Source organism: Zingiber officinale, chromosome 2A (genome assembly GCF_018446385.1).
Source record: "Zingiber officinale cultivar Zhangliang chromosome 2A, Zo_v1.1, whole genome shotgun sequence".
NCBI lineage: Eukaryota > Viridiplantae > Streptophyta > Magnoliopsida > Zingiberales > Zingiberaceae > Zingiber > Zingiber officinale.
The window spans coordinates 80439089-80511177 of record NC_055988.1 but is presented as its reverse complement, the minus strand read 5'-3'; the positions used below and the strand labels follow the sequence as shown (position 1 = coordinate 80511177).

The window sequence follows — 72089 nt, the reverse complement described above, 5'->3', positions numbered from 1 at the left end:
CCTTAGGATATGTGTTTACTTTAGGAGGTGGAGCCATAACATGGAGGAGTGTTAAGCAGAAATGTGTTTCGGACTCCACCATGGAAGCTGAGTATGTGGCAGCTATTGGATCGTTGCGGCTGGCTAGAAGGAGGGTTAAATAGCCTGAAAATAAAAACGTAAACCCTTCTCGAACTCTTAAACTAACACTTGCATAAATTAGCTAAAAGAAAAAAAATCAGAAAAGACAAGGCACACCGGAATTGACTTGGTTACAACCGGGGAGGTTGTTAATCTAAGGAAGATGATCGCACTAAAAACTCCTTCGGGCAAAGAAGCCTCATACAACGATGAAGCGCATAAAAAGAAGCTAAACTACAGACGAAGTACACAAGTGTTGAAAGAATTGCTTGAGTTCTGATTGTTGAAAAAGCTTCTGAACCAAGGCTATATTTATAGCCTAGGTCGGGGCGCCTGAGGGTTCCGGGAGCCCTAGGGGAGATAAACTTTATCCCCCAACGTTCATATCGAGTCAAAACTCGATCCGGTCAAAAAGTCAACTCCGGGTGCCCGGAAGGGTTCCGGGCGCTCTAGAGGTGTCTGGGCGGGGCGCCCCGGAGGGAAAAGTCAACCCTATTGACTTTTTCCAGCCCGGGTCTTCTGCTCTGGCTCAGTTCACCTCAGACCGAGTCTTTCGCTCGCTTGGGTGATATCTGCCATCCGGAATAGGGCTCACCCGAACCTAACTTGCGGTCTTCTCGAGCAGACTTCCGCTTCGGCTTCTCGTCCCTCGGAATCGCCCCGTGCTTCCTTCTCGTCAACTAGCGTACTCATCCGCAGTCTTCGTCCCTCGGTCGCACCCCGTGCCGACCTTCTCGTTAGATGAGTCTCTTGCTCCTCAAGCAGTCTTCCGCTCCGGCTTCTCGTCCCTCGGAACCACCACACGCTTTCTTCTCATCCGCCGGTGTACTCTTTCGCAGCGTCTCATCACTTGGACGCACCGCGTGCCGTCCTTCTCGCTAGCTGCGTCTTCCGCTCGGCTACCTGTGCTCCTAAGCTCCTGCACACTTAGACACAAGGTTAATAACACACATGACCTAACTTAACTTGTTGATCACACCAAAACAACCTTGGGGTTCCAACAATCTCCCCCTTTTTGATGTGAGTAACCCAAGTTAAGCTAGAGTAAAATAGACATGAAAATAAACTAACTAAATTTGCAAGTAAGTGCAAACATATAGAAAAATTATTTTTGGTCTACCTCCCCTAGACTTATACTTTTCCTCTTCTCCTTTGATCACATAAAAAAATGAGGTTGCAAGAAAAAAAATCTAAGGGTTAAGACTTAGAAAATTTTGAGAGCTTTGAAAATTTTTGCAATAATTTTCACAGAAGCAGTCTTAAAAAAAAATTTCTAAGTATCGCTTTAAGTAACAACAATTATGACTTAGGCAATTTTGTAAAACTATTTTTGAAAATTCTAAGTAAAAATTTAAGCAGAAATTTCCAATTTCAAAAAAACTTAAAACTTAGGCAAAAAATATTTATTTATTTATTTTTATTAAACAAAATTCATTCTCAAGTTATTGCCATTTTAATATCATTATGATATCTAAATTTTCATTTTAGTCTATCATAATTTCTCAAATCATAATTTTCTAGATTTAAAACAAACAATATTAAGCATGCAGAAAATTCTTTCGACAACATAATTGGTAAAAAAATCTTTCGCCAATGTTTCTAATTTGCAAGATTCGTTTGACAAAGTATTTTGTAACTCACAAGAATCTTTTGGCAATGCTTCTAATTTGCTAAATTCTTTTAACAAAAGATTTTCTAATCCGAAAAACTCTTTCGACGATTCAATTTCGAATTTGCAAAAATCTTCAGGCAACTTTTCAATTGATTTAACCAATTGTTCAGAAGGTAGAGACCATATCTGACTTACCTTATCGGCTGTTGATTCTCCCCCTGTTGTGTTGCTTTCTTCCGAAGTCTCTCCCCCTTCATTGATGCTCATCTAGGATGAGTTTTTTGTGTCCCTGGGATGGAGTTCGGCTGTCTTGACAGTTTCTTCATTCTCGGACTGTTCTGATGGTGACTTGGTGTCCATCGAAGAGTTAGATTCGACTTCAGCTAGTTCTTCGTAGATCTTCAAGAACTTTTCCCAAAGTTCTTTTACGCTTTTGTATTCTCCGACTCTGTCGATATCTTCATCTGGTATTACGCTTAGAAGATGAAATTTTGCCCGAGCGTTTGCCATCGATTCGTTACATTGCTTCTCATTCCAGAGATATTTCTTGATTTCTTCTCCATTCGTTGTCTTTGGTGCTTCATAACCAAATTTCATAATTAATGAAATACCAAAATCTGTGTTTAGATATACCTTCATGCGTTGCTTCCATAAAGCAAACTCCCACTCGAATGTTGGTGGGTAGATGCTTGGTCCGGCCATTATCTTTGCTTCGATTGGCGGTTAGTCCTCCTGAAGCGCCTTAGCTCTGATACCACTTATTGGATCGTTGCGGCCAGCTATAAGGGGGGTTGAATAGCCTAAAAATAAAAGCGCAAACCCTTCTCGAACTCTTAAACTAACACTTGCATAAATTAGCTAAAAGAAAATAAATCAGAAAAGACAAGGCACGCCGAAATTGACTTGGTTACAACCGGGGAGGTTGTTAATCCAAGGAAGATGATCGCACTAAAAACTTCTTCGGGTGAAGAAGCCTCGTACAACGATGAAGCGTACAAAAAGAAGCTAAACTACAGATGAAGTACACAAGTGTTGAAAGAATTGCTTGAGTTCTGATTGTTGAAAAAACTTCTGAACCAAGGCTATATTTATTGCCTTGGTCGGGCGCCCTGAGGGTTCCAGACGCCCTGGGGGGATAAACTTTATCCCCCATCGTTCAGATCGAGTCAAAATACGATCCAGTCAAAAAGATAACTCCGATCGCCTAGAAGGGTTTTGGGCGCCCCGGAGGGGTCCGGATGCCCCGGACAGCTCCGAGCGCCCCGGACTGTTCCGGGCACCCTGGACAACTCCGGGCGCCCCGGAGGGAAAAGTCAACCCCATTATCTTTTTTCAGCTCGGGTCTTCTGCTCCGGCTCCATTCACCTTAGACCGAGTCTTCCGCTCGCTTGGGCGATCTCTGCCATCCGAAATAGGGCTCACCCAAACCCAACTTGCTGTCTTCTCAAGCAGGCTTCCGCTCCGGCTTCTCGTCCCTCAGAATCGTCATGTGCTTCCTTCTCATCTACCAGCGTACTCATCCGCAGTCTTCATCCCTCGGTCGCACCCCGTGCCGACCTTCTCGTTAGCTGCGTCTCTTGCTCCTCGAGCAGTCTTCGGCTCCGGCTTCTTGTCCCTCGGAACCACCGCACGCTTTCTTCTCATCCGCCGGTGTACTCTTCCGCAGCACCTCATCCCTCGGACGCACCGCGTGCCATCCTTCTTGCTAGCTGCGTCTTCCGCTCGACTACCTGTGCTTCTAAGCTCCTGCACACTTAGACACAAGGTTAATAACACACATGACTTAACTTAACTTATTGATCACACCGAAACAACCTTGGGGTTCCAACAATCTCCCCCTTTTTGATGTGAGTAACCCAAGTTAAGCTAGAGTAAAATAGACATGAAAATAAACTAACTAAATTTGTAACTAAGTGCAAATAGATAGAAAAATTATTTTTGGTCTACCTTCCCCTAGACTTATACTTTTCCTCTCCCCCTTTGATCACATAAAAAAATGGGGTTGCAAGAAAAAAATCTAAGGGTTAAGACTTAGAAAATTTTGAGAGCATTGAAAATTTTTGCAATAATTTTCACAGAAGTAGTCTTAAAAAAAATTTCTAAGTATCGCTTTAAGTAACAACAATTCTGACTTAGGCAATTTTGTAAAAATATTTTTGAAAATTCTAAGTAAAAATTTAAGCAGAAATTTCCAATTTCAAAAAAACTTAAAACTTAGGCAAAAAATATTTATTTATTTATTTTTATTTAAACAAAATTCGTTCTCAAGTTATTGTCATTTTAATATCATTACGATATCTAAATTTCCATTTTAGTCTATCATAATTTCTCAAATCATAATTTTCTAGATTTAAAGCAAACAATATTAAGCATGCAGAAAATTCTTTCAACAACATAATTGGTAAAAAAATCTTTCGGCAATGTTTTTAATTTGCAACATTCGTTTGACAAAGTATTTTGTAACTCACAATAATCTTTTGGCAATGCTTCTAATTTGCTAAATTCTTTTAACAAAAGATTTTCTAATCCGGAAAACTCTTTCGACGATTCAATTTCGAATTTGCAAAAATCTTTAGGCAACTTTTCAATTGATTTAACCAATTGTTCAGAAGGTAGAGACCATACCTGACTTACCTTGTCAGCTGTTGATTCTCCCCCTATTGTGTTTCTTTCTTCCGAAGTCTCTCCCCCTTCATTGATGCTCATATGGGATGAGCTTTTTGTGTCCTCGGGATGGAGTTCGGCTGTCTTGACAGTTTCTTTATTCTCGGACCGTTCTGATGGTGACTTGGTGTCCATCGAAGAGTTGGATTCGACTTCAGCTGGTTCTTCGTAGATCTTTAAGAACTTTTCCCAAAGTTCTTTTACGCTTTTGTATTCTCCGACTCTGTCGATATCTTCATCTGGTATTACGCTTAGAAGATGAAATTCAGCCCGAGCGTTTGCCATCGATTCGTTACATTGCTTCTCATTCCAGAGATATTTCTTGATTTCTTCTCCATTCGTTGTCTTTGGTGCTTCATAATCAAATTTCATAATTAATGAAATACCAAAATCTGTGTTTAGATATACCTTCATACATTGCTTCCATAAAGCAAACTCCCACTCGAATGTTGGTGGGTAGATGCTTGGTTCGGCCATTATCTTTGCTTCGATTAGCGGTTAGTCCTCCTGAAGTGCCTCAACTCTGATACCACTTATTGTATCGTTGCAGCCGACTAGAAGGGGGGTTGAATAGCCTAAAAATAAAAACACAAACCCTTCTCGAACTCTTAAACTAACACTTGCATAAATTAGCTAAAAGAAAAATAAATCAGAAAAGACAAGGCACACTGGAATTGACTTGGTTACAACCGGGGAGGTTGTTAATCCAAGAAAGATTATCGCACTAAAAAGAAGCCTCGTACAACGATGAAGCGCACAAAAAGAAGCTAAACTACAGACGAAGTACACAAGTGTTGAAAGAATTGCTTGAGTTCTGATTGTTGAAAAAGCTTCTGGACCAAGGCTATATTTATAGTCTTGGTCGGGGCACCCTGAGGGTTCCAGGTGCCCTAGGGGGATAAACTTTATCCCCCAATATTCAGATCGAGTCAAAACTCGATCCGGTCAAAAAGTCAACTGCGTGCGCCTAGAAGGGTTTCGGGCGCCCAGGACAGCTCCGGGTGCCCCGGAGGGAAAAGTCAACCTGTTGACTTTTCCCAGCCCTAGTCTTCTGCTCCAGCTCCGTTCGCCTCAGACCGAATCTTCCGTTCGCTTGGGTGATCTCTACCATCCGGAATAAGGCTCACCCGAACCCAACTTACGGTCTTCTCGAGCAGGCTTCCGCTCTGGCTTTCGCTCCGACTTCTCGTCCATCTGAATCGCCGCGTGCTTCCTTCTCGTCTGCCAGCGTACTCATCCGCAGTCTTCGTCTCTCGGTCGCTCCCCGTGCTGACCTTCTCGTTAGCTGCATCTCTTGCTCCTCGAGCAGTCTTCCGCTCCGACTTCTCATCCCTCGGAACCACCGCACGCTTCCTTCTCATCCGCCGGTGTACTCTGCCACAGTGCCTCATCCCTCGGATGCACCGCGTTTCATCCTTCTCGCTAGCTGCATCTTCCGCTCGACTACCTGTGCTCCTAAGCTTCTGCACACTTAGACACATGGTTAATAACACACAGGACCTAACTTAACTTGTTGATCACAACAAAACAACCTTGGGGTTCCAATAATCTCCCCCTTTTTGATGTGAGCAACCCAAGTTAAGCTAGGGTAAAATAGACATGAAAATAAACTAACTAAATTTGCAATTAAGTGCAAACAGATAGAAAAATTATTTTTGGTCTACCTTCCCCTAGACTTATACTTTTCCTCTTCCCCTTTGATCATATAAAAAAATGGGGTTGCAAGAAAAAAATCTAAGGGTTAAGACTTAGAAAATTTTGAGAGCTTTGAAAATTTTTACAATAATTTTCACAGAATCAGTCTTAAAAAAAAATTCTAAGTATCGCTTTAAGTAACAACAATTCTGACTTAGGCAATTTTGTAAAAATATTTTTGAAAATTCTAAGTAAAAATTTAAACAGAATTTTCTAATTTCAGAAAAGTTTTTAACTTAGGCAAAAAATATTTATTTATTTATTTTTATTTAAACAAAATTCATTCTCAAGTTATTGCCATTTTAATATCATTATGATATCTAAATTTCCATTTTAGTCTATCATAATTTCTCAAATCATAATTTTCTAGATTTAAAACAAGCAATATTAAGCATGCAGAAAATTCTTTCGACAATTGATAACCATGATTTTGTTATATTATTTTAATTCATAATGCATGTTTTTAATGGTTTAATCATAACTTAAACTCATGTTTACTCTACATTTCATAAATTACATGTGATTTTGGACTTAATTGCAAATTAACCTATTATCATGGTATTTGATGCTAATATTTGATTATTATTTTATAGGCATCAAAAGGGTCATAGACCTTATCAGACCACATTTGGGCTCAAATCCAGGGCTAAACAAGTCGATCAAGTTTTGGATCAATTTGGATCGTTCATTGAAGATCAGAGAGATCTGAGCCATTCGTCAAGAATCTGGTTCATATGACCTAATGAGGAGCAGATCTCGTCTGTTGATGAAGATCCAGATCTGAATTCATCCAACCGTTGATTAAGCCCCGAGTAATCTGGACCGTCCGATCAGTTTTGAGGAGGATTTAAACCCGCGAGAAGCTACAGTGCACTTGGGCTCGACGTTTTTGCGACATCGACACTGTTCTTCTTCCTTCTTCCGCGACGCCGAGGCTCCATTCTTCATCTCTAGATCTCAGATTTTGATTCTGACTTCAACAACGAATTCAGGAATTCTTGGCAATCAGCTAATGAAGAGCAGATCGCGATCCGTGGGTGTTCCCTAGATCCGTGACGATTTCTTCCTCAATCCGTTTCCTCCTCAGATTCAAGGGCGTTCTCTAGTCTGAGGTTTTCCAGCGTTTACAGAGGCTAACTGGAGTTCTCCTGAAGCTTCCACAATCGTTCTGCTTCCACATAAGCTTGCAGTTCTGAGATTGAACTGATCATTCAGTTTCGAGTTGTGATTTTCATCTCTTCCTCTGTTCTTCATGCAACAAGATCGCGAGACATAAGGGCATTCTCTGCGGCTCAGCGATGCTTATATCCACTGGCTGAAGGTTCCCGATGTAGCTGTTGAGAGCCATAAGGGCATTCTCTGCGGCTCCTTTGCAGATCAGCGAAGAGAAGGGATTGGATCTGTGAATTAGAGTTTGTGGAATGTTTAGGGTTTTATATTTCTTTGTTTTGTCTTTAAATTGTTCATCACTTGCTCAGATCTTATGATCTGATTTTCTTTTCCTTACTATTTCTTTTTTGTGTCAGTTTTCTCCAAATCCGGTTTAACACACTTCATAGTTTGCAATCTGATTTTGATATTTAGCAATTACCATCTGATGATTTTGAACCGTAGCAATCTGAATCTTATATAGCTAACTAATTGTAGTTAACTGATTAGTTTTTAATATAGTGCTTGTGTTGAATTCTCGATTTCGGATCATTTAAGTTAGTGTTTAGTGTCAATTCATGGAATCAGAAAACCCTTTGTTCTGTGCATCTGAATTGTTGTGACTGTGATGGAGTTTGAATATGAATGGGTACTTGAGCTTTAATTGTTTACCTCTATTAAGCTTTGTTGAATGAGGGGGATAAATGAAGACTTGATGATTGCAGACTTAGCTTAATTTAATTGTGATGGTGAATTTAAAATGTTGATTTTGGATTTGTAAATGTGTTGAGTTCTTTATTTCTGTAAATTGTATGGAATGTATTCATCACTGATTTCTGATATGTGCAACAGCTCATTTGAAATGCATCATTGATCTATTTGATATTGAGTATTGTTACTCTTTTAATTCTCGTATTTGAGGCAATTCAATTTTAAATGTATGAATGAAAGTTATGAATTGTAATTTTGCTCAGCTTGAATCAAGCCTTTAGTTCTTTCTTGTTAGAGAATGATTCATGTATTAGGATAGTATACTTTTAGATTCAAATGTCTTGAGTTGAGTACATTTCACGAACTATCAATTTGATTTTCGGCAATACACTAGAGGGAATCTGAAATTTACTTCTTAGAGAGTTAGGATTCCATATTTTTAATGGGCTAATTGCATTATATTGTTAGGAAAGACTCAAATGGAATATCACATCTAAATTAATGCACACCTATTAGTTACCCTTGGAAAAATACGACTTGAGACTCGTTACTATATCACTTGTCTTAATTTTAATGAGTTTCAATCTTTATTAATTTGATGTGCCACGTGACATGCAAAATGGCTAACACCAACAACATAATTGGTAAAAAAATCTTTCGGCAATGTTTCTAATTTGCAAGATTCGTTCGAGAAAGTATTTTGTAACTCACAAGAATCTTTTGGCAATGCTTCTAATTTGCTAAATTCTTTTAACAAAAGATTTTCTAATCCGAAAAACTCTTTCGACGATTTAATTTTGAATTTGCAAAAATCTTCAGGCAACTTTTCAATTGATTTAACCAATTGTTCAGAAGGTAGAGACCATACCTGACTTACTTTGTCAGCTATTGATTCTCCCCCTGTTGTGTTGCTTTCTTCTAAAGTCTCTCCCCCTTCATCGATGCTCATCTAGGATGAGCTTTTTGTGTCCTCGGGATGGAGTTCGGCTGTCTTGACAGTTTCTTCATTCTCGGACTGTTCTGATGGTGACTTGGTGTCCATCGAAGAGTTGGATTCGACTTCAGCTGGTTCTTCGTAGATCTTTAAGAACTTTTCCCAAAGTTCTTTTGTGTTTTTGTATTCTCCGACTCTATCGATATCTTCATCTGGTATTACGCTTAGAAGATGAAATTCAACCCGAGCGTTTGCCATCGATTCGTTACGTTGCTTCTCGTTCCAGAGATATTTCTTGATTTCTTCTCCATTCGGTCTTTGGTGCTTCATAACCAAATTTCATAATTAATGAAATACCAAAATCTGTGTTTAGATATACCTTCATGCGTTGCTTCCATAAAGCAAACTCCCCCTCGAATGTTAGTAGGTAGATGCTTGGTCCGGCCATTATCTTTGCTTCGATTGACGGTTAGTACTCCTGAAGCACCTCGGCTTTGATACCACTTATTGTATCATTGCAGCTGGCTAGAAGGGGGGTTGAATAGCCTGAAAATAAAAATGCAAACCCTTCTCGAACTCTTAAACTAACACTTGTATAAATTAGCTAAAAGAAAATAAATCAGAAAAGGTAAGGCACACCGGAATTGACTTGGTTACAACCGGGGAGGTTGTTAATCCAAGGAAGATGATCGCACTAAAAACTCCTTCAGGCGGATAAGCCTCATACAATGATGAAGCACACAAAAAGAAGCTAAACTACAGACAAAGTACATAAGTGTTGAAAGAATTGCTTGAGTTCTAATGGTTGAAAAAGCTTATGGACCAAGGCTATATTTATAGCCTTGGTCGGGGCGCCCTGAGGGTTCCGGGCACCCTCGGGGGGATAAACTTTATCCCCCAATGTTCAGATAGAGTCAAAACTCAATCTGGTCAAAAAGTCAACTTCGGGCGCCCGGAAGGGTTTCGGGCGCCCCGGAGGAAAATGTCAACCCCGTTGACTTTTTCCAGCCCGGGTCTTCTGCTCCGGCTCCGTTCACCTCAGACCGAGTCTTCCGCTCACTTGGGTGATCTCTTCCATCCGGAATAGGGCTCACCCGAACCTAACTTTCGGTCTTCTCGAGCAGGCTTCCGCTCCGACTTCTCGTCCCTCGGAATCGCCGCGTGCTTCCTTCTCGTCCGATAACGTACTCATCCGTAGTCTTCGTCCCTCGGTCGCACCCCATGCCGACCTTCTCGTTAGCTGCATCTCTTGCTCCTCGAGCAGCCTTCTCCTTCGACTTCTCATCCCTCTGAACCACTGCACGCTTCATTCTCGTTCGCCGGTGTACTCTTTCGCAACACCTCGTCCCTCGGATGCACTGCGTGTCGTTCTTCTCGCTAGTTGCGTCTTCCGCTCGACTACCTGTGCTCCTAAGCTCCTGGACACTTAGACACAAGGTTAATAACACACAGGACCTAACTTAACTTATTGATCACATCAAAACAACCTTGGGGTTCCAACAATCTCTGAGGTAGCCAAAGAAGCTATATGTCTCAGAAACTTCTTGATGAATTTAGATGTGATCCTAGTTTGCCCAAAATTACCATAATTTATTATGATAATAGTGGTGTGGTAGCAAACTCGAAGGAACCACGAGCCCATAACGCAAGTAAACACATTGAGCACAAGTACCACCTGATACGAGACATCGTAAAGCGAGGAGAAGTTGTTGTCGCCAAGATTACATCAGCAGATAACCTGGCAGATCCTTTCACTAAAGCCCTTTCGGCGAGAGCTTTTGATGGGCATGTTGAGGGGATGTGAATCATATGTATGACAACATATATGTGTTGGTTGCTATTCGAAATATCGTACTGGTTCCCCTGTATAAAAATTTTATACAAGTCCTGAACCATTCCTAACAACCTATTGTATTCTTTAGAAATTAAATTTGGAATCGAAAACAGAACTTAACATTATTGATTCCAAATTCAACTTATCTGTTCTTAGAGGTTTAGACTTGGATTGCAAATGATGCTTAACATTATTAATCCAAATCCACCCATGTTACAAATTCGATTAAATATTTATTTCAGAGATCGACTTCCAGGTCAATCATGGTGAGGCACTAGGCCTTCTTGGGTATAGGATCATCTACCACTTCCAAGACAAAGCCTTTCAACGAAATTCAATATTTAATCTCCTTATAGTAACCCTAGGTTTAACCATTAAGAACAATCGAATCACAAGATTAAAAAATAAAAGAAATACAAAATCGAATCATAAATTCGAAACTTAGAATCGTTAGCCTCTTGTGTTTGGTATTTCAAGATCTAAACAAAAGAATAAACTAATTATGATATGGAAACTAATAACTAGTTATACATTTTGTAGCTTATAGACCTCACGATCTTCTATCGTATTCCTCTTCTTATCTCAGACGTCGTGTGGGCGACGATTTACTGAGATGAGAATCCACCCAAGTCTCCTTCTTCTCCTTGCAAGTTTCGGCCACCAACAATCTTCTTGAGATGAAGAACTTTGACCACCAACCAAGCTCCAAGGGATGCTAAGAAACCAAGCCTCCTTTCTCTACTTCTTCTCCAAGCAAAATCCGGCCACCAACAAGCTCCTTGATAATTGATGCCGCCGGCCACCAAAGAAGAAGAAAAAGGAGGTGATGAAGGATGAGGGTCGGCCACCACCAAGGAATAGAGAAGAGGAATAATAGATGTGTTGTGAGGTGAGGCACCTCTGTCCTCTCTTTTATATTCCTTGGTCTTGGCAAATAAGGAAAGTTTTAAACATAATTAAAACTTGCTTATTTTCCTTGCCAATGGCTAATAAGGAAAATTTAATTAAAATTTCCTTTTAAATCATCTTGTGGTCGGCCCCTATAAGTCCTCCAAACAAGGAAAGTTTTAAACACAAAATTAAAACTTCCTAATTTGTTTCCAGAAATTTTTCAAATAAAAATTTCTCTTTTAAAAATTCCCTTCATGGTTGGTTATTAAAGGAAACTTTTATAAATTAAAATCTCTCTATTAAAACATGTGGATGATTACAAAAAGGAAAGTTTTCTCCAAAATTAAAATCTTCCTTTTAACTACAAATAAGGAAAGATATCAAACCTTTCTCTTAATCCTTTGTAGAAACTATAAAAGGAAAAAATTAATTTTAAAACTCTCTTTTAAATCATGGCTTCCACATAAGGAAAGATTTTAAAATTAAAATCCCTTTTATTTTTATTGTGGTCGGCCACCTTCTTGGGCTCCAAGCTAGGGTCGACCACCTACTTGAACCTATTTCTCCTTGGTTTGGCCGACCCTAGCTTGGGCTCCAAGCTAGGCTTGGCCGGCCACCTTAAGGTGGGTAGGAAGTTGGGTTTAGGTGGGTATAAGACTTTATAAATAAGAGATTACGACAGGGACCGAGAGGAGGAATTGGTTTTGGTCTCTCGATGAACTTGAGCTTCCTGTGTTCGCCCTGAACACCCAACTCGAGTTTATCAATAATAATTCATACTACTAAAGAGTTATTATTGAACTATCGCATCAATCTCATATTACTATATGGGCTCCTTCTTATTATGAATGTGTTAATCTCCCTATGTTTAAGATATCGAATGCCCACTAATTAAATGAGTTACTGACAACTCACTTAATTAATATCTAGCTCCAAGAGTAGTACCACTCAACCTTATTATCATATCAGATTAAGTCCACCTGCAAAGTTTACATGACAATTCTTATGAGCTCCTCTTGGGGACATCATCAACCTACATTCCTAAGGCACAATTTCCTTCTATAATCAACAACACACACTATAAATAATATTATTTCTCAACTTATCGGGCCTATTGATTTATCGAACTAAATCTCACCCACTGATAAATTAAAGAAATAAATACTAAATATATGCGTTTGTTATTATATCAGGATTAAGAGCACACACTTCCATAATAACAAAGGTCTTGTTCTTTTATGCAGTCAGTATAAAAAGAAACTACCTTAAATGGTTCTACTCAATACACTCAGAGTGTACTAGTGTAACTTTATAGTCAAGATAAACTAATACCAAATTACACTATGACTATTCCAATGATTTGTTCCTATCTATCTTAGTCATAAGCTACTATTTATAATTTATAAGGAATCAATAAAATGATCTTCTGTGTGTGACACCACACACCATGTTATCTACAATATAAATTAATTGAACAACTACGCTTAGCATATAAGTGTAGACATTTGACCAATGTGATTCTTTATTTCAAAATAAATGTTTACAAAAAGCTAGGCTTTTAGTATACACTCTAACACTAGGCTCGACGAACTTCGTCCGATCGGCCTCCACATGCTAAATCGTATGGGTCCAGGACTCTTGATGTTGTAGCGTGGCTCCTACTCGGGGCCCTTTAGGTGATTGGTGTGTATGGGTCGTGCGACGTTCCGGGACAAAAGTTGGCTCAGGAATTACTTCCTTCTTCCGAGCCGCCTGGGCCTTATCCACATTGATATATTCCGTGTCTTGTCCAAGTAGATGATTGAAATCTCTTGGGAGCTTCTAGATGAGTGAGTGAAACAACTCACCAAGATTTCTGGAGTCGATGGGACTTCCATGGCCACTTGGTTAAACCTCTTAATATAGATCCACAATGCTTCTTTGGTCCCCTATTTGACCGCGAACAGGTTTACATTTGTCTTCTGATAGCGGCGGTTGCTTCTAAAGGGTTGGAGGAATGCCATCCGAAAGTCTTTAAGTTGTATATCGATTTGATCGACAACCGCCTGAACCACCTCTGCACTGATCCAGAGAGCGTGGAGAGAAATACCCGACACTTGACTCCATCGGTAAATTAGTGGATCATGGCCATGTTGTCGAATTTAAACAGATGGTCCTCGGGGTTAGTTGCTCTCGTGTATTCCCCGATCGTCAGTGATCTATAAAGACGCGGCAGTTGGTCATCCAAGATCTCCTAGGAGAATTGCTTGTTGATCCGCTCGGGGGAGTTGTTGAGCTGGGCTGCTTTTTCTTTCCGTTCATCTCGGATGGGCGCGCTCTCCGAAGAGAAACTTTGTGGTTTTTCCGCTCCGCCCTGATCTTCTGATGGCGTGCGGAATAATGCATGATGGTAAGGGATTGGCGCGCTTGGCGCCTCTCCGTAGGTGCTAGTTAGCCTTAGCTTGTGAGCCCATGGTTTTCTACTTGGGCTCTGGGCTTAGTTTGCTGGCTTGTCATTGATGCTACAAGGTCATTCGCTTGGCAATCAGCTACGGTCTATTGCTGCTCCACCATCTTTACAGCTCAGGCTTGTATTAACAGCTCCAAGTCTTCTCACGTTAACGTTACAATAGTAAATCATCCAGTGTCTTCCATCTTTTCACTCGATGATCTGGTTAGAAGTTTGATGGGATGAAGACTCCGCATAGTCCCACAACACAAAAATGTCAATGTTGGGCCAGGAAGAGGTTCCCGGCGTTGGCCCTACTATGCTTAAGTCCGTTTTTGGTGATGTAGAGAATAGTGGAAATCTATAGGTAAAGTGTGTAGAATAACGAAGTTGTGCATACCTTCGTATGAGAACCCCCTTTTATAGTGCCATTGTAGTGCCTATGCACACATCTTAAAATGTGCGCACATTTTTTCAAGTGTCCTATGAAAAGACAAGTCAAAAAGTGTCTCTAACACCTTTTCTTAAGCGAGCATGCATATCTCTAATGTGATTGACTAGAAGCTTCCAAAGTATGATTTGCTTGTGGAATATGCTCTGTTGTCAGTGATACAAACCTTTAAAAGAGTATGAGGAGATATGTAGGTGAGTCATGCTGTAGACGGTCGGTGTTCGCTCGGCCGAGACACATTCGCTCGGTCATGCTGAACAGCACAATCTTGCTTTACTTAGCTTTTTTGTTGCTGAAGGGCTGCTTCTCATCCGGACGGACATGCCTCCCGCTTGATAGGGATGGCATGTTGGTGCAATTTGCGCTAATGAACTAACTCAGGTTGTGATGAATGACAAGTGGATATGTAGGCTAATTGCTTTGCCAAGTGTACAGAAGTTGATGGATCTGAAGAACCTGACACCAGGCTGAAATCCAGCTAGGTCCGCGAGACTCGATAGCTGGTGGCAAGTCCAGATAAGTTCACGGGACCCGATATCTGGCGGGAAGTCCAGTTGGGTCCGCGGGACCTGACAACCGGTCGAAATCCAGTTAGCTTTGCAGATCTAACAACTGCGGAAAGACCTGGTGGGTCAAAGGTAAGTCAAGCGACTGTAGTTGATAAGTAAAAGGTAAGCAACTGGAGGAGAGTTCCAGTGAGGACGTGTTCCCAGTTGAGGGGACTGTAGGCATTAGTCCAACTTAGGTCCATTTGAGAAACCTAAACTAAGACCTTGACTAAATCTTGGTCTCAAGAAGACAAGATCTAATTACTACTCCTATTTTATTAATGTTGTATTAATTCTATTTTGCATGATAAATATATTTTTATTTACCTGGACTAACTCCTTTTTATAGGAATTCAAAGGTTAAAAAAAGGGAGTCTGGGCGCCCGTACCGGTGTCGCCCGGGCGGTATGGGTGCTCGGAGTTGGTCCGGACGCCCGGACCAGAAAAGTTATCCCAAAATTGAGTTGGAACGTGATGACTGGCCGAACACATGTCAACAGTCTAGGCACTTAGAAGGCATCTAGGCGCTCGAAAGTGGATAAACTTTGTGGATGAAATTTTGATGAGAGATCGCCACGTCAGTAACGGTCCAGGTGCTTGAAGGGGTTCCAAGTGCCTGGAATGGACCTATATAAGGGCCTTCGACCAACAACTTTAGAATATCATTTGCTAAGACTTTCATTCCTACATGGTGCTCCAGAAAAGCTCCTACGACGCTGTAAAGCTCCTCCGACAACCGACGATAAAGATCTATTTATTTTCTCTATTGTCGGTAACATTTTCTTATAGTTATTGTACTTAAATTTTATAATCATTTAAACTATTAGTGAATTGCCCAATGAAAGGACTCAATGAGTGTGGACCTTAGAGTAGGAGTCTTCGAAGGCTCCGAATCAAGTAAAAAAACTACTTGTGTTAGCGCTTGGTTTTTCTTTCTCCGTATTTTTATTCCATCGTGTAACTCATTTTAATTCACAATTTTCAATGATCACTATTCCCCCCCCCCCCCCCCCACTTTAGAGACTTTACAATCCTACACAACAACCGGGGGATGCACTACTTGTTTGTCTATTATCCTCAAGTTATCCATTTGGCCTTGCTCATCTGCTCGAACATGATGTTCGTTCGGTCATAACTGGCCCACTCGTCGATTTTGACTCCTTCCTTGACTTTGATTTCTAAGTCAACCGGTCTTCCTTGCTTTGGCCTATCTTTGGTGGGCCCCTATTCATCACCGCATCAATATGGGATGAGGCTTTTCGTCGTCCAACTGCATTTGATCAAAAGTAGTTTTAAAGATAATGTTGATAAAATTGCAGTATCAATGAATATTCTCTTCACTTGATAATTAACAATGAAGGCCTTAATTACTAAAACATCACCCATTCCAAATCTTCAGGTCCAAAATTTTTGGAAGGACCTTGTCCTCTTTCCTGACTGGTGCTAACGATGTAACTTTCCAGTCTTCTGCCATGAGCCCTTCGGGTTTGAGTGAAGTCTCCATCTGTGGGTCCACCTGAGATTATGTTTACATTCCCTTGAGCATTAGTCTTGTTCTTACTTGTATCTTTTTCTTCAGCCTTCTGATGAGACCAAGAGGAACCTCGGGATTCCTTTGAGGGAGAATGAGATCGTCGACTCATAGGTCGGTTGATATTTGTTGGTGCAATTTGAACTAATGGTCTAACTCAAGTTTTGATGAATAACAAGTGAGTTAAGTTAGGTGCCTTTGTGATCTAAGTGTTATACCAAGCATACAGGAATTGGCAAGTTTGGAGGACTAGACACCAAGTTGAAATCCAACAAGGTTTGCGGGACCGGATAGCTAGTGAGAAGTCCAGATAGGTTAACGGGCTGACCTGATGTCTGGCGGGAAGTCTGGTTAAGTCTACGGGACTTGACAATCGACAGAAGTCCAGTTGGGTCTACGGACCTGACAACTGGCATGAATATTTGGTGGGTCAAGAGGCTAGTCAAACTGACTACAAGTTGGTAAGTAAAGGTAAGTCACTGGAGGAGAGTGACTCCGTGAGGATGCATCCCGGTTACGGGACAATAGGCGTCAATCTAGTTTATGTCCATTTTGGATCCCTAAACTGAGACTTTGACTAGATTCCGGTCTTAGGAGAGACAGGATCTCATTACTACTCAGTATCTTTATGCTAACACTTATTTTGCAGATTATTATTTAATCTATAGGACTAACATGTTATACAGGGCAAGAAGAGCACAAAAGCCTCGATTGAATAGTACCCGAGGTGCCTTCCAAGGGATGGAAAACGCCTTCAAGCAGTAGAAGGTGCCTTAGCACTATTCATAGAAGGTGCCTTCAATGTATGAAAGGTACCTTCCGCAGGATAAGAATCAGACATCATTACGAATAAGGGCCAATTTGCTCAGGATCAAGCTTGTCGGGTTGGATTGAAGGTGCCTTCCACAACCTTTATAAGGACTTCTCGACCTAAGCTTCTACAGTAACTTTCACACAAGCTTCTACGCGTTCATTTGAGGTTTTGACTGCTCCGACTTCCTGCTGTGACTATGCTACAATGTTGTTATGCCCGACGACTGCCGAGGAGCCGACTGACACCGAGCCTATGCTGACAATCTTCAAAGGTGTTGGATAATGAACTTGTAATTTGTGTACTTAATTAGTTGTAAAAGGACAAGTGCAGTTTGTTGCACTTGTTCTGTCTTTCTGTGTACTCGATTCCCTTTTCTGGAGGTATCGAAAAAGGTATTTTAGTGAATTATTCATTGATAGGTCTACGGGACCTGGGTCTTGGAGCAGGAGTTGTCGAAGGCTCCGAACCAAGTAAACCAACCGAGTTTGCGTATTTGTTTGCTTGTTCTTTTACTTCACTTTCTAACTTCCTTGCGCCGCTTTGTACTTTACCTTTCATTTTCCCCCCACCAAATTATTTTTTAAAATTTTCTATTTTCATTTTTTTCACCATCAGTTAGAATTGGTGAAATAATTCTTTTTCATAAAATTTGTCATAATATTTTTTATTATTATTTTGTTATTTTTTTCGAATAGGGTGAAACTCCCATATTTCCTTATATTCCACACTACTTACCCCAAGACATAAGTCTTGGAATTTTCGTGAGTTTCTTTTAAGTATTAAAAAATGGTGAACAAAGAAATGCTTGGATGAAATGTCAACAAACCACCACCATATGATCAAGATTTCAACTATTGGAGGCGAGGAATGGAGTGTTTCTTGGGAAGCAAAAATATTGACTATTTGTTGACATTAAAAAGGGCTTCTCGAGACTCGGAATTGAATAAAAAGGTAAATGAGTGAATTTGTACTATTTTATCTAAGAATATTTTATGCAGATTAGAAAAGTTCGAGAATGCATACGAGCATTGGACCCAATTGATCAAGCTTCATGAGTAGACATTGAAGGTAGAGGAGCAAGTCAAAAGTGAATCCAAACTCGAGTCAAATCCAATGGAGAAACCTACTGAATTAGGGGATGTGCTTAAAGTTAGTATAATTTACCAAAATACCCTGATTGGTAGTAGTTTAAATAATCTTCATGATGATTTAGGTAAATATGAAATTATTCTAAGTATGATGTATGATAATCTAGATTTACATAATTCATATTCATAACTATAAAATAATCTAGATTCTGATCAAGTCAATCAAGACTTTGACTAAATCAATATCGACTTTGACTTGGTCAAACAGAACAACAAATCAACTCAAATAAATTACTTAATTCAAATATTAAGATAAATTCTAATTTAAAACTTTAAAATGATGAAATAAATCTAGATAATGTCAATCTAGAAATTTCTATCTAAAATAAAATAATTTAATAAATAAAAATTTAAATCTTAAGAATAAATCTATAGATAAAACTAATCTAACAAATTCAACTAATAATATAAACTTAAAAGACAAAGAAAATATAAGGATAAAATCAAATTCTTTGATAAAACTAAAACCAAATCTAACAAATATCAAATTAAATAAACCTTTAAAGAAAGATAATTCAAACAAATTAACCAATTAGAAAATAAGAATTAATAAAAACTTAAATATAAAATATGATCTTTTAAATAATGACAATAATTTAATAAATTTAAAATTAAAAGAAAACTTAAATCTTAATTATACGCTTTAAGGAAGGACAATTTAACCAACTTAATTAATTCAAAATTAAAAACTTAAACTATAATTAATTAATATTAAATCTTAACTAAAATTAACCTTAATTATACAAAAACTTTTAAAAAAAATTAATAATTCAGGGGAAGCTCCAAATTAGTTGGCACCTCCAAAAATAATAATTTACCTGACTGAGCAATTAATACTAGATTAAATAGGGATAGGAGTTTAACTTGATAAATGATACTTGTGAAATTTTGGATGATAGTAGGTTACAGAAACTCTGTCTATGCATATCTAGGAAGATATGACTTCAACCTGATGTATTTGGCTTAGTGGAACTAACTGAAGCTACCCCTTAAGAATCCTAACTAGTTAGACCAAAATTTTGTATTAAGTTTAATGGATAGGAGGACTATTTAGAAAATTTTAAAGGCGTGGTTACACTAATGATGTCTACATGACTTATCACAGTTTAGAAGTTTATCCAAAAAATACTTGTTTGTTGAACTCAAAGCTAAACTTGAATCTAACACAAAGTTAAATCAAATCCTGAAATTTAACTTAACTCATTTTCCAAAATTATAAAATTCCCTAATTGAAAATATAGATCAAGTAAGATGATTAAGGATTTAATTATAATTCTAATTCTAATTATAAATTAAATTAAACATAAAATTAAATTAAATTTAAATTCACATTATAAATTAAATTAAATTACTTTTAAAATAAATTAAAATTGAAGTAAATTAAAATTAAAATTAAAAACTTAACCTAAAACTAATTTAAAACTTCAAAGTAAAATTAATTTAAACTCAAGTTAAATTAAAAATTATCTTAAAATTAAAACAAAATTAAAATTTATTTTTAAAAAATAAAATATTTTAAAAATTGTTTAAAAACTATTTTAAAAATCATTTAAAAACTATTTTAAAAGTTCTTTAAAAAAAGTCTCTTTTAAAAATTATTATAAAGACCTATAAAAAATTAACAAAAAAATTCTTTAAATTGAATTAAATAATTAATAAGCAGATAATTAAAACTTAATTAAATTAAAAACTTAAAATATTAATCTAAACTTAACTTTAATCGAACTTTAAATAAGAACTAAGATCAACATTAATTTTACTAAAGATTTAACCTGATTAATATCTTAATTTAACCTAATTAAAACATTGACTTTATTCTAATTCACTTTAAATTAAATTTAACTTTACATTAAAATGTTAATTAAAACTTAACCTTAATTTAACTTAATCAATTTTAATTTCAACGTTAATCCAAATCTTAACTTTAATTAAATCATAATTAAAAATTGACTAAAATTGAATCTTAACTTTACTTAACTTTGTTTAATAACTTTACCAAATTAATACTGACTCTAAACTTAACTAATCCTAATTTAACATAACTTAAGTTAAATCTAATTAAAACTTAAAGATAAAGTAACTGAAAGAGTAAATTATAACTAATACTTTCATTAATCAATTAATATGAAATTTAAATTATTTTAATCAAATAAATATTAAATTATTGAATTGAGTTAAATTATTTCTTAACTTAATCCATGAATAATTCATTATTATTATTATTATTTACTTAATTATTGAGTTAGTAATAAATTATTTCTTAACTTAATCCAAGAATAATTGATTAATGATTAACTTAAATAATCTTTTTTTATCAAACTTAATGAACAACTATAATAAGCAAATAGAAAATACTTATGTAAATAACATATTTGATGAATATAAGTGTTACCAACATTAAATTTCTTAGGCATTTAAGTAGCACTCCTTGTTGCTAATAAGGGTATCAAGATTATGTCAAATTAAGGGAGAGGATCTACTTTTGAAAACTGATTAAAATTACCTTAGAAAATATTTAAATATTTTTCCCTTGAAACACCATTGCTTTAATGTGTTTTGTTGAGAAATACGTCAAAAATCATTTTGAAAACTATTCTGAATAACACTTGCAAAATATTTTTGAAAAATGTTTGAAGATGTTTTTATTTACATAATGCTCTCAAAATTATTTTAAAAGTAATAAATACTTCAAAATTACTTTAAATTTCTTTTGAAATTTTGGTTTCCAAAATTTATACTTGGAAAAACTTTGTAAAGTATATTTGAAAACACGATATGCGTTAAAAATTACTTTGGTTAATCTTTGTGAAAATATTATACAAGATACTTTCAAAACTTACTTTAAAAATTTATTTTGAAAAATACTCTTATACTTATTCAAATAACTGTCTTGAAAAATGAAAGTGTTTCAAAATTTGCATTCAAAAACTGCATAAAACCTTTTGGAAAAGTACTTTGAAAATTATTTTTGAAAACACTTTACAAAGTTTTGAAATGTTTTATAAAATTCTTACAATGGTTATCCTATTATTTTGAGAAATATCTTTGACAATTTTTTTTATAACTACGTTGAAAATATTTCCAAAATTATTTTAGTTGGACAAATTTCTTTAAAAATACTTTAAATATATTTTGGAAGGATAATTTGCAAAACTTTTTCAAAAGTTGCCTTGAACAATTGACGCTTTAAAAATTACTTTACAACAAATTAAAAATTACTTTACAACAAATTACTTGTTTTGAAAAGTGTTTCACGATCCATCTTGACAAATTATTTAACTCTTCCAATTTTGGAAAATGCTTTGTTTTTGAAAAGTCTATTTTCAAATGTTAAAAACCTTTTTGAAAATTTTGAAATTTTCTTTGAAAACTACTTTAGAATTTTTTATAAACTACTCCCTCCCATAAACCTACATAACTTTGTAATTACTTTGATGATTTTATACTTACAAAAGTTTTATCATAATTTTCATAATTTGTTACCTTTATCTGCATTTATTTTGATGAATGTCAAAAGGGAAGGGTAAGTGTTATGTCCCGAGGATATACTTTTCCGCCGAACCAGACAGTACCCCCTAGTGACAATATAGAAACTATGATATCCAACCAATTCAAGCCAAATCAACATCGATGTAGTAAAAAAAATTACAACTCATAACAATTAATGCATATATGTATGCATGAACATGTGCTCATAGTAAACTAACCAAAAATGTACCCAACAACATCAATATTTGATACAAAAAGAAACCCAAAATTTCAAACAACGAAAAGTACATCAACAACTCAAACTGAAATCCAAACTCGAGTTGGATTGGCAGCCCAAACCTTTGAGTCATACAACACATCCTCTATCTGCTAACCTGGAAATAGAGGAAACATAAGGGATAGTGAGTACAACAACTCAGTGGGAAGAAGAAGATAGTGCATGAAAAATATACTGACAGGAGATCAAGGAATGCGGTCTCAGGTAAAGTACTTACTAACCAATACAGGTGTGCTCAACCAAATATAACCAACAAATCGGGAGTACATACAGTACGTCCCAACCTATATGAACAAATACATGACTACATATAGCAAACACATAACAAATACTAATTGCAAGAGAAACGTTCTACCATAGATGGTCTCGTGGACAGTCAGGGTAAATAACTAGTCACTGTTTACAGGCGAACTCGCTATCACGAATGGTCTCGTAGGCAGACAGGATAAGTAAATAGTCACTATCTGTGGGCGAACTCTCTACCACGAATGGTCTCATGGGCAGATAGGGTATATACATAACTATCTAGCTACAGAATGTACGTGAACTCGCTACCATGAATGGTCTCATGGGTAGTCGTATATATTATGATCGCTGACGACTCTCTCAACCATGAATGGGAGATAACTGTCGACAGAATATAATAATCAAGGGTCTAGTAGGATACTCATAATGCTACACTGTGGTATTATCTTACTAATATATAGGCATGAGCCTATATAACAAGTAAGGGTCTACTTGGATACTCGGTATTCTATACTACGATATAATCCTACTAATATATAGGCAGAAAATAAATAATCAGGTCCTCAACATACTAGTCAACCAATCTCATCAAGAGAATACTAGCTATTTAGTATTAATATCTCAACAAATTCTATGGTATCATCACACATATAATAAACAATGGGGCCAAGATCGAGTAATCCTAGAGGTTGATCCGAAAGGAAAAGCCTAGAGGAATATGCTACCCCTTTGCTAGGGAGTGATTCTCATTAAGTATAAGTTAGCACCATCTCACTAATATATATGCCCTCACAAGTATACAACTATAATACATATAATATCAATGCCCTGCAGGCACGAGCCTAAGTATATAACTATATTATGATACAAATTCACGAACATAAGTTGTAGGCTTACCTAGTAACAAGGATCTATTAGGATACTCCATATCTTACATTATGACATGAAATAACAAACAAAGGTTTAGCAAGATGCTCGATATCCTATACTACGGTATGATCATCCTATCCATAATTACAAAATCAAATTATCTATCAAGAGGTCTAGCAGAATATCCAACATCCTATACTGTGGTATGGCAATATCATGCATATTTATAAACACAAGCATGAATATCAAACATAACTGCATAGCTATCAACAATACATTAACTTATAAGCACAACCACTAAGGTATCAAACTCAGGAGTGATATAGGATATACTTAAGGTAAGCGAGTAACTGCGACCTCATCAAAACATGATTGTAAGCAATCATGCACTATAATCAAAGCTATCAAGAAGATAAGCAAGATCTACCCACCTCATTGTAGATTATCCTAATCATCTTCAAGTCAGCAGATTTGCCTTGACCTTGAATCCTAACAACTCATCACTGTCGGCGACAGCTCAGAGCTTCTTCTCTGATGGCGGATCTGACACGAGATAAGGCTGGTGGTGATGTGCGGGTAGCGGCGACGGCTAGGCTTCGTTTGTTTCTAGCGATGAGGGAAGAAGGAAGGGAAAGGAAGTAGAACTGGAGGTGGCAGCGAGTACAGGCAACACTCAGCCAGTGATCAGACTGCAACAGTTGTGACTCCTTGCTACTGTCTTACAGCAAGTGATTAGGCGGCGGGCGTTGTTGGTCGCTCTGGTGGTGAAGCAACGCGGTGACTGACGGTGATGTAGAGAAGCGCTATCGCGCGGGGAAGGAGAAAGGACTCCACCAGGGTCGGAGACATCAGTGACATTGTCGATTGGCGGAGGAGGTGGGGTGATGACGGATCTACTATGGAAAAATCACAGCGGCTGGCATGCGATAGTGCTCAACAGTGACCCATGGAGATCATCAGTTGCTCACGGCCGGAGTAGCCGTGGCTGTTGATGGTGTCAGCGGTTGTAGAGGCTGCTTAGGCAGCGATCAACACGTTGTGGTGGTTGTGTGGCGCCGGCCCTGAATGCGGCGAAAGCATCGTGTGCATGTGGGTTTGCGGCATGGGTGGAGAAGGACGCCGAGAGGAGAAAGCGTCAACGTCGACTGGTTGTGTGGATAGAGGAGTGGTGCTGGTGGTTGGCGCACAGACGATGTCTTTGGTCGAGCACGCCGCGTCGCGCTCGTGGGGGAGGAAAGGAAGTTGATGGCGGGAATTTAACTTAGGGCCTAATAACTAAAACCTATCTTTATCTCAATCAACTCTTCCTTTAAATAGGATATTTTCAAACAGTCTTTAAATCCTATCCGTTTATTCCCATAAAAATCTAAAACATCTCATTTAAAATCTATAAAAATACCATAAAATTTATAAAATTCAGAGAAACTCTTTTATATTTATTGCTTTATTATTAACAATTATTTTATCCATATTTTCATATATAAATTCTATTAGATTTTATTTTAACCAGTTTAGTATTTATCTCTTGGATATTAAATATATATTTAATTATATTTAAAATATATATTGGGTATATTACATTTCTCCCCCACTAATAAAAAATTTGGTCCCCAAATTTACCACTTAGATTGTAATACTACGATATCTTTATCTAAGGTAACAACTATGTAATACACCCTTATACTCATCCATTCTAATAGCATGGGAGGTCCTAACTATTAGATAATAGGGGTTCCTTATAAGTATTTGAGGATTTATTCTAAGATGAAGAATCACTACTCTGTGAGTTATAAGCCCACCTACTGTCGCTACACCCACATTACCATCTAGCTAATTGTTGTGGGTAAAATCCACTAGGTATAGGTGATCTTCTAACTGCATTTAATGTCCATCTTGCATGCTTAAAGTAAGTCCTCCAGCTAGTAAATGGTGAGCTCCGTCCGGCTGTCCGTCTAAAATTATTCATACAAATGAAATTTTGTACACATGACTCGTTGGAAACTTCACCAAGTGATCCAAAGAGTGTCTAGAGGGTTAAAAGAAATTGGTCGAACTTGGTTAATTGATCAACGATCACCCAAATCAAATCATGTACCCTCTAATGTACCAAACTCATCCTAAATAAGTCTACTGATCTCTGATGCTATCAGTGGGTTAGGGGCCCACTACCCCTCTACTACTCCACTCTGATGTTTTGTCTTCATTTGTTAACACACAAGCATCGGACTCCAGAGTCCACAATATCTTTCTTCCTACCATTCCACTAGTAGGATACTTTATGTAGGACCCTTGGTAGCCGACTAGAGGGGGGTGAATAACTCTGCAAAAAAAAATGAATATTCTCGAATTTTACAGCTTAATAATAATCAACACTTGTATAAAAGAAATAAGAGACTTAAATAAAGAAAGGAAGAGGCACAAACGATTTACTTGGTTACAATCGGAGAGGTTGTTAATCCAAGGAAGCTGAACGATCACTAAACTCTCCTTCAAGAGGAGAAACTTCTTTACAGCAATTAAAGCACTAGATTACAGAACAAAACTGAATAGGAATCAATCACAAGTGTTGTTCCGACCTTCTAGGACTATGGATGTATTTATAGCCCTGGTCGGGGCGCTTGGAAGAGTTCCAGGAGCCTCTAGGGGGATACAATTTTATCTCCGTCGCAACGCAACAGACCACGTCACGTTTGGCTAATTTTTTCGGTCAAGGCGCCTAGAAGGATTTCGGGTGCCTGGACCAATTCTGGTCACCCCGGACATGTCCAGGTGCCCCAGACTTGGTCGGGGTGCCCCAGACCGAAAAATTAACTTTTTGTTGATTTCGGTCCTGGTTTTTCGTTCTGCTTCCGCTCGCATTGGTCTGGGTCTTCCACTCCGGCTCCACTCGCTTGGGTGATCTCGGCCATCCGGAATAGGGCTCACTCAAACCCAACTTTCAGCCTTCTCGAGCAATCTTCCGCTCCGGCTTCTCGTTCCTCGGAAATGTTGTGCGCCTCCTTCTCGTCCGTCCGCGTACTCTTCTGCAGTACCTCGTCCCTCAGGCGCACCAAGCCTATCGACTCTCTCCTATGTCGTCCTTCTCGCTAGCTGCGTCTTTCGCTCGACTTTCTGTTCTCCTAAGTTCCTGCACATTTAGACACAGGGGTTAAAAATTAACAGAACCTAACCTGACTTGGTTGAACACATCAAAACTACCTTGGGGTACTAACAATCTCTCCCTTTTTGATGTGAACAACTCAAGTTAAGTTAGGGTAAACAAACATAAAGAAATAATAATAAGGTAATAAAGTTGCAACTCAATAATGTGCAAAAATTAAATTACCCTCCCCCTAGACTTAATCTTACCTTCTCTCCCTTTGATCACATTAAGTAGGGTACTTTGAATTGATTTTTCAAAATCTAAATTTAAATTCTAAGGGAAAACAAAAAAAAATATATGAAAGGTTAAGCTTCAAAAACTCTGGTTTTATAAAAAAAAAATTTGAAAAGACTCCTTTAATTGTTGATAAATTTAATAAGGGTTGAATAGGAAAAAAAAATATTTTCACAAAAAGTTGAAGTAAATTTTTTTTAAAAAAATGTACTTTAATAACTAATTCATAGAAAATTTTCTAATAAAAAAAATTTAAAAATTGTTTATATAAAATTTCATAGAAAAATAAGTTTGCTAAAATAACTCTAATAAATATGATTTTTATTAAATAAATTTTAACGATCAGAATTTTTCTAATAGAAATTTTGAAAAATAATTTAAAGTATTAGTTAAGTGCTTCATAGTAAGTTAATTAAACATTTATTTTAATAATTAGTTTCCAGGCTGTGGTGAGACACTAGACTTCTTGGTTATTGGAACAATAACTACTTTCTAGACAAAGTCTTTTAAAAAATTAAATATTTAACTTTCTTTCTGAAAGTCCTAAGTCCAAAAAGAAATAGTCAATCTAAATATAATTTTGGTACCCAATATAGGTTCCTTCCTACTGGATTAATTAAAAAAATTTTAGGAATATATTTTCTAGAAAATTTTCTAATTTTCCCTTTGTGATATCTAAATTGCTAATTTAATCCTTTATAGTTCCTAAAAGTGAAGCAGACAACTTTAAACATGCAGAATTTTTTAAGTTTTCTATTTGATCCTTTAAATTTGCATTCTCAAATTTTAATTCTTCATTTTCAATTTTAATCTTATCGAGATCTTCTAATCAACAAGATATAACTAAGATTGATTTTAACTCTTTATTTCCTTTTTCTATTTTACAGTAATTTTTCGATAAGTGTTTTATAAACTGAAATGACTTGTTAGGAGGAAGAGACCGTACCTGACTTATCTTGTCGATCCAACAATCTGAAGCTCTACCTGAAGTGCTGCTTTCTTCCGATGTCGCTCCCCCTTCATTGATGCTGTCGATGCTCATTTTGGATGAGCTTGCTTTATCTTCGTCTTCTTGGTGACTTGCCACTAGCGCAAGTCCGGCGAGGGCTTCCATCTCTGACTTGGACGGCTTTAGATTCTTGTGCCTTTTCTGGGTTGGTCTCTTGTCTGTGCTTGTGTCCTTATTCTTGTTCTTGTTTTTTAGTTTAGAGTAGTTGTCTTTTACGTGGTCTTTTTCGTTGCAGTGGTAGCATTTTACCTTTCTTTTTCTTCTCTTAACCTGTACTGGATTAAACTTATTGGATTTAAATAATTTTTAAATCTCCTTACCATTAACGCTGTTTTGTTATTGTCAAGTGATGTCTTAGAATCTGGTTCATCCATCTTAGCTTTTAAGGTAATGTTTTACCTTGTTTCCTTCCTTAGATCTGCACATCTTGACTCATGAATTTCAAAAGTTGAAAAAGTTCTTCTAAAGTGCTTACCTCTAAATCCTTAGAGGTGAAATACGCATCTACTAAGGTCGACCATTACGGAGTCCTAAGAAATGTGTTAAGTGTGTACCTTAGTGAATCTCGGTTAGTTACATTTTCTCTGAGATTCATGAGTCTAGTGATGAGCTCCTTTATTCTTGAGTGAAGTTGTGTAACGGTTTCACCTTCTTCTAACTGGAGGTTGCTGATATAGTTCTGGAGTAGGTCCCATCTCGCTAGTTTTGCCTCCGAGTCCCTTCATGTAGTTCCAAGAATTTCTCCCAGAGCTCCTTGGCTGAGTCGTAGGCTCCGATACGCTTGACTTCTTGAGGTGGTAAAACACTAAGTAGATAAAACTCTGCTTTGTCGTTTGTCATGAAGTCGACTTACTCCTTCTTCATTCATTGATATTGTTCTTTATCTTTCGAGACTACAAAACCATATTTCATAATGATTAACAATTCAAAATCTATTTTAAAAAATACTTCCATCTTTTTCTTCCAACTCATGAATTCTCCCTTGAATTTCGGTGGGTTGATGCTTGGTCCGGCATCTCGTGTGCTTCGTTCGGCGGTTAATCCTCCTAAAGCAAACTCGCTCTGATACCACTTGTAGAACCCTTGGCGGCCAGCTAGAGGGTGGTTAATAGTCCTGTAAAAAAATGAACCTTCCTCAAACTTTACAGCTTAATAATAATCAACACTTGCATAAAAGAAATAAAAGACTTAAATAAAGAAAGGAAGAGGCACAGACGATTTAGTTGGTTACAACAAAGGAGGTTGTTAATCCAAGGAAGTTGAACGCTCACTAAACTCTCCTTCAGGCAGAGAAGCCTCTTTAGAACAATTAAAGCACTAGATTACCGAACATAACTGAATAAGAATCAATCACAAGTGTTGTTCTGACTTTTGGAACTAAGGTAGTATTTATAGCCCTGGTTGGGGCGCCAAGAAGGGTTCTAGGTGCCTTTAGGGGATACAACTTTATTCCTATCGCAATGTAATGCGCCACGTCACGTTTGACTAATTTTTTCGGTCCGGGTGCCCCAGACAGGTCTAAGTGCCCCGGACTTGGTCGGGGCACCCTAGACCGAAAAATTAACTTTTTGTTGATTTTTGGTCCGGTCTTTCGCTCCGCTTATGCTCGCATTGGTCCGGGTCTTCCGCTCTGGCTCTGCTCTCTTGGGTGATCTTGGCCATTCAGAATAGGGCTCACCTGAACCCAACTTCCGACCTTCTCGAGCAATCTTCCGCTCCGGTTTCTCGTCCCTAGAAAATGTTGCGTGCCTCCTTGTCATCCGCTCGCGTACTCTTCCGCAGCATCTTGTCCCTCGGATGCACCGAGCCTATCGACTCTCTCCCGTGCTGTCCTTCTCGCTAGTTGTGTCTTTCGCTCGACTTTCTGTGCTCCTAAATTTCTGCACACTTAGACACAGGGGTTAAAAACCAACAGGATCTAACCTGACTTGGTTGATAACATCAAAACTACCTTAGGGTACTAACACTTTAGGTCATGATACACAAGAGTATCCTCCAATGACTCATAAATCATGATCAATGTGTCTCTCAATGTAGGTCTTCTATAATCAGATGTGTCTCGGGAATACACAATCTTCCTTGAAAATGGAGAGTCTCCTCTTTATCGCGTGAAAATCTATCGGTAGTCCTGAATACCATTCATCATTTCAGAACATAAGGTGTTGTTTACCAACTCAAGTTTCCTTGTTATGTACTACAAAAAAGTGACTAAACAACCCTAGGCACCCGTAAGTGATCTAACTTCCCAGCTGGTAATATCTTTTTACCATTTTGAGGATACACGAAAATATCTTTGCCCGAACCCCATATCCAAGATAATAGGAATGCAAAACTCCATGGAGGATAACCAAAATGTGTATTTGCTAGACTTCACATATTAGTGCTCCTTTCGTAATGTCTTCTATATACTTCTCCTTCAATCTCGAATGTATCAATGTGTCTTTTATGAATAACAATAAATCGATCCAAATATCCCAAGGACACCATATTCATCAAATCCATAAAAGTGGCTAGAGCACTGGTAAGCCCAAATGGACTCACTAAAACTCGTAATATTCACATCGAATGAGGAAATCATCTTCTATACGTCTATAGCTTTTACTCTTCATCAAGGTCAAGTCCTCAACGGGTCACTAGTCGCTTCCATGGTAGACCTCGACCACAATTACGAATAGGGTTGATCGACTAAGTGTCATCATGGTACACCAAGTCAGGGAATACCTACTAGACAGATATAGAGCAAATACACAATCCAACTAAATTAGAGTGTCTAACCATAACCTAACAAGATAGTGAATACAGAAGATAAGATAATCATCAGAGGTATACCTTACTTCCTATAACTCAGAGATGTCCTTTGGCTTGCCTTGCATCCCAAATTGGAAAAATCGTAAATCAAAACAAGATCTAAATCTCATAAACACAAAACCCAGCATTTGAACTCGAATCATGCTCTAATACCAATAAAATTATCACGCCCTGAGGGTATACTTATCGGCCAAATCGGACTGTACCCCCTAGTGACAATATAGGAACTATGATATCGAACCAATTCAAGCCAAATCAACATCGATGTAGTAAAAAAAAATCACAACTCATAACAATTGATGAATATATGTATGCATGAACATGTGATCATAGTAAACTAACCAAAAACGTACCCAACAACATCAATATTCGATATAAAAAGAAAACCAAAATTTCAAAAAATGGAAAGTACATCAACAACTCAAACTGAAATCCAAACTCGAGTGAGACTTGCAGCCAGGACCTCTGAGCGACACGACACATCCTCTACCTGCTAACCTGGAAATAGAGGAAACATAAGGGATAGTGAGTACAACAACTCAGTGGGTAGAAGAAGATAGTGCATGAAAAATATACTGACAGGAGATCAAAGAATGCAGTCTCAGGTAAAATACTTACTAACCAACATAAGTGTCTGAACATAATCACCAGCTGACCAAAAGTATAATCAATAACATAACACTTCACTAACCTGCTCAACCAAGTATAACCAACAAATCAGGAGTATATATAGTACCTCTCAACCTGCATGAACAAATACATGACCCATATATAGCAAGCACATAACAAATACTAACTGCAGGAGAAACGCTCTACCACGATGGTCCCTTGGGCAATCAGGGTAAATAACTAGTCATTGTCTGTAGGCGAACTCACTACCTCGAATGATCTCATGGGCAGACAAGATAAGTAAACAGTCACTATTTACGGGCGAACTCTCTACCACAAATGGTCTCATGGGCAAATAGGGTATATACATAGCTATCTAGCTACGAACTGCACGTGGACTCGCTACCATGAATGGTCTCATGGGTAGTCGTATATATCATGATCGTTGACGACTCTCTCAACCATGAATGGGAGACAACGGTCGACAGAATATAACAACCAAGGGTCTAGTAGGATACTCATAATACTACATTGTGGTATTATCTTACTAATGTATAGGTATGGGCCTATATAACAAGTAAGGGTCTACTTAGATACTCGATATTCTATACTACGATATAATCCTACTAATATATAGACATAAGATAGACAATCAGGTCCTCAACATACTAGTCAACCAATCTCATCAAGAGAATACTAATTATCTAGTATTAATATCTCAACTAATTCTATGGTATCATCACACATATAATAAACAATGGGGTCAAGATCGAGTAATCCTAGAGGTTGAACCAAAAGGAAAAGCCTAGAGAAATATGCTACCCCTCTGTTAGGGAGTGATTCTCATTAAGTATAAGTTAGCACCATCTCACTAATATATATGCCCTCACAAGTATACAGCTATACTACATATAATATCAATGCCCTGCAGCTATGAGCCTAAGTATATAACCATATTATGATACAAATTCACGAACATAAGTTGTAGGCTTAAATAATAACAAGGATCTATTAGGATACTCCATATGTTACATTATGGCAAGAAATAACAAACAAAGGTTTAGCAAGATGCTCAATATCCTATACTACGGTATGATCATCCTATCCATAATTACAAAATCAAATCATCTATCAAGAGGTCTAGCAGAATATCCAACGTCCTATACTGTGGTATGGTAATATCATGCATATCTATAAACACAAGCATGAATATCAAACATAACTGTATAGCTATCAACAATACATCAACTTATAAGCACAACCACTAAGGTATCAAACTCAGGAGTAATATAGGATAGACTTAAGGTAAGCGAGTAACTGTGATCTCATCAAAATATGACAGTAAACAATCATGCACTATAATCAAAGTTATCGAGAAGATAAGCAGGATCTACCCACCTCATTGTAGATTATCCTAACCATTTTCAAGTCAGCAGATTTGCCTCGACCTTGAATCCTAACAACTCATTAATGTCGATGACAGCTCAGAGCTTCTTCTCCAGCAGTGAATCTGACACGAGATAAGGCTGGTGGTGATGTGTGGATAGTGGTGATGACTTGGCTTCGTTTGTTTCTAGCGACGAGGGAAGAAGGCAGGGAAAGGAAGCAGAACTGGAGGTGGCATCGAGCACAGGCAACACTCAGCCAGTGATCAAACTACTGCAGCAGTCGAGACTCCTTGCGACTATCTTACAACAAGTGATAAGGCAACGGGCGATGTTGGTCACTCCGGTGGTGAAGCAATGTGGCGATCGATAGTGATGTAGAGATGCACTATTGCGCGGGGAAGGAAAAAGGACTCTAGTAGGGCCAGAGACATCGGCGACGACGTCGACTAGCGGAGGAGATGGGGTGACGATGGATCTAGTATGGAAAAATCACAGTGGTTAGCACACAACAGTGACCCATGGAGATCGTCGGTTGCTCGCAGCAAGAGCAGCAGGGGCTGTTGATGGTGTCAGCGGCTGTGGAGGCCGCTGGAGTAGCGATCAACATGCTGTGGTGGATGGGTGGCGCAGTTCCTAAATGCGACAAAAGCACCGCGTGCGTGTGGGTTCGCAACGTGGGTGGAGAGGACTCCGAGAGGAGAAAACGTCAACATCGGTCTGCTACGTGGGTAGAGGAGTGGCGCCGGTGGTCAGCACGTAGACGATGTCTTTGGTCGAGCATGCGGCGTCGCGCTTGTGGGGGAGGAAAGGAAGGTGACGGCGGAAATTTAACTTAGGGTTTAATAACTAAAACTAGGGGTGATCGCGGATCGGATTGATTCGGTTATTGGGATAAAAAACTATCCGGCCCTACTAGATCGGATAATGTAATATCATGACCCTACATCCGGCCCTATATCCGGCGGTTATTATGTATTAAATATCCGACGGATTGTCAATTATTTGGATATCCAACCCTATATCCAATAAAATATAAAATATAAATATAAAATAATAAAAAATAAAATATTTTAAAATAATAATAGACATTACTCATTACACGTTGTAGTAGTTAATCGTCAATAGCTGCTACAACGTGTAACAACTTATCGGCAGTAGCTACTACAACGTGTAGCAGCTTATCCGCAGTAGCTACTATAACGTGTAACAACTTATCGGCAGTAGTTGCTACAAGTAAGGGTGATCGCGGATCGGATTGGTTCGCTTATTGGGATAAAAAACTATCCGGCCCTACTAGATCGGATAATGTAATATCATGACCCTACATCCGGCCCTATATCCTGCGGATTTTGTTTTTTCGGTTCGGTTCGGGTCGGTATAAGCGGGTTGGTCGGTTTGGCGGGTTGACTGCTCACCCCTAACTAAAACCTATCTTTATCTCAATCAACTCCTCCTTTAAATAAGATATTTCCAAACAAGCTTTAAATCCTATCTGTTTATTCCCATAAAAATCTAAAACATCTCATTTAAAATCTATAAAAATATCATAAAATTTATAAAATTCAGAGAAACTCTTTTATATTTATTGCTTTATTTATTATTAGTTATTTTATCCATATTTTCATATATAATCTATTGGATCAAATTTTAACCAGTTTTGTATTTCTCTCCTATATATTAAATATATATTTAATTATTTTTAAAATATATATTGGGTAGATTACAGTAAGGGTTAAGTAAGAAAAAGATAAATTAATCTTGAAATATTAATTCTAAAATGTTCAAGAGAAACAGAAATTACAATTACTTAACTTTTATCATGTTATCACTGCTTCATATTATATACTTTAACCCAGGTTGTCATTGCATCAAAAAGGGAGAGATTGTTTGTGCAATTTGCACTAATAGTTTAACTCAAGTTTTGATGAATGACAAATGAGTTAAATTAGGTATCTTTGTGATCTAAATGCTTTACCAAGCGTGCAGTAATTGAGAAGTCTGGAGGACCAGACACTAGGCTTAAATCTAGCTAGGTTCATGAGATCAGATAGCTAGTATGAAGTCCAGATAGGTCAATGGGCTGACCTGATATCTGACGGGAAGTGTAGTTGGGTCTGTGGGATCTGACAACAGGTAGAAGTCCAGTTGGGTCTGTGGACCTGACAACTGACATGAAGACTTAGTGGGTCAAGAGGCTAGTATAATCGACTGCAAAATGGTAAGTAAAGGTAAGTCACTAGAGGAGAATGACTCCGTGAGGACGTGTCCCGGTTACATGATAATAGGTGTCAGTCTAGTTTAGGTCTATTTTGGACCCTAAACTGAGACTTTGACTAGATCATGGTCTCAGGAGAGATAGGGTCTAATTACTACTCAGTATTTTTATGCTAACATTTGTCTTGCAGGTTATTATTTAGTCTATGAGACTAACATATTTTGTAGGGTAAGAAGAGCACAAAAATCTTAGGGTGAACAGTACGCGAGACACCTTACAGGGGATGGAAGGCGCTTTGACACTGTTCATAGAAGGCACCTTCAATGTATGGAAGGCGCCTTCTGTAGGATAAGAATCAGACCTCGTCGCGGATAAGGGCCAGTTTGCTCGGGATCAAGTTGGTCAGGTTGGAGGTGCCTTCAAGGCCTTTGAAGGCACCTTCCATAACCTTTATAAGGGCTTCTCGACCTAAGCTTCTACAATAACTTCCACACAAGATTCTACGCGTCCATTTGAGGTTCTGACTGCTCCAACTTCCTGTTTTGACTCTGTTACAACGCTGTTCCGCTCGACTACTGCCGAGAAGCCGACTGACACCAAGCCTAAGCTAACAATCTTCGAAGGTATTGGGTAACAAACTTATAATTTGTGTACTTAATTAGTTACAAAAGGACAAGTGCAGTTTGCTGCACTTGTTCTGTCTTTTTGTATACTTGATTCCTTTTTCTGGAGGTATCAAAAAAAGTGTTTTAGTGAATTACCCATCAATAGGTTTGTGTAAACTGGGTCTTGGAGTAGGAGTCGTCAAAGACTTCGAACCAAGTAAACCAACTGAGTTTGCGTATTTGTTTGCTTGTTCTTTTACTTCGCTTTCTAACTTCCTTTCTCTGCTGCGTACTTTGCTTCTAAATTTGAAAATAAAAAAAAGTTTTTCAAAACCATGTAATTCACCCCCCCCTCTCATGTGTGACTCGATCCAACAATATCATGGTGGCTATAACGTTTATAGGGTTCAGGAGACTTCCTTTTGTTAGATGCACTCCGATTGGTGTTTCACTGATCAACTACTAGTTTGAACTCCCTTGCATACTGCTAAAAATCTTGAATGGAATGAGTCTTCGATTGATGGTAGGTACAGTATTGAGTCACCTCGGGGGTTCATCGCCCAGATTCAGGAGGAGTTGGGGCTATCTCCATGGCTTGTATCACTTTTTCTCCCCTCTGATTTATGAATTCCCGATTTCACAAGGGTGGAGAGGAGCTCTTCGATCTTCATGAGTGGGGATAGAAGTCGGAGTCGGCGTTTCTTTTCTTTTAGCAAACTAGGCTTCCTTGACTTAGATATATTTAAGTGTCCAAACTTGCAATAGTTTGAAATTGGCTAGCGACCTTTTTACTAAAGATTTGAAAAAATCTCCATCAACCAAACCTTGAAAGAAGGCATTGACCTGTACCTCTGGAGTAATCGAGGGAGCATCCATGACTACTCAATTAAAATATTGCAAGTATTTTTTCCAAGGTTTCTTTGAATTTCTGCCTGAGAGTGAGCAAATCATGCAACATTTTCTAGTATCTTCAATTGGTTGTAAAGTGTTGCATGAAGATGGTTTTAAATTCCTCAAAGGCCCGAATAAAAGAAGCAAGAAGTCGACTAAACAATCTCTGCGTTGAGCCCGAGAGTGTGGTTAAGAAAACTTGACATTTGACATCATCTGTATATTGATGTAACAAAGAAGTGTTCTCAAATTTGCATATGTGATCCTCAAGATTTGTAATGCCATTATATTTCTTGATATGTAATACTCAAAAATATCTTGGCAATTCATCTTAGAGGATGCCCTTCAAGAATGGAAAACCTCGAAAAGCTTTTGATCGACCAAATTTATGCCCTTTTTCCCTTTGGAAAACTTTTATAAGGGGTTTCATCAAAAGATTCTATATGTGGTTCTCTGGCGACAGACTTATCGATCCGTATGGGAGAAGCATTTTGCAGCGTTCTCATAGGCCAAGGTACCTTTTGATGCATCGGTGTCACTTTAACTGATTAGGGTGCCTATTCAGTTAAAGGATTGATCGTTAGAAGATTTTTGGGTTGCCCCTTTAACATTGATTGCACTGTCGCCACTACTAATTTGTCTAAATCCTCTTTTGTCATGGCGATGACATTAGGTCTTTAAACATCATCCATTTTTATGTTTCGGTTCAGGTCTTAACTTAGTGTTCCCACAGACGACTCTAATTTGATCTTGCTCGTGAACATCGATGAGTAAATTACCAGTGAGTTAGCTTTGTTGCCGACTTAATCGCTAATCGCCGAACGACAACAAGGATGATGATGTGGTTAAGAGTCTGGATGAAGGCAAATAAAAAGAAGAGGGTTAGAATAACGGCCAGAGGTTCCCGACATAGTCACTCCGACGCTCAAGTTAGATGATGTAGAATATGAGTATTAGAGTTTTGATGTATATAAGTGTGCTTATGTACTTGAGATATCGGAAAGAGCTACCTTTTATAAGGAGACCATAGACTTTTTTCTTCCGTTCCTTTTCTCATGTTGTCATTATTTAATTCCTTAAATAATGCGAGACTTGTTCACGTCGCTACATTTTTCCTGAAATAATTTGAGATTTACGCGATGATTATCTTCTTTCTGAAATAATTCGAGATTTGTACGATCATTTATCTTTTTTTGAAATGGTCTTGCATCCTGTGTTGTCAAGAGATCGAGAAGTCAAGGAGACAGTGACCCGAGAGTTAGGAGCCGGGAGGCTAAGGAGACCAATGACAACTTGATTTTCTTCTATTGAAACCATCTCAACAGATTTTATTAATTTCTTTTATCCATATAGCGCCCACTTATCATTCTCCGGATCAACGTTCAGGGATTTGCATAGCTCGGGATAATATTTAATTGTTATTGTTGATGTTTATTACCAGATAATTCACTTAATCAGTGTGTGACTCTAATAATAATCTTAGAAATCTTACAAGTCTAATATTAGTTTAAAAAAATCATTTGTAATTTAATATTATTTCTTTTTATTTTATTTTATTTTATTTTCAGTAGTTAAAATCAATAATAATAATAATAATAATAATAATAATAATTATTATTATTATTATTATTAGAAAACGATGTAGAGGACTAGTTGAGGATATGACTCCTCAATTGACTGTGTGAGGACTTTGCTCCACTATGTAACACAAAGAACATCAATGTTATGCCAGGAAAGGGATCCCGACGTTGACCCTCCGACGCTCAAGTCAGTCACCGAAATAGCAGAAAAGACGGCAAAGAACTGCAGCAACAATAATAGTTCTAGCACAAATAACGCATACCTTTGTCGGTACATGGACCTTTTTATATAGTGTTCTAATAGCAGATGTGTACACTTCTCACAACATGTGCATGTTTTTCCTATTGTTCTATGAAAAGATATGTCAGGAAAGTATCTCTGATACTATTCCTTAACAAGGCACGTAAATCTCTGACATGATAGAAGAAATTTCCGTCGTACTTTTTTTACCTGTTGACCATGTCCTATTGTCAGCGGTACTAACTTCCGGAAGGATATGATGAGTTGTTCCACTGTTGGGTCGAGTTGGGGAGCCGCTTGGCCAGTATTTCCCGTCCTATTGCTCAAGGTTGTTTTTCTCCATGGTCGCTCGAGCTTAGTAGGTCGTTGCTCGCCCAACCGGACAGGTGATCTGATCAGACTAACCTTCGTTTAGTCACAATTATGAGCATCTGATGTTCTCTATATGGTTGTCTCGATCAGATGAACGATCTACTCAGATGAATCTTCATATCGATCGAGATCTTTCATACCCGATCGGTACATTACCGTCCACTTGACCAACTTTGATGAGCTGATTTTTTCTTCCTTTGACTATTTTAACTTTGTCCATGTCGATTATTATTCCACCTTTGACCTCCGTTTGTTCCACCTTGACCCACGTTTGGTGACGTCTTTTATCGCCGCATCAAATATATTGGATTTGGTACGGTTTGATCGCAGGCTCCTCGAGCACATCGAAAACACCTTCAACCTACGGAAGACGAATTCAACTGCGGTGGAATCAAGATGGCGATGGCTGCTTAGGCGCAACGCGAGTTCGCCATCGACCTTTTCCTCCTCGGGCTCTCGCTTCGATGGCAATGGCAATCTGTTTTTGGTTTCCTTTGCTGGCGAGACGTGATTAGCCGCGGATATGCGATCGGTACCGCCTCGCCCCTCGCCCTCGCTGGAATTTTCCGATTAGAATATGTTTCGATTCCTTCTTGCAACCAGAGTTTTCCATGCGCCATTCTGAAGGCGTTGCGTTTCGTCCCTTGGTTTGCGCAGCGTCTCCTGGTCGGAGTTTGAAAGAGGCGATTTTGGGATAATATTGCCCCCCTTTTTTGCTGCTTATTTTCCCTGTTAGAGGAGGATTTCTTGTTCTTTGATCTATAAAAAATATCGCGCCTTGGCGAGATTTCTTGTCTCTTGTTACACCATAGCATCCATTGCATTCCCCTAATAATTGTTCGAGTTTTTGGCTTCTTGGAGGTTCTTCAATCTCTCTCTAGTTTTTGGCCGTCTTTGTGGCTACGATTTGTTTTGCCAATTCCAGAGTTAAAAGGTGTAAGTTTTTGAATGCTTTATAACTGCACGAAAGTCAGAGACTTGGAAAGATGTATGCTGTGGAGAAGCTCGGCAGCTACATCTCCCGGGGCGTGTACACTGTCTCCGGTCCCTTTCATCCTTTTGGAGGAGCCGTGGACATCATTGTCGTCCAACAGCAAGATGGGAGCTTCAAGTCCTCGCCATGGTATGTCCGATTTGGGAAATTTCAAGGTGTTTTGAAGACGAAGGAAAAACTTGTGAAGATATCCGTTAATGGCGTCGAAGCTGGATTCAACATGTATTTGGACCATAAAGGGGAAGCCTTTTTCCTCAGGGATGCTGAAGCTGGAGAACAAGAATTTTTCATGTCACCTCCCACATCTGGGGATGAGACAGAGGGCACGATGACGAACTACCAATCTGAGAAGAACCTGAATTTTGATGCAGAGGGATCACAGAAGGAAATGGTCACTCAGGTGAGTAATGGAAACAGTAAGCTTGTGACTCAAACGAGCTCAAAGCGATCTACAATTCTCGGCTTTGTATTTGGACGTAAGACATTTAAAGAAATTCATGACGGTGAGAATGTGAAGGAAGTGAACTCAATGGAACGTGCCGAGATTACAGCTGACCTGCTGGAGGTAAAATGGTCGACCAATATGAAGTCCCGAGACCAAAGAGTTGATGAAGTAAAATCACCTGATAATGGTGAGATGAGTGCCTATGTTTCTAATGACAATTATGGTCCCCTGACAACTTTTCCAAAAGATTGTTTGCATCCCAATGAAAATCTTAATGCTTATGGTGGGGGAATGGATAATGGTTGTGGAAAAACAATATCAACTGGAGATAATTTGGAAGAACTAAAACATAGAGTTGGTGAGGAGCCTGCAGATGTATATTCATCTGAGGGCGGTAAAAATTCAACTTGTGAGAGAAAGAACTCCGAGTTTGTTTCTGAGAGTCCTGGCAACAACCCTCAGATTGCTAACTTCGGTTTTGTTGGAATTTCTCCTGATTCTTTTGGTTCTCACAGTGATGAGCTGGGTGAAAGTATGAATAACATGCTTAGTGGAATAATTTCTGAAGAGATGGCCTCCTGTGGAGACGTGCAGATTGAAACCATGGGAATTAATGATACAGATGTGAGGAACAAATCAGTCCCTGATTTGGTAGCACTGCAATCTGATGAAACTGGTGTACAGAATTCTAGTTCAACTGCATATTGTCATGATGAAATGCAGTGCCATACTGAAAGTCATATGGATTCAACATTAGCAGTATCTACATTAGAAACAGGAAACATGGAGGTTAGTTCTTTCTGTTATTGGCAGACTATAGAAAACTCAACTAACAGGTCTAATATTACAGATTATAAAATTACTGATAATCTGGGGCCTATTTCTGGTGGGTTTGAACATTGTGAAAGTGGAATTCTGTGTCACGCTAACATGGTCCTCGAAGTTAGTTCAATTGCAGGAGCGGGTGCATCAGTAATTAATGAAAATTCTGAATATAACCATGACCAGAGCTTAGAAACAGCTAGAAAAAGTGAGTCTTCATTATCTGAAAACTCTCAGTATGACTCTCCCATAGAAGAGGCTTTGATAGACTCAGATAACTATGACTTTGGTTCTATGTCCTATCCTACCTCATATTTTAAACAAATTTCAAGTGGTATCCGTTTTTCATTGAACGAGCAGATACCAGGCTGTGAATCTGAAGTCATTTCTGTGGACGCTGTGGCAGGGGAATCTGCTCATGTCCAAGAAATGAATTTTCAGAAAATTGATTTGCTGGGTAATCATTCTTGCATGGAGGAAACAGGAATTGCACAAGTTGCTTCTTGTCCTGCTTCTATACCCGGTAATCCACCCAAGTATGGCGTGTTCACCAAATCAGCTAGCATTTCCGAACTTCTCAATTCCTACAACTCAGATAATGCAGCTCAAGAAGTAGAAGGTTTTGATCAAAAGTGTAATTTGACAGGAGTGTATTCTTTGGAGCATATCAATGTTGCTCGAGATCTCAGCACCATCACTAAGCCTCGAGAAGTAGCAGAATATAGTGTTTCACACTTTGAGAGCTCAGATGATGTTCAATTCCCATTCAGTGATATAGACAACTATGGTGCTAAAGAAATTAACCCAGAACTATCTGACAATGAGAAAGTTGGTGAAACAAAATATTTCCAATCACCCAATGCAGAAATTGATCTAGAAACGCAAGATTTGGAAATAAAAAACAATAAATGCTCTCTTAGTAACTCTGGCGCCTTCAGTTCTCAATCTAGTCCTATAGTTATTTCCAGTTGTAAGCGATGTTCTGGAGTAAATGAGCTGTCATCCAAATCATTGCCCATTGTCCGAAGTCATATTAAGGATCTTGAAGTCTCTCCTGTACATCACTCATTGAGTAGTTGCTCATTGGTTGAAAAAAATGACATCCAAGAGGCTGTTATTTCTTCTGACAGTGAAGAGGAGGAACCAAAAAGCAGCTTGACAAATGCCACAGTAGGTAATTAACCTGCACTTCCCTTTTCATTGTCATGCTAACCTAGATATCTGAGTAATGTCTGTTAAATTTGTAGCATCAATAATATGTTAAGGAAGAAATATATGAGAACTCATGATAAATTTAATTTTCCTTCATAGCTTGTTTCATTGTTCATCCTTATTTGATCAAATTTCTATTGGCTGACCTGATTCTAAAGATTGTCGAAAAAACTAAAACCTATATCTTCACTGAGGTTAATTATGACAGAACAACCAACAAAAGCTGGATGAAAATAATATGGATAATTCCCTATCTTGTCTCAGTATGATTGAAGTGTGTTAAAGAAACATTAAGTGCTCCAATATACTTAATATTATCAAGAATATATTGATTGTCAAGTCATATGCTAAACACAATTATACACATCAGTCCATTAGAAAGTATCATAATATTAAGGACCAAGGTATTTGGTGTTTGCATGCAGAGGTATCTCTATGCAATCACTTGCTATTTGAAGGGATGGGAATAGATGCAGCTAGTCAACAATTTGATGCTGAGAAGGTGAATGTGGAGAAATTCATCGCATTAGGTCCTTCAGTTGTGAAGGATGAACGACTTGTTGTTAGAATTGGTGATCAGTACTTTCCATGGAGTGCAGCAGCACCTATTGTTTTGGGAATGGTTTGCTTTGGTCAAAAAGAGATGCTCGAGCCTCAAGGTATGATACCTGTGGAGAGAGTTGAGAAAACACTTGGAACTTCAAAAAGTATGCCCATACAACCTCGGGGGAATTGGAACATATGGCCTTTTGTTAAGAAGTCTAAAACCTTAAGTAATCCAGAAGCACTCTCTGAAGTTGGCAATGACTTAATTCTGGATCCTGATTTTAGAAGTAATGGAAGAATAGCACAAGAAAGTGACATTATAAAAATCAAAAACTCCAAGAAGGTGCAATCACTCACCCCAACTTCTGAAGAACTTGCTTCATTGAATCTTAAAGAAGGAAAGAATGTAGTCACCTTTAATTTCTCAACTGCAATGCTCGGAGTGCAACAGGTTCTTCCTATTGCTTTTGCCCTTGCTTTCTGGTTATGGTGATCTTTTGTTCTTTTATCTCATTTTCTTGTTTGTGCTTATTTTGTGTCTTATTTAATAGGTAGACGCCAGGATCTATCTTTGGAAATGGAATACTAGGATAGTTGTCTCAGATGTAGACGGAACTATCACCAAGTATGTACTTCTAACTTGACATGCTTGTCTGCCTGTTTCTTTTTAAGCACCCAACTAATTCCTGTTAATTAGGCCTTAGTATGCAGTTTAGTTAGACTAACAAAGATTCCTTACCGTTGGATCGAGACGCACATGGGAGGGTAGGGGGGGGGGGGGGGGGTTTGGATCACATGGTTTTGAAAACTTATTCTTTTTTATTTTGAAAATAAAGTGCACAGCAGAAATACAAACAAAAATAGAAAAGTAAAAGCAAGTAAAAGACACGAACGCAAGCGGTTTTACTTGGTTCGTAGCCTTTGGCGACTCCTACTCCAAGGCCCAGGTCCCCCGGACCTACTGATGGGTAATTCACTAAAGGCCTCTTCCGGAACCGCCAAAAGAGGAGATCGAGTATAAAAGAATCGGAAAAGTGTAATAGACTACACTTTCTGTTTGCAGAAATTAAGAACAGAAATAAATTATGTTATCAAACACTTTCGTAGATGGTCTGCTTGAGCTCGGTGTTTGGACGACTTCTCGGTGGCAATCGAGTGTAGTAGAGTCGCAGCAGGGCAGCAACAGGAAACTGGAGCAGTCGGAAAGCCAAATCGGGCGCATAGGAGCTCGTGTAGAAGTTAATATTGAATGCTCTTTTATAGAGGGTGGAAGGTGCCTTCCATAGCCTTGCAGGTGCCTTCAATCCCCCAAATTTGATCCCGATCAATCCGGCTCATATCGACGACAAATTCTGACCATTGGAAGGCGCCTTCCATGGCACTGAAGGCACTTTCTATGAACAGTACGGAAGGCGCCTTCTGCACTGCTCATGGAAGGTGCCTTGCATAGCATGGACGGCGCCTCGGGCACTGTTGCACTGTTCACCCGAGGTCTTTTGTGCTCCTCTTGCCATGCAAAACGTGTTAGTCCAATAAACCAAATAATAACTTGTAAGACAGTGTTAGCATAGTAATAATGAGTAGTAATTAGATTCTGTCTTCCTGAGACCAAGATCTAGTCAAGGTCTCAATTTAGATTTCTAAAATGAACTTAAATTGGACCTACGCTTACTGTCCCTTTGAACGGGGGCACGCCCTCACTTAGTCACTCTTCTCCAGTGACTTACCTCTACTTACCAGGTGTAGAGTTACCTTCCGGAATCACACATTCGGACTTCAGGAATCGAACATCCCGACTTACGGGAATCGCACATTTGGTCTTCATCCATCAGGAATCAGACATCGCGACCTGTTGGAATCGTACATCCGGTCTTCTCCACTTGGGAATCACATATCCCGACTTGCCGAACTCACACATCCGGTCTTCACCCATCGGAAATCACATATTCCGATCCTTGTCAGAATCTCACATCTGGACTTCAACCCATTGAGAATCAAACATCCTGGCTGAGGTTAGTCAACCCTGCACACTCGGTAGCAAGGTTAGATAACAACACATTTAACTTTAACCTATTTGTCATTCATCAAAACTCAGGTTTGATCATTAGTGCTGACTACACCAATAATCTCCCGCTTTTTGATACAATGACAACCTTGGTTAAAGTTAGAACAATAATACAGAAGGAATAACAATAAAATTTAAACAAGTTCTTTTCTATTCTCTTGAGCATTTTAGGGTTAAGGTTTTTAAATTTTTAGGTTTTCTCCTCTCCCTTTGACATTCATCAAAAAATATGCAAGTAAGTATACCAAAGTATTGAAACATATAAACTTTTCACAATAAGCATAAAAACTTATAGTTATTGTAGGGAGGAGTTTAGTGTTTAAAAAAATTTCCACTTAATTTTGAAAAGAATTTCAAAATTTATAACAGGTTTTGAAAGCTAACTTTTGCAAAATAATTTAAAAGTTTAAAGTTTTAAAGTAGTTTTCAAGATATTTTCAAACTAACTTTTCAAAATATTTGAAGAGTGGGTTGCAAAGTACTTTTTAAAACAATTTTCAAAATAAGCCTTTTCAACCAAGAAAAAATTTCTAAGAATTCGAAAGATTTTCAAAAGTTCCTTTTGAAAGATTTTTAAAGTATTTTAAGCAAGAACTTAAAATGTTTTCAAAATACTTTAAACAAGAGTTTTTAACTTAGAAATATTTTCAAAATACTTTAAGTTCCTTTGAGTAAAAATTTCTAAGAGAAAAAAATTTCAAAACAATTTTCAAATATAATTTTCAAATTCAAAAGTAAAAGTTTCAAAATACATTTTTAAAATTATCTTTCAAATATCTTTCCCTGAATATAATATTATTTAAGAAAAATATTCATCAAGAAATTATCCTTAAATGTCTAACTGTTATTTACTAACTAACTATCAGAAGATAGCAGTGTTCACTTGGTTAGTCAAGTCAAGTAAATGTATCCAGATAGTGTTTGACTAAAATAGATTACTTATCCTGATCATTGACATTTTGGTATTTTTTGCCCAGATTTGTTTTGATGCACTGATATAAGCATCGGAAGTCTAGACAATGAGCCTATGCATCTCACGCCGTTTTATGTTTGTGAATACACAATCAAGGTAGACCTATTGTGTTTGTGAGATGCTTAATTCCTAGATATATAGACACATACTTTCTATGGATTTTGATTTAGACTAAGACAAAACATTAATTTTGAAATTCTTATGAAATGGGAATTTTTAGAAAATATAAAAAATTTCCATCGAATTTGTAAATTATTTGAAAATTATTTTGAAGGATAGCAGTCCTAGTCTAAAAGGATTATCCAACTAAAGTGGCAAAAAGTAGCTAACTATATAGATCAAGTCAACCAGATATACAATGTATAACAGTGTACTAAAAAATAATCAGAGCAGGTCATCATAAGCTGGAGGAGGTGGGGGTTGCTCAGGCGCTCGCAAAGCCCGAAGAATCTGCTGAAATTCGGTGGTTATCTCTCCCTGAATAGTGCTGAATCTATTCGAGACCGACTGAAGAATCTGAGCGGAAGACTCCTCAAGTTGAGCAAGGCAGTCCTCAACGGATAGCGAAGTCGAGGGTTGGGTCGAAGTCGAGAGCTAGGTCGGAAGAGGTCCAAAGATCTCTTCAACCGCAACTCCTCCCCCTTGGCTGGAATGATGGGTGGAAAATTGTCCTCGGCCTCGCCTGGCCGTGGTCCCACTCTCTAAGTCAGTTCCCCTGAGCGGTGATATCTATATGCACTAATGTAAGCTGGCGCTGACCAATCTCGTCATACACACTAAGGGAAGTGGACGTACCCTAGTCATATCTACGCTTATGGTCGAAAATATGTACGGCAAAATGTGACAATAGGGCATATGAACCTGTTGCCTAGTAACAAGACTGGATGCATGAAAGACATTCTGAAACATGTGATGCAATATCAATGTCTAGACGCTGGCGTAGTGCATATAGAAAGGAGTGGGAGGGTCACATCATCGTAACATTGCGAGATGTGATTGGCAAAATACAGGTGGTCAGGACTCGATACAGGACATAGTCCCAAATCCTAAGATAGAGCGACCTAAAGTCAGTCACAGTAGGTAGTCTCTCTTCCCAAAAAAGTACATGTGGATAGTATCCAATATAATGTGGGAGTAGAGTTCGCCAAATAACAAATCCCTACTAGGGTAACACAAATGGACAGACAGACCTCATAAGTTCTAAGCTATCATACAATAGAGTGGGGGAGAAGCTAAAGTCCTTCCCACCAACTCTAGTGGAGTATGTCAGGTTGTCGATCTTAACTAGGTTATTATAGAATTGGGCACACAAATCTAAGTTTACCGAATGACTACAATAGACTAGTCTATCTAACTGATAATAGTCAAATAACCTCTATAATCGGGGCATAGTATTGGGTGAAGAACGACCTACTTAAAAACCTAGATTTAAGTGCAATATATGAATACTGTAAAAAATCTAGCCTAAGTCGCTCAGTGGGAAATCTAGCATCGGCAGATGGGGTACTGCTGGAACAGGGCTGTGACGGAATAATATTACGTCATTTCTTAACATAGTGTATACATATAAACATTCAAAAACCAAGATATAAGGAAAATGATTGTGTAGATCTAGTTAGAAGGTACATAGGAGGCATTGTTGATGTTTGGGAGGAAAAGAGAAAGAAAACGACGAAGATTAACTGCTGGAAGGCGCCTTGAATGAGAAGAAAACACGAACAGGGCTTGCCTTTGTTCGTTGTGAAAAGTCCGGTTGAAGGCGCCTTCAGCTTAATGGAAGACGCCTTCCGTGCTATGGAGGGCGTCTTCAATCTACTGAAGGCGCCTTTAGTCGGTTGGGGTCGTCCTTCCGAGCGCGCCTCCGAATATTTAGGAGGCACCTTAATTTGAGTTCTAATTTTACTTTTAAGTTAAGTTTAATTTTGATTATTAAATTTTAAAGTTAAAATTTTGTTTTAAGTTATGCTTAATTTTGATTGTTAAGTTTTGAATTTAGTTTTGATTTTAATTGAATTTAATTAATTTGAATTTGATTTTAATCCTTATTCATCTCACTCGATCTATATTTTCAATCAGGAAATTCTATAATTTTGTGAGATGAGTTAGGTTGAATTTCAGGGTTTGGTTTAACTTGTGTTAGATTCAAGTTTAGCTTTAGGTTCAACAAACATATATTGTTTGGATAAACTTCTAAGCTTTGGTGAGTCGACATCATTACAGTAACCACGTCTTCGAAATTTTTCAAATAGTCCTATCCACTAAACTAGTTAGGATTAGTAAGGGGTAATTTCAGTTAGTTCCACTAAGCTAAATGCATCAGGTCGAAGTCATATCTTCATAGATATGCATAGGTAGAGCTTCCTTAACCTACTATCATCCAAAACTTCTCTAGTATCGTTTATCAAGTTAAACTTTTGTCCTTATTTATGCTAGTCCTAATTATCCAGCCGGATAAATTATTACTTTAGAGGTGCCAACTAGTTTGGAGCCCCCTGAATTATTGGATTTTGGGTTTAGGTTTTAGGTTTGTGTCGATTTGCATTATAGTTATAATAGACTTTGTTATAGTTTGAGTTTACATTGATTTTGCTTTTGTTTAATTTATTTTTATCTGATTTTAGGTTTGAATTTATTTTTGGAGGTTTAATTTTTGAGGTTGAGATTGATTTATTTGGTTTATTTGGATTTATATAGTGAATTTTATTTTGGGTACATAGTATTGATCGAGTCCTACTTGCGTAGTTAGGCACGCTTTCGGAACCCAAACTTTAGTTAATTTTGAATTTTGAGTTAAGGTTAAAAATGATTTAATCGTAGAGTTGGACTTATATCCAAGTCTGGTTTTATTGTACACAGATCTTTGGGATCCAAGTATCATATTCAGATATTTTGATCCTGAGGTAAACTTTTCCAACTGTCCTTTGAGCTCGTTGACTTGACTTTTCAGGACAGTGTTTTCTTCCTCAAGTTTTGCAACTTGAGTTGAGCCTTTGTCTTGAACTTGGTTAGTCACCGAGTTCATGTTCAGTTGTTCCTTAAGGATGTTATTTTCCTTTAGGAGCTGTTTAGCGTGTTCCTCGGTTTTAATTAATCTTTTATTTAGGCAAGTAACTATTTTAAAAGAATTTACGTTGATAAAGGATTTTACCTCAGGTCGTTCTGACCCGGATGAAGATTCGTGGCTCTCCTTGTATTCAGACTCGTCTTCTTCGTCCAATTCGCCTCTAGTTGCCATCAGTGCGTGGTAACTTGCTTGCTTCGGTTCGTCTGCTCCCGATCCGTCCAAAGACTCGTCCCAAGTCGCTTTTAGTGCTTTCTTTTGCTTTGTCTTCTTGACTTGGTCTTCGTTTGAGCATTCGTATTTGAAGTGCCCCTTCTTGTTGCAGTCGTAGCATGTGACGTTTGCCTTTGAGTTGTTGGAGGCAGACTTGGACATCTTCTTCATGTTGTGTTTGGTGAAGCTTTTCTTACGTCTAGTGAAAATCTTTCTTACCAGGTTCACTAGTTGCTCTTCTTCGCTTGATTCGGATTCAGTTTCAGCTTCGGGTTTAGTTCCCTTTGACATACCTGCAAGAAGAGCAATTCCTTTCTCGACCTTTAGGTCGTTAGTTTGTTCATGCGGCTCTAATTTACAAAATAATTCGTCTATTTTTAATTTAGAGAGTTTTTTCAAAACCTTATATGCATCTATGATTGATGCCCACAGTGCGTTTTAAGGGAACTAGTTAAGAGCGTACCTTATTACGTCCCGGTTTTCGATTTGGTGTCTGATTTAGTGAAGACCGTTGAGGATGTCCTTGATTCGAGCGTGAAGCTAATTTGCGGTCTCACCATCCTGCATTTTAATGTTGAATAATGAATTAAGAAGTAGTTCGCATTTCGTTACCTTTGAATCAGGAGTTCATTCGTGTAGCTCGATGAATTTGTCTCATAGTTCCTTTGCGTTCTCGTGCGGGCCAACTTGGTTGTGTTCTTCTTTTGTGAGTCTGCACTAGATCATGTTCAACGCTTTGGAGTCGATCTGGGCTTTTTTTTTTATCTTCTGGACTCCATCTTTCTAGATCGAGTGGCACTTTTATTGCTTCATCTATAGGCGTTTGGTACCCTCGCCAAATGGTGAACCATTGCTCGATGTATGCCTTCAAGTACACTTCCATCCTTTTCTTTCAATACGGAAAGTCATTTCCGTTGAAGAGAGGAGGATAAGTGGTGTTAGAATCTCTCAAATTGAGCCATTGATTGCTGAAAAAGAAAACTAGAAGGAGATACCAAGACTTGGTCTTGGATTAGTAGTGTTTGAGAAAAGAGATATGTCGACCACTCAAATGGTGTTGCACCAATTTCGAGTAAAAATCGAGCGAGAAAGAATTATTTAAAGAGTTAAATTTTACCAATCTAAATAAGCTACGAAAAATAGAAATCCGAAAAAGAATTAAAATCGTTCCCCCCAGCTTGATTGGTGGTTGCACCAATTCAAAGTAAAACTTGGCTCTGATACCATTTGTTGGATCGAGACGTATGTGTGGGGGGTTGAATTAAGTGGTTTTGACGCACGTGTGGGGGGTTGAATTAAGTGGTTTTGAAAAACTTGTTCTTTTCGGTTTTAAAAACAAAGTGCGCGGCGGAAACACAAACAAAAATTGAAAAGTAAAAGCAAGTAAAGAACACGAATGCAAGCGATTTTACTTGGGCAGAGCCTTCGGCGACTCTTATTCCAAGACCCAGGTCCCGCGGACCTATTGATGGGTAATTCACTAAAAACCTCTTCCGGAACCTCTGGAAGAGGGGATTGAGTACAAAAGAATCAGAAAAGTGTAACAGACTACACTTTCCGTTTGCAGAAATTAAAAACAGAAATTAAATTATATTACCAAACACTTTCGTAGTCAGTTTGCTTGAGCTCGGTGTTTGGACAGCTTCTCGGTGGCAATCGGGTGTAGTAGAGTCGCAGCAGGACAGCAGCAGGAAACCGGTGCAGTCGGAAAGCCAAATCGAGTGTGTAGGAGCTTGTGTAGAAGTTGATGTTGAATGAAGAGGTTGAATGCTCTTTTATAAAGGGTGGAAGACGCCTTCTATAGCCTTGAAAGTGCCTTAAATCCCCAAATTTGATTCCGAACAATTCGGCTCTCATCGACAATGAATTCTGAATTTTATCTATTGGAAGGCGCCTTTCATGAACAGTGCGGAAGGCGCTTTCCATAGCATGGAAGGCGCTTCGGACACTGTTCACCCGAGGCCTTTTGTGCTCCTCTTGCCTTGCAAAACGTATTAGTCCAATAAACCAAATAATTAGCACGGTAATAATAAAAAGTAATAATTAAATCCTGTCTTCCCGAGACCAGGATTTAGTCAAAGTCTCAATTTAGATTTCCGAAATGGACCTAAATTGGACTGACGCATATTGTCCTTTCGAACGGGGACGCGTCCTCACTTAGTCACTCTTCTCTAGTGACTTACCTCTACTTACCAGGTGTAGAATTACCTTTCGGAATCACACATCCGGATTTCGGGAATCGAACATTCCAACTTATCGAAATTGCACATTCGGTATTCATCCATCAGGAATTAGACATCTAGACTTGCCGAAATCGCATATCCGGTCTTCTCCATTGGGAATCTCACATCTTGGCTTGCTGAACTCACACATCCGGTCTTCATTAGGAATCGCACATCCCGACCCTTACCCGAATCTTACCATCAGGAATCGCACATCCCGACCCTTGCCCGAATCTTACCATCAGGAATCGCACATCCCGACCCTTGCCCGAATCTTACCATCAGGAATCGAACATCCTAACTGGGGTTAGTCAACCCTGCATGCTCATAGCAAGGTTAGATAGTAACATTTCTAACTTTAATCTATTTGTCATTTATCAAAATTCAGATTTGACCATTGATGCTGCATGCACTTACATCATGCCAAATTCTCTCATCATAGTTTTGCATTTTACAGTCCATTAATGTACCTATCCAATAACATCATTAATACATAAAAAAAATTCTTTGTTATTATGAAGCATGAAGCTATTAATGAGATTAATTACCCATCACTTAACGGAAGTTATTATGTATTTTATCAACTTATTTATTAGCTGGTTCGAAGAGTTTTACTTGTTTTCTGTTAGTTGATGTACTCTCACATTGGGAGTGACTTCTTTGTATACCATGTTGGGTCTGTCAGCAAACCATTGGCCTGAGTTCTTATTTATTCACCAGTGCTTTCTGGTCACTGGAGCTGCTTATCGAGTAAACAGGTTATACCATATTGCCACTAGAAAGATGTGAAGTTTAGCTTAATAGATGTTGCTTCATTTTCTTAATTCTTGCTGTATGTCAGTCTCGTACAATTGGCTTATGTAAGCAAAAAATTGTACACCATTCCATGGTTCAAAACTGATCGATACCTACCCCTGGACAATGGTGTGATGATTAGGCCCTCCAACGGATAATCAAGGGATTTAAGGTTCGAACCTTAGCTATGACACGCTGTAGGGAGTTTTTCCGTTTGTGAGAAGCGGGTCTAAGAATGTTGGCCGTCTGGATGGACCTCCATTTGCACTTCTCGATTTACTCTGATGGTCGATAGAAAATTTCCGTGGGACCGGGTCGGTTATGTCTAGGATTAGTCGGTTCAAAAATCTAGATACTTAGATTACCAAAAAAAAAATGATCGGTACCGGTTGGCACAACCACACAGTATCTTTCTAGCCATTGACCTATATTGATAATGTGTTGGCACCGTTCAACATTTCTATTTTGCTCATGCAAACAAAGTTTTGGTGGTACCAATAGAGAGGGGTCTTATCTTATCCAGTATCATCTGAAATTGACCAAGACAAGATGATTCTCTACCCAAGACTGTTTTCATTGAAAGAAGATTAATCACTCTATAAAGAGAAGGGAGGGAAAGAGGGGAAGTACAACCATAGATAGCATGGAAGAAGAGGAGTGAGACTATAGTTAGAGAAGTTGAGATGTATCCGTATCTTTTGTGTGTGTGCGTGTGCGCTTGTTCCAATTCATGTCACGCTAGTTCAAGTTCAATTCCGAATGATCAAACAATATGTTGAAGTCATAGGACTTAGAAGCATTTTTTATCAGCTCTTGTAAAATCACAGGGCTTGAGTTCACTAGAATGCTACAAAAACAAATGCTCTGTAGTTTGACAGAAAAATACTTATGTTTCATTGATAGGATATCCTCCTTATATACAAAAATAAATCTCTTAAAATTAGGCATGTGATAAGTATGCTCTAATTACAATCCATCTAGAAAATAGATTGCAAAATAAATCCCTACAAAATAGAGATAACAAGTTGTCTAGTTTGAATTTCAACACCACCCTTCAAGGTAGGTGATAAATAATCTCCAAATCAAAAATCGAGCTCAGTTTGGTGATGTTGGGTCTAAATAGTGCCTTTGTCAAACCGTGTCTGGTGTTTTGAAGGCACATGGCGGGGCATGATGTTTTTATTTTTAATCTTCTCACAAATGAAATGTCTGTCAATTTCCACATGTTTGGTACTTTCATGCTGAACTGAATTCTTGGCAATGGTTGACTGATTGTCACACAAAATTTGAATTGGTATCTTATTTTTAGCATGAGTTATATTAGAATCCATTGTAACCAAATTCCCTCACAAATGCACAATGTCAGAGCTCGGAATTCAACCTCGGCATTACTTCGAGCAACAATTGTTTGCTTTTTACTACGCCAAGTGACCAAATTTCCCCAAATATAATATCCATAAATAGATCTTCGGTCACTAGGCGAACTTGCCAGTTAGCATCAATGTAAACCTCCAAATTTCGTTTGTCTATCTTTCTATACGAGTCCCTTTTTAGATATCTCAATATTCGAATTACAACAGCCATGTGATCAACTGAAAGATTTCCTAGAAATTGGCTAATGTAGCTGACAACAAAACTTATATTTGGATGAGTGTGAGTTAGGAATATAAGTTTGTCTACCAATCATTGATATCGTCCTTTATCAATTTCCATTTCATCAGTTCGAGACCTTAACTTGGTATTAGGATCCATAGGTGTATCAATTGGCTTATATCCACTCAACTCAGTTTGTCAAGAACATACTTTCTTTGAAACATAAAGATCCCTTTGTGAGTTGTGACTTCTGGCAACCTCCAATCCCAAGAAGTATTTGAGTTGTTCTATATCCTTGATTTCAAACTCCTTAGATAAGAGTGACTTGAGTCCTTTGATTTTTGGTTCATATCATCAACATATATAGTACTGAGATTTTCCCACAAAGAAAATATTTCACAAATAGTGTGTAATTAGCTTGAGACTAAGAGTAGCCATCTCTTTTAACGAGTTTAGAAAATTTGTCAAACCAAGCTTTAAGTGATTGCTTGAGCCCATACAAGGCTCTCCTTAGTTTGTAGGCTTTTCCTTTTGTACTATCCGTCTTAAATCCTACCGGGACATCCATGTAAACTTCTTCCACTAGATCTCCATTAGAAAGAAGTTCTGAATCAAGGGTCAATCTAAATTAGCAGCAATAGATAGGAATACCCAAATGGTATTGAGTTTTGCAACTGGTGCAAGACTCTCCTAGTAATCAATCCCATAAGACTGGATGTAACCTTTTGCCACCAATCAAGCCTTGTATCTATTTTATAGTTGCATCTGGGTTTTGCTTGACTGAAAAACATCCACTTACATCTCACAATTCTTTTTTCCTTGAGGTAGCTCAGATAATGTCCAAGACCCATTCTTTTCCAGGGTTGTATATTCCTCTAGGATTGCCTTGTGATATTCATGAACTTTTAGAGCTTCATACATAGAACTAGGAATACTGATCTTGTTAAGTGATGTCACAAATACTTGGTACCCTGGAGATAAATGTGTGTAGGACATATAGTCGGATGAATAGTACAAGATCTAGTACCTTTTAGGTGTGCAATAAGCTAGTCCAATGTGGGATCTGTTTGTGGAACTGGTTATATTTCAAGTTCAACTTGGCCTCGAGTTGTCTCATGGTACGACTGAGTTTCGTGCAAAGACGCAAGATGTTTTTTCCTCACATAGACTTGTACTGTGTCATGGGAAGGTGGTGTGTTTGATGTGATCAAATCTGCAAGTGTATGGAATGTCGTCAAGTAATAAAAAGATATCGATCCCACGAGGACTGTGAATCGAGTACTAGTTGGAGTGGCAAAATAGGTTATCTAGAGAATCACGGATGGTTGTGTTCACAAGGGAACTTGAGAAAATTGAGAGAGAGAGAGAGAGATAAGCATGAGAGAATTGAGGGAGAGGCAGAGAAGAGAGCTGAGTCTGGAAAGTGAGTGAAGGGGGAAGTTATTATAGGACTTCAGTTTCACCTAAATGATTGTAAACACCTAATATATATTTGGTTTCCTATCCTCAATAGGTATTTATGTAGCTAGACTATCCTATCGTATCCAATGTAAACTTTTGGAATTACACTGGTGTATCAATTCCAATTTGTTGTCTATTTTTAGAGCGGTTGAAATTAGGGATGTTTTCCTAAGGAGAGCCTCACACGAGATCCCATGAACCCCAAATAACCCTTTTCCTACTGTGACAAGGAATTGGGATTGTTCAATTAAAATCTATAACAACCTATTGCCCTTCGTAGTATATTGATTTACTTTCGTAACCGATTCTCCACGTCTCGGGTTTTTATAGGTCGAAGGATTGGATTTTCCTTTCAGTTCATCTCTGAATCCTCGTGGAATATGAATCTCGTGCTTTTGATATCGAGATCGTGTATACATAGTAGGCTCGGACCATAAATACAAATTTCATCGAACAAGTAAATGCAAACTCAAATAGTGTTTACACATCAAAAGGGCAACTCCCCATCTCCTAGAATCAAGAGAACTACTCCATTGCAAAGGAATTACAAACCAAAGACAAGAAACATTCATACAGTCCAAAACAAAGAATAGAGATAATGAAATGCTTAGGGAGAAGATTCCCGATATCTTCGGAATATTTCCTTGCTCCAAAGGTGCACGGATCTTTGCGATGAACGAAGATGACACCTCTAAGGTTCCCCCCTCCCAAGGAGGGAGACGAAGCTCCTGGTCCAAGATTATCCTTTTATACTTCCCCTATACTCTCCAGATCTACAGATTTACATGTCTTCACCAAAATGGATTTTCGACCCTTAACCCGATATTCTCAGGTTGGACCTTGAATCAAAGTTGTAGATTTTAAAATTATCTTCATTTTCATAGATGGTACGACCTGTGGCTCAAACTGAGCCGAAAGTTATGGTTGTTCGAAGTTTGACAGTCCAAGGCTGACACGACCCTACTGGTTGGAACAGGCGCCCATGTTAGGCTATGGAAAATGACCATTTTGGACACGGGTCGTGCCCACCAGTATGGCCCCTGTGGTGGATTATGTTGGGGGGTGTTTTAGTGTCGTTTTGCGCCCGATTTCTTTTATACGAATACATTCGTGTAATGGGACATTGCCAGAGCGGGTTTCTTGATTAAAACTTCATTTTGATGGTCTTTTGAATCCTTTTTCTTCGTGGGCGCTTCATGTGTTCGACTCGATAATGAAGTTCGATGATGAGGCATGGTTAGCCTGTGTTGAGCTTTTTTCCACTCCATTCTGTCTAGAGCACACCCGTGTTATGGGACACGGCCAGAGCTTGCTCCTTGCTTCAGCTCGATGCTCCATTTTAACTCCAAATTCACATCCTATCAATGAAAACAAGTAAAGAGCAGTTCTCAGAATTAAGAGTAAAAGTAACGAAATCCAAAGAAATAGAGTGTGCGGATGCAAATTACACTCATGAAATACAACAAGATATATAATAAATGATACTTAAAAACATATATAATCTACATTCGGTAGTGTTCTTTTGTGCTTCCGAGATAAGTGACATATGTGATTGTGATGATGATGGAGACAAAGGAGTTGATGGGGATGATGGAGAGGAAGGAGTTGATGGATGGTTGAGTGATGATGATGGTAAGATTAAGGACTCGGTTCAAGAAGGGACTCTCAATCCTAATGCTACAATTCAATTTTGTTCTCTCCTTGAATTGTGATATTGAAGTAGTATGGAATGCATTCAATGAAGGTGACATCCATAGAGAGATAAAATTTTTGAGTGATAGGAGAGAAGCACTTATAACCTTTTTTATTAGCTGAATATCCCAAGAAAATGCATTTAAGTGCGTGTGGATCAAACTTTCGCTGATATTGAGAGTGGATGTGGACAAATGCAATACATCCAAAGAGTTTAAGAGGGATGTTGGAAACAAGACTAATTGTAGGATATAGGTTTTGTAGAACCTAAAATGGAGTGTTGAACTTGAGAATCCTAGAAGGGAGACGATTAATAAGATACGTAGTTGTAAGTACCGCTTTCCCCTAAAATTTGGTTGGAGCATGAGCTTGGAAGAGTAAGGAGCGGACTACCTCAAGTATGTGACGATTTTTTGTTCGGCTATACCATTTTGTTGGGGTGTATCAACACATGAACTTTGTTGGAGTATGTCAGTGGATTGAAGATAGGAGCTAAGGCTGGAATTAAAGAAGTTTTGACATTATTTGTTTTGAGAATTTGTATGTCGGCTTGAAATTGGATCTTGATCAATGCATGAAAATTCTGAAAGATTTGTGAAAGATTTGTGTGGTCTTGGATTTTTCTTTCATAAGAAAGTCCAACACAACCTTGTGCGATCATCAATGAAAAGTAAGAACCATCTAGAGCTAGTAAAACTTGGATGTTTGAATGGTCCTCAAATGTCCCCATGAATGAGAGAGAAAGGTTGTGTTGGTTGATATTGACGGGGTGTATAAGTCTGTTTGGTATGTTTAGTCTACTGACATACATCACAATGAAAGAAATTAGGATTTTTATTGATAAATAATCAAGGGAAAGGATGTTTCAAGTACATAAAAATTGGATGTCCTAGTCAATAGTGCGACATCATAATTTCACTCTCATTATTGGATAGACTACTAGACCTAAAACTATAGATTGACTAGGCTTCAAGAAGGTACAATTTTGCACGAAGTTTAACACTACCAATCACCTTCTTGGTGCTTAAGTCCTAAAAACACAACAATCACCAAAGAATTTAGTTTCACAGTTAAGGTCTTGGTTGAGCTTACCAACTGACACAAGATTACAAGCAAGTCTAGGCACATAAAGTGCATAATTGAGATTGACACTGCAGGAAAATGGAACTTTTCCTATTCCGACCACTTTGGTACTGATGTCATTTGTTATACGCACCATGAGATGTTTGTTACATAATGTAAATGTCGAGAATAACATTCTATCACATGTTATATGCTCAGATGCTGCTGATCGATGATCCAAGAGGACTTGCTTGTGTGCATTGTCATGGGATTGCTCATTGATGAGTTGGAATTTAGAACTCACAGATTTTGAATTTTCAAATGACGCATGATTGCGACCATTAAATTTGTGAGTGGTAAAGGGTTGGAGATTGCCTTATGGAGAAGAAGGCATGACTCAGGGAGGAAGTTTCTGCTGTGTCTTGCACTGAAAAATAGAGTTGACGATGATCCTATCACACTTGAAAGTCGGCTGCTCTGTTTGTTGTTAATGACATTGGAATGGAGGTCGACGTTGCTGCTGGTGGAAGAACAAGCAATCGTGCGGTTTTGTCTTGTAGCTAGAGGAAGAAGCAACTTCTAGGGTTTCTGCGACTAGGGTTTTTTCGGCTAGGCTTTTTACTCCGATACCATGTAGCTGGACAGAAAAATACTTATGTTTCATTGATGGGATATCATCCTTATATGCAAAGATAAATCCCTTAAAATTAGGGATGCGATAACTATGATCTAATTTCAATCCATCTAGGTAATAGATTGCAAAAAAAAGTCCCTACAAAATAGGGATAAAATAACAAGTTGCCTAGTTTGAATTTCAACATGCTCTTATTTAAAAAAAATGACGTTGAATCAGGTAACACCGAATATGGGCAGACCGACTCGACACCACGAAAGTTTGTTACCTACCGCTAGGGCAAATCGGAAAGCGTTTATGGCAGGTGGCCCAGAAGCCCAGTATCCCGTGATTGCACGTTCTATTTGGAGGAAAAATTCATATAAATGCACTGTATATCGAATCGCGGTTGTCTGAGTGACAACATGCTCTTATAATGCATGACAAATTGTGGCAGTAATAAGGTGTATAAACTAATCAGGATGGTTATTATCACTTGTAACTTGTAAAATTTTAATTCAATTGATTCATAATTAATATAGTATTACAACTTATATCTCAGCAGTCTTTAAAGTATGTTGAATGTCAACACATGATACAAGAATAGCACCGTTCTGGCCAGATCTTGAAACTCCAACAGAAAACTATACTAAATTTTGCACTGTTCTGTCATGTTCTTTGCTAGTGTTGATGTAACAATTCACAAGTGATGTTGCATACATGTTTGTAGCGGTATTAATATTGGAGAAAGGGTCATTTCTTCCTTTAAAGGAAATTCTTATTTTGTTTATACAGATTGAATTGATTTTTGATCTTTTGATGTGTGCTTTATAATGAGTTAATTTCTCTATTATTTTTTATGTACTTTTCAGATCAGATGTTCTTGGACAGTTTATGCCTTTAGTTGGTATGGATTGGTCCCAGACTGGTGTTACTCATTTATTTTCTGGAATCAAGGTTTGGTAAACGCTCTCTGTTTTGTTACCTTTAGCAGTTCTCAGTTATATTTTTGTCAGATAAACGGTTCATGTTATCCTGAAATGTTATTTCATATTTCTTCATTGTTTGTTATTAGCTCTTAGCATTGACAATATCAAGAATAAATCACTGTAGGTGCAGATTACACATAAATTCCTGCTTATTTACAACACTTACTATAGATTATCTATGGTTTTAGCTTAATGAATTGCATTTGATTACAGTTACTAGCAATTCTCGGTTATGTTAATGTCAGATAAAAGGTTCATGTTATTCTGAAATGTTGATTCATAATTCTTCTTTGCTAGTTATCAACTCCTAGCTTTGTCAATATCAAGAATTGCTCACTGTAGCTGCAGATTATGCATAAATTTTTTACTTATTTACAATTGCTTAATGAATTGCATGACTAAGGTTATGGTTATTTTATTTGCTGAAGGTTGTGTTGAAGTCTTAAAGTGAACCTTCTCAGTGAACGCCTATTCGTTACAGATAACTTACCTTATTTGTTGCTAGATTGTTATTTCTTGCTGTATTTAGTTTTTTAAATTTGAATTAGAGAGATAAACTGTCATAGTTAAAGTCTACCTGTTTGTCTTCAAAATGTTTTAGGATTCTATGATTAATAAGTTCCTTCGTCATTCCTCATTGTGAATGTTTGAGCGACTGTTTTTTACTCTGACAGTGCACTTCAATTTGGCCCTTCTTCTGAACTATTATAACAATTGATCTATATTAATACAAAATCTCACTGCTGCTACATATCATGCGATTAGTGGTGTCAGCGCCTACTGGTGCTACACCCATGAAAGGTGGAAGCTTAAGAGGAAGGCAAAGTACGTAGGGGGTGAGAAGGAGGTGATCACATGAAGATCTTGCTGAGAAATTGTGAATTCTTCTCACCCATAGACCACAAAGATTGAACTGCAAACAACAAGGAAGCAAGCATGAAGAATCAGGGAGTTGGGTCCAAATGGAGATACGAAAGAGATGCAGAGACTATTCCCCTCTTCAGTAGAGATGCAAATGAAATAGGAATGTGCTGTCCACCATAGATAGCAGGGAAGCTGTAAATCTCAAGAGATGTCAACATGATTGACATTCGATCAGACACGTTGATCAGTTACAATATAGGTCCAAACTCCTTTTCTTTCACTGAGGTCTACAGTGCCATTTAAGAAATTAAATCTCTTCCCCTTTTATCTTCTTCTCGCATCACATAATGACTTGCTCGCCTAGATAGTCTGAGCCTTATTTTCTCCACCATCACATCCATTCTTGTTTCACCTGTGATCCAGCACCAGTGGACTTGGTCTGAAAATAAAGCTGCAATAATCATGTGTCTGCCTGGATCAACACAATTGACCCTTAGGTTCTGGTTTATCACCAAAGACATCTTCTAAGGCATGAGATTTGGTTGAACTAGAAGTTTTCATGCCATGACTTACGAGTTTAATTAATTATAGTTTTTTTAATGCTATTTTTTATACAATCCTGTTGGAGTTTTGTAATTTTTCAATGTTTCAAAAAACTAGTCAATCAGTGAACTCTTTAAGATGTGAAATGACTTATGAATCTTTCCTTTTTTTCAGGATAATGGATATCAATTGCTCTTTCTCAGCGCTCGAGCAATTTCACAGGCTTATCTAACAAGGCAGTTTCTTTTCAACCTGAAACAGGTGATCCACGCATAACTGATTTCGTAGTACAGATGGTTGGAATTTGCAGCTTGTTCTATGGACAACACTGGAAACTCGATTTGCAGATCAAGGTCCTTATCATAATATTTCAATTTGCAGGATGGAAAGGCTTTGCCAGATGGTCCAGTTGTCATATCGCCTGACGGTCTCTTTCCTTCACTCTACAGAGAAGGTCTGAATCATTTCTCCTTTTTTTCTTTTCAGTTGTGGTAAATATGATAGGTAATCTATTGGTCTATTTTGCCAACTGTCAGTTATACTTATGTTATTGACATAGTGTGAAACTCAAAACAACTTAGCACAACTTGCTGCAGTCAATGAAAGCTGCCTTACATTTGTGCAAGTACCAAAAACTAGAGGATGTAATATTTATCTTGCTAAGGTTTCTAGATGTTTGAATCTTCCTATAAATCCCATTTAAGAATTTGCTGGTGCTATTATCGAAGTGGAAGCAAGTCAATCACATTATATTTTTTTTCTAATAGATCGACCATGCTCTTGCTGATTATTTGATAGTGATATTATCATGGCAAGTCTCAAAAAATTTTACCATAAGGAATTTTGAATGTTTGAAAAATTTTGATTTTATGGCAATTAACATATTTAGTTAATTGTTTGCCCAATCTGTAAATTTTAATACTTGAACTTTTACTTACTGCAGTTATCAGAAGAGCTCCTCATGAATTCAAGATCTCATGTCTAGAGGCAAGCCTTGTTTTCTTTTGTTTGATTTCTCATTGATGCTTGTCGCTTGAATTGTAGATATGACGCTGTGATCAAAACATTATGTGGCTGTTTCCACTTGTTATGCCACCTTATCAATTTGTGAATTCTCAAACTTCTCTGAAGTTCGCAGCATTCAAACTATTACCATTTTTTGTAGCTTCAACACTGATCATGCTTCTGTGGTTTAAGAACACAAATTCTATTATTCGGGCCCAACTTCTAAGCATAGCTTATCGAAAATTTCTTTTCTTGTATTTCTAGTTATGATTCAGGAAGTTCTCTTCAGAGATGCTATAAGTTCTCATATTGTTGTAATTTTCAGGCAATCAGAGCACTTTTCCCACCTGATTGCAATCCATTCTATGCTGGCTTTGGAAACAGGGACACTGATGAGATTAGCTACCTCAAGGTTGGAATTCCTATAGGCAAGATCTTCATTATTAATCCTAAGGTACACATCCAAGCGATATTGACTGGTACAACAATGTTAAGAAAAGTATACAGAAATCTAATTTTATGTTTTCATGATTGCTTGTGAATGCTCAGGGCCAGGTTGCAGTAAATCGCCGAGTTGATACGAAATCTTATGCTTCTCTCCACCAGCTCGTTAATGGAATTTTCCCACCCATGTCCTCATTCGAGCAGGTTTCTTCCCAAGTCATACACCTAATGAAATAATAATGATTTTTTAGATATGTTTATCGCTCACTATCTGAGAAATGCCTATCACCATCAAGTTTATCATCAATCTTGGAGGATTATATTCTGCATTTTTTGTATATGGTAGTGATTCTATTTTCCCATTTTATCACTAGGAGGATTACAATTCATGGAACTTTTGGCGATTACCTCTTCCTGATGTCGATATTTGAGCAAAAGAGTAGTGCACCGTATATCATCAACGGAATTCAGGTGGATTTCTTCTTTTTGTTCTCATTTATAATAAGAACCCAAAGTACAGAGCTCATTAGGGAGGATAGTTATTTCTATCTGACATAATTCCATAGTTTCGTTCCGATATCTAGTGTTTATTTACGCAATTCCAATCTTCGGTCTCTCGTGGAAACTTCTTATGTTCTAAAGTGGCATAATCGATACCATTTTCCAAACACCGAGACTTATTTGTTCATCTCTCTTTGTTTTTTTAAAGCATGAATACTGCTATCGGTGGTGGGTCGATGTACATACACAAGAACACACAGCCATGGAGTTTCCTTTTATTTTTTGCTTGTTTTTTCTTATCCATGTCACATCTTGATGGATATATACTTGTACTTATGATCATATCAGAGAAAAAAGAGTAACATTTAGCCTTTTTTCCCCCTCTTAAATCTCCAAACTTTTGGTGAATTTGTTTGAGAACAAAAATTTGTAATGAACAACTAGAGCAACAGATACCTGTGAGAGATCTCTAATTTGTGATATAAATAGTTCATACTTTCAATGATTTCTCCACCTGTTGAATACTTTAGTAGATACTTTAAATTATGAAAATGGACAGAATAAAATGAATCATCTTCTTTGAGATGATTGCTTTATGAATTCATTACTGAATCATCTTTAGTGGATACTGCTCGCTAAGGGAAGACAGAAATATTGTGATAACATAAGAACAAGAAACAGAATTCTTCAGCAAAAAATAAACACACGTAGCTCAACAAAGATTGCTTCTCAAGATGAACAATAGTATAAAAAGATCAGGAGTTGAAACCACCGACCAGCCATGGACATGCTACTTTGCGATGATAGCGTAAGCTTCCACAAACTGGAAGGTAGAGAACTTGTCAGCGTTGATTTAATGCCACACCAGTTATTGCAAGAAACAAGAAAACAACCATACTTAGTTGTACTGCTGCTATGTGTACACCATAAGCTTTCAGTTGCCATTCTGAAAATTCAACTGTTCACCTCCTCGTCATCACATGACGGTGCTTCAGTTTCAGAGAGCACTAGGATTGAATCAACTTCCCATGTTCTGCTGTTGGATTCTGAATTTGTAGATGCTTTCTTTGACGGCACGAGCTGAAGAATAATCAAATGGAAGTGATCAGTTGAAAGTTGTTGATGCATAAAGAAGAATATGGACTCTACCCCATACTTGATCATTGATTGAATCATGAACTACTCGAGTCCCCAGTCTCCTCTTCCGGCTTATCGAACTTCTTTTCTCAGATATGAGCTCATCATCAATAAAGTTCTGGTCTGATGCTTCTGCAAGATGAAGATTCAATTATAATGCTAAATATTTCGAGTAAATTATGGAGTTCAAAGAAACTGCAGGATAGTGGTTTTGGATTGATAAAACCATAAGAAGGTTGAGTTGCACTTTAAAAAAATTTAGGTGTTGTTTTTGAATTAAACAGAAATTTCGATAATTAACACAACATACAAAAGTCTGTATTTTATTAGACTCGAAATCAGAAGATAATGAATTTCAAGACCAGGTTAAGAAAACAAGTTAGATAACAAGTACCTGCACTGCTGCCAACAGAACATTGACAACAGTTATGCTTTGAGCTTGTTACTTCTCCATAACGCCCATCATTCTCTAGATGAACTGAAGGTCCAATGAGATGAGAACTATCGATCTTGTCAGATGATAAAAGACACTTCTCCTTAGTTATGATTGTTGGTCGAAAATGTTGAATCCAGGGATTTGCAGAAAATGGTATAAAATCAGTCTCAGTCTCTACATCATTCTCGTTCCTATCATAAACAAAGTTCTCCCAGCAACCCATACGCAATACCTTTAACTGCAGAAATATGGTGATTCTTAATCAGAAAGTTGAATACATCATAAATGTGCATCAGAAGAAAGCGAGTCAGGGTTTGATGCAGATGTCTCTAACTACCTGACCAGGTTTTTTATCACTTTCACATTGACCGCAAGATCCCTTGTGCATTTTCATCCTTGATAACCATCTGTGACATGCACTGGAATCATATTTCTCATTGTATAGCTCATTAACAAAAGAGGATTCAATGTCATTAAGAAATGTTATATGCTTTTCATCTGTCCATCCATTAGATAGAGAACCTACCAACTGAGAGTCCTGAAAGGCAAGCGAGTGTAACTCATTATGCCATATTAGAGTTGGAATATAAAATCGAAATACTGGAAATTAATGTTATCCAACTCCAGTCAAAATGAATGCAGTGAGGATACAGGTTATAACCTTCGATAAAGAGTATATCATGAAGTCAAAGTTGCTTTAGAACAAAAAAAAAAAAGGGATAAAATTGCTATACTATGGTAGAACATAATGGCCTTTCAGCTTGCTACAGATATGAAAATTCCAACAAGGCACCAGTGAGAGAAGATGCGCTTGCATTGAGGACCTCATGGGATTGCTTCTCAATGCTTCTTAATGTCCTATTAGAGTTCCTACTTCAACTCTGACGAACCTTTAGGTAATTTCCTTGTTGGAGCATCTGTATGTGTCCTTCCACCTTTTTTCAGGATGATGACTGACCAAACTAGTTAAATTAGATAAAAACTCAAGTTGAAGAGACACCATAAGGAGTCCATCAAGGCACCAACAATTCCCAAATCTAAAGTATGAGTGCTATTACTACAGGTGTCTACCAACTGGACTGAGTAAACATTCGCCCCATCACCACCATGTTGGTTCAGAGATTCACCTTAAAGACCATGGATTTCTCACCAGAACTTCCGGAAGAATTTAAAAAGCAACATAGATCAAGTGTTTCAATATATTAACAAAAGATCCAGCATACAGAAAACTCAATATCCTGGCAAAAGATTGCATATATCTCAACCACAAGCTGGTCCTTCACGGTATCAAAGATTTTCAGCAACAAAATGATATTATAAAGAAGAACACCGCACCAAAAAGAATTCCTCAAACATCATCTTTACCTTGAAACTAAGAAAATGATTCCCCGGCATACAATTCGCTGAAACTAATCTAAATCGCTAAAGAAAGACAGCAAAAAGCATAAACTAGGCACGAATCAAGGAAAACCTAAAATGAAGCGTTATTCCGATTCAAACAAAAATACCCATTAAATTTCAACCTGAAAGATCCTAATACTCGTGAAGTGATAGTTAAACAACAAGGAAGTAAGATCACTATGAATCAAACGAGCGGCAGCGAGGGTAAACAATTACTTACAGTGCTAGGGCTCTCCAACTTCAGAACCTCTTCCGACTCGCCCATGTGGACCGCGATATCTCCCCGGAAAGCCTTCCACTCCGATCAAGCGCGAAGAACAGAAGAATCCAAAAATCGATTAAAAAAAAACTTCCTCGAAATCTGAAGCCTTCGGATCGATCCTTCGCTTCGACGACGGAAACGGAGGCGAAACAAGTCAATAGATCGAAACGAGGGCGGTGAACTGGGAGATATTTATGGCGGCGCCCCACGACGGGGCCCGTTTGGTTTGTCCTACGTGTCGCGTTGTGCCAGGTGGAAAAGCTTCAGGTGGGAGTGGCCCCACTTGCCCTCGCTGACTCCGGCGAGATATTTTTGAGGCCAGAATATTCTCCTAGTCGTTTATCACGCCAAGTTGTAGGAGTAAATTGTAATTCCCAAAACTCTTGGTCGTAAATTATAAATTGTAAACAAATTTCATATCCGTGGCGCCAAATTGTACGCGCACCCGAACCCGGCGGCAGGCCCATAGAATGCCTTTTATCTTCCAATCGCAACGCCGATATAGAATAACTTAAATAAGTGGGAGAAAAAAAATTAGCAGTGCACAAATGTAATTTGAGTTTTTTTTAAAAAAAAATAAAAGACTTTGAATTTTTACGCCCTGCCCACAATTTATTATTATTTTTGTTAGAACCCGGAGTGATTTTAATATGATCAACTAAGTTCAATTAAGTCCTTTATGTTTGATAGAAGTCGAGTGGAAGATATAATTAGTGAAAAGGATGATACGGGAGAAAGCTAATAGGTTCAGTATGTCCGAAGGACTAGGTGCTGCAGAAGAATATACCGATGGATAGAAGGACGCGCGCGACATTCGAGAGACAAGAAGTCGGGGAGGAAGCCTGCTCGAGCAGAAGACCAGAAGATAGGTCTGGGTGAGCCCAATTACGGATGAATGAAATCACCAAGGTGATTGGAGCAGCAGAAGAGTTAATGAGGAGCTGCTGGAGGGGTCCTCAATCTAGTTGGAGGCGCCTTCGCGCCGTTCTGTGGGAAGGCGCCTTCAACCACCCATAGAACGCGCCTTCAACTCTTTAAAGGTGCCTTAGACCAGGCAAAATTAACTGTTAGCGAAGATAAAATCTTATTTTCGCTTGCCTCGCTGGAGACGCCATCTACCTTGTTGGAGGCGTCTTCCAGCCTCAGATAAGATTTTTCAGGGGCTATAAAAAGACTTCTAGACCTAGGAAATAGTTAACAACTCAAGTATTCATTTCCTAGTAACTTTCTCAGCGTTCAACAACTATAAGAGGCTTCTCCTCTTTCATCGAAGAAGATCTTTTTAGTGCTTTCTTTTGTCTTGGATTAGCTCCTTATTTTATTAGTTGTTAAATTGCTTTAAGTTAATTGTACTACTAATCTTGTCTGAAAGATTGAGAAAGGTCCATTTGTAATTTACAAACAATTCACCTCTCCCCTCTTGCTGGTCACACGGGTCCTAACAATTTCTAGTAATATCTCCTACCTAAATTTTTCCTTTAAATTTTAAAGGGGTTGGATGCATGATAATATATATAAAATCATAGCTGCTATACATTATAACTGTTACGATTTTATAGATGTTATAATGTGAATGTTAGGTAAGTAAGTTGAATCTGTATTATAACAGTTATGGTTTTATAGTTATTAACATGAAAAAAGGTGAATAGAATTAAATTCACGTTGTTTTATGTTGTAGTAATTACGAAATCGTAGCTGCCACAATGTGAATATTTTTTAATAAATTAAGTATGCATTGTACTAACTATGAAATCGTAGTTGCTACACATATAACTATTACAATATATATATAACAACTATAAAACTACGGCTGCAATAATGCGCCTTATTGGCTCAAGATTTAAATGAGATATAATAAGGAAAATTTCGCATGCAATCCTCAATCACAACTTAAACTTTGCATGAAGTTCCTATGTTCAAAAAATTTTATTTTTACTCCCTAACCAAACAAAATGGACACCAATTTATTTAATTATCCCTCATATTTTTTAGCTACAAAAGATTTAAAATTGAGTATCAAATTAAGCACGACTCTTTTTTCATCTCAATTGGATGGAAAATATACTAGATTCTTTTTAAATGATGCTCAATTTGATAGAAAATAAACTCGATTTTAGTTTAAGTGCTAAATTTAATAGGAATTATACTCATTTTTAGACTTTTTGTATCTAAAAAATATGAGAGACAATTTTGATAGAAAATATACTTGAGTTTAGTTTAACGTGTTAAATTTAATAAGAATTATACTCATTTTTGAATTTTTTGTATCTAAAAAATATGAAGGGTGATTAGGTAATGATATTTGTATGAGAGAGTTGAAGGAAATAAAACTTTATATGTACAAAGTGATTTTTTTTTTTTTTTTGGATATGGAGACTATATGTAAAATTGAAATGGTGAATGAAAATTTTTCTCCAATTAAGCAATATAATAATCTGAAGTACTAGACAATACTTAAGGATATTAAATAATTATATACAGCTCAATGGTAGGATGAGATGTTGTTGATTAAAAAAAAAAATCAAAGTCGGACGCAGAGAACCAAAAACGGCATAATATTATGATATGCAAAAAGGCCCTTCTTTTTTTTTGCCCTTTTTTATAATATTCTTTTGGCATTTGACGTCGTTGGTGATGGATGTTAACGTAAGGAGATATTCGTGCTCGATATCTAAAAAGGAGATATTTGTGCAACACCTTGTCTTAATCTAATCCATGAGTGTGATTTGTTAATATCTTGTTCGAATATGAGCGAAAAAATCTAAGATATTTGCATTAGTCGAGCTCGTTTAAGACAAGATTGAATTCAACTGATAATTATGAAGTCATTCGTCAAATTAGACATGACAATTTATTTCGTGTTATGTTTTTTATATTATAAATGACTTCTGAATTATTTGGAAATTTATAAAATTAATTATATATGTTTAAGAATAATTAATAAGGTCTCGAATTTATTAAACTCTTTAAGGAATTTAAGTTATGTAACATAAAGAATTTATTTTTTTTGAATTTAATCTTTATATAGATACATCAATTCATGTTAGGGCTTCCACACTGGTGTTTAATATTGGTATTATAATATTTAAGCTGTGTTAAAATCAATGTTAAATGACGTTAAGCTCGACGTGACATTGAACGACAGTGAACGCATAGTTGGGGGAAAAAATTATCACCTATGGCATGCGTGCACCAGGTGAGAGAACACGGGAGGGCCACGTGGGTGGGCCCTTCCATGTTCCTTTTATTAAAAAAAAATATTAAAAAATAAATTGTAAAATTAAAAACCAATAAATTAAATTAAATTAGCAGTATGTTTGTTATGAGATTAAAATAAAAAATTAAACGGCCAGTAATTTACGGGAATAGATCTCCTGGTAAAAAAATATATCAGGATTATAATTACGATTTTATCATAATGGATTGAGATCTTTTTTGGATTTATCGTCCCTATCATATTATTATTTGAGTCGGAACAAATGATTAGAGACCATTTGGAGGTCGTCTCCTGCTCAGCGTCCGATAACCTCGACATTTGCACACTTCCGATAACCTTAGGACGGTCTCCGGCCACCCTCTCTGAACCAAATTATAACATAGTGGGGACGGTGAACCCAAGAAAAAATTATAACTAGTTGTGACTGGATTGTAATTATGATCCGATCGTAATTAAGAGTGATTCATTTCCTAGTCTATTTTTTTATGGACTAAAAGATTTGGTCTCGTAAATTTACACCACCATTGATTAATGACTATTTTAATAAAAGATATATAAATTTTCATTTATAAATATTTATACATAATTTATTTTAATCATTCGAACATTTAAATCCCTCTAAAAAAAATCTTCTATATAGTAATATAAAATAATTACTAAAATAAGAATAAAAATAAATGAGTGGAAAGTGGAACTTAGAAATAATGAATATTAATATTAAAATAGATGAGAAAATGAATGTGATATTATGTGAACATAGCATATGAATTTCATTTTTTTTTTTAAGAGACGATGGGTGTTATAATAACAATGAATGTGAATGCCCTTACTCATTTATGTATTCAGACGACGATGTCATATCATTTTTAGATTTTGTCTATGTTAATTATGTTTTGGATAAAGTTGCAAGGTGCATTGTATATCAGCATTTTAGTCAACTATGTGAGGCAGTTATATGTTAAGTGTAGTTGTTCAATTAATTTATATTGTAGATAATATGGTGTGTAGTGTCACACACAGAAGATCATGTTATCAGTTCCTTATAAATTATAAATAGTAGCTCACGACTAAGATGGATAGGAACAAACCATTGGAATAGTCGTAATGTAATTTGGTATTAGTTTATCTTGATTATAAAATTACACTAGTACACTCTGAATGTATTGAGAACGATCATTTGAGGTAGTTTCTTTTTATACTGACTCTTTAAAAGAACAATACCTCTGTTATTATGGAAGTGTGCACTCTTAATCATGATATAATAACAAGCTCATATACTTAATATTTATTTATTTATTTTATCAAAGGGTGCGATTTAGTTCGATAAATCAATAGACCCGATAAGTTGGGAAATGATGTTATTTATATGATGTGTTGTTGATTATAAAATGAAATTATGTCCTAGTAATCTAGGTTGATGATGTCCCCTTGAGGAGCTCATAAGGATTGTTATATAAACTCTACAGGTGGACTTAGTCCGACATGACAATAAAGGTGAGTGGTATTACTCTTGGAGTGAGATATTAATTAAGTGAGTTGTCAGTAACTCATTTAATTAATGGATATTCAATATCTTAAACATAGGGAGAATAACACACTCATGATAAGAAGGAGCCCATATAGTAATATGGGATTGGTGCGGTAGTTCAATAATAACTATTTAGTGGAATGAGTTATTATTGATGAACTAGAGTTGGGTGTTCGGGGCGAACACGGGAAGCTTAAGTTCATCGGGAGACCAAAACCAATTTCTCTTCTCGGTCTCTGTCATAGCCTCTTATTTATAAAGTCTTATACTCACCTAAACCCAACTTCCTACCCACCTTAAGGTGGTCGGCCAAGCCTAGCTTGTGTTAGGTCATTCGGATGGTCGCGGCTAGAGAGGGGGGAGGGTGTGAATAGCCGACCCCAAATCTTCGTTTCTTTCTACAAATCAAGGTTAGTGCAGCAGAAATAAAAATAATAGAAACGAAAGCGGAGAAATCAAACCTCAACACGCGTCGATGTAACGAGGTTCGGAGATATACTCCTACTCCTCGGCGTGTCCGTAAGGTGGACGAAACCAATCAATCCGTCGGTGGATGAGTCCCCGGAGAACCGGCTAATATATATACTCCTTCTGGGTGGAGAAACCTCGCCACAATCTTTCTTGCACCAGCAAGAATAGGAGTACAAGAATACACAAGAAGAAGCAACAATATGAATGTAAAAACAAACAATCTTGCTTTCTCGTCGGCTGTTGATGAAGCAGCAACTTCACGGGCCAAATACAGCAGCAACTGTTGGAGACCCCAGCCGAGGAAGCTCACGCGAAGCTTCAGCTAAGAAGAGCTCAGCAAAGCTCAGCAACAGCAAGCTCTTACAGAAGCAAGAGGTAGCAGCTGAGGAGAGGAAGAAGAAGAAGTAGAAGCAGAAGCTTCGGACCAGAAGAAAAGTATTCTGTAGCAGCCCTCGATCTCCTTTATATAGCCTGAACCTGCAACTGCACCTGCAAAGCAGACAGCGAAGAAGACGGAGATACCCGTTGAATCTCAACGGATATACCTGGACCGATCAGGCTCCACCCTAATCGGTTCGAGACCTCCCTGATCGTTCTTGGGGACCGATCAGGACCTATGCTGATCGGTCCCCAGATCGATCAGCACTCTTCACAGAGAACTCGCCCAACTCTCTGATCGTCTCCTGATCGGTCTGTGGACCGATCAGGGTGCATGTGGATCGGTCCACAGACCGATCCCCTCCTTTTCTCTTTGCCTTCTGTTCGCTTTCTGATCGGTCTGCAAACCGATCAGATAACATATAGTAGCATACTGTTTGGTTACTGATCGGTCACCAGACCGATAAGATAACCCAGTGTATCACTGGATCGATCCAGCTCTTGGTTTTTGCCCAAACCAAATCCCACGCCTTCCAAACCAATATCCGGTCAACCTTGACCTATTGGTATCTCATGCTTAGCATCTGGTCACTCCCTTGACCTGCTAAGACTTCCTACCAAGTGTCCGGTCAATCCCT

General features: G+C 37.8%; 2 protein-coding genes across 3 annotated transcripts; one reads left to right on the top strand and one right to left on the bottom strand.

Moving 5' to 3' along the window:
• Positions 1-38824: 38824 nt before the first annotated feature.
• Positions 38825-62995, top strand: LOC122041326 (phosphatidate phosphatase PAH2-like). Its single transcript, XM_042600966.1, has 11 exons — positions 38825-41941; positions 42405-42976; positions 43077-43150; positions 59148-59232; positions 60846-60932; positions 61053-61125; positions 61615-61658; positions 62002-62130; positions 62226-62324; positions 62495-62591; positions 62830-62995. The coding sequence occupies exons 1-10, from the start codon at positions 39493-39495 to the stop codon at positions 62549-62551; spliced, it is 3669 nt and encodes a 1222-aa protein (XP_042456900.1). The 5' UTR covers positions 38825-39492; the 3' UTR covers positions 62552-62591; positions 62830-62995.
• A 187-nt stretch (positions 62996-63182) lies between these two features.
• LOC122041327 (cold-regulated protein 27-like) lies at positions 63183-66017 on the bottom strand. 2 transcript variants are annotated; one of them, XR_006128959.1, is made up of 6 exons: positions 65816-66017; positions 64532-64732; positions 64153-64432; positions 63778-63890; positions 63520-63701; positions 63183-63444 (listed from the first exon to the last, which is right to left on the bottom strand). XR_006128959.1 is itself a non-coding variant. In XM_042600967.1 (5 exons), the coding sequence occupies exons 1-5, from the start codon at positions 65858-65860 to the stop codon at positions 63576-63578; spliced, it is 765 nt and encodes a 254-aa protein (XP_042456901.1). In that variant the 5' UTR covers positions 65861-66017; the 3' UTR covers positions 63183-63575. The 2 variants fall into 2 exon arrangements, 1 of the variants encoding a protein (XP_042456901.1); XM_042600967.1 differs by having other exon boundaries at positions 63183-63701.
• Between the last annotated feature and the right edge of the window lie 6072 nt (positions 66018-72089).

Coding starts and splice junctions, on each gene's coding strand:
- LOC122041327 (XM_042600967.1), bottom strand. CDS start 65,860: ATGGGCGAGTCGGAAGAGGTTCTGAAGTTGGAGAGCCCTAGCACT. Junction 64,433..64,531: donor GTGATAAAAAACCTGGTCAG/GTAGTTAGAGAC, acceptor ATATTTCTGCAG/TTAAAGGTATTGCGTATGGG. Junction 63,702..63,777: donor ATGATTCAATCAATGATCAA/GTATGGGGTAGA, acceptor ATTATTCTTCAG/CTCGTGCCGTCAAAGAAAGC.
- LOC122041326 (XM_042600966.1), top strand. CDS start 39,493: ATGTATGCTGTGGAGAAGCTCGGCAGCTACATCTCCCGGGGCGTGTAC. Junction 42,977..43,076: donor CAATGCTCGGAGTGCAACAG/GTTCTTCCTATT, acceptor CTTATTTAATAG/GTAGACGCCAGGATCTATCT. Junction 60,933..61,052: donor TTCTTTTCAACCTGAAACAG/GTGATCCACGCA, acceptor TTCAATTTGCAG/GATGGAAAGGCTTTGCCAGA.